Genomic DNA, 72,089 nt, shown 5'->3' on the forward strand with positions numbered 1-72,089 from the left:
GGTTGCAGCAAAAACTGAAAGCTTCAGCTTTTGGCTCAAATTTTCAAAAATTGGTTTGAGCCTCGTCCGGTTAATACTCGGGGCCCCCGGGCCCCGCCCGAACATACCAACATTTTTGAAATCATAAAACGGACTCGCTCGAATTATCGAAACGTGTAAAACAACATCAAATCTAAAAATCATACCCCAAACCAAACTGATTCAAACATAAGAACTTCAAGTTCTTCAATTTACTTCCAATGCGCCGAAACATACTTAAACTACTCGGAATGACATGATATTTTGCGTGTAAGTCTTAAATCACTATACGGAACTATTCCCAAACTCGAAATTCCAAACGGACTTCAATTACCTAAAAACCTACTCTAAACTAAATTTAAAGAACTTTAAACCTTCAAATAGTTGATTTTCACTTTTAAGCGCCAAAACGCTCCCGGGTTATCCAAAACCCGATTCGAACATACGCCCAGGTACGAAATCATCATATGAACCTATTAGAACCGTCAAATCCTGATTCCGAGGTCGTTTTCTCAAAATGTTGACCGAAGTCAAACTTGGCCTTTTAAGGCCAACTTAAGGAACCAAGTGTTCCGATTTCAACCCAAACACTTCTAAATTCCGAACCAACCATCCCCGCAAGTCATAAATTAATAAAAGCACATACGGGGAGTCTTATTTAGGGGAATGGGATTCTAAAAGTCAAAACAACCGATTGGGTCGTTACATTCTCTCCCACTTAAATATACCTTTGTCCTCGAACGTGCTAAGGAATGTTTCGGAGTTGTCCAAAATCATTGTTTAACACTTCGAGCACCTACCCGTGCTACCACACCCAATTGAAAACATTAGCTCGAGCCAATTTGATGAATGGGGTTCTAAAAGTCAAAACAACCGATTGGGTCGTTATATTCTCTCCCACTTAAGTATACCTTTGTCCTCGAACGTGCTAAGGAATGTTTCGGAGTTGTCCAAAATCATTGTTTAACACTTCGAGCACCTACTCGTGCTACCACACCCAATTGAAAACATTAGCTCGAGCCAATTTGATGAATCACCCCTTTATTTAGGCAATTAAGCCTTAGAGCCCAATTCTAACATCCAGAATTCTCTACCATGCATGTTTCCAACCTACGAACGTCGTATCAATCACTACACGACGCCCCAATACTGGATTGCATACCTTTGTTGAATTTAGACCATGCACCCACCATTCACATGACCCTAATAACATCCTCCGATAACAATAGCCGAAATTCCACGAATATGATGTTCACAACACACCTCATGATACATATAAGTCATGTTCCAACTCTTGAAATGCTTCCACGATGGAAGAAATGTGTATAAATCCATAACCAACTGTCGAGTCAACAAATTATTGAGTTTCTCCTTCTCACAAGAACCATTGCCTCATTATAGACCAAATAATTGTATTTGCTCTTTATTATACTTCATATAATCCGATCGCACTGACCCCAGATTCAATAATCTCGTCTCACCTAGTATAAACTGCTCAGGCAATAAGCCACCTCAGACATGGCAAAAAGCTTCATATGATGCCACAATGAGCTAATAAGCTACAGACTCGATTGCGATACATAAGGAAAACGAACTCTGGAAAGGATTATTCAACCCACGTGACTAATTAGACAACTGAAAAGGTGTCATGAACCTTCCTCAGAAAATAGGACACAAAACACACAAAATAGAATATAGGGAACTGTACTCAACATCACATTATTGCGGCATGCAACCCTATACAAACAACATACATGTGGCGGCGTGCCACCCGATACGCACAAAAAGAATCTATAAGAAAATACTTACCAAGCTAGAATGCTCATTACTACAAAATATCCGAATATGGGACACAAGCACGCTAAGTGCATAATACCATCCTTGGGGGAGACCGATAGCGCCATACGCTACAAAACTCAAGCACAACTAAGGTGCTATATATGATCTGAATCTCGAGAGCCATCCTGCTCACATAGCACCATCGCTATGCGGAACCTCAATACATAAGAAATTTATCGAGTAGTTTCACAACTCACACGACATAATATAGTATTATATGAAATAACCGACGTCGAAACGATTTCCAACATCCGAATACTCCTCCATAAAGAGCGCTATGCTGAAATGAGCATATCCGGCCTGATATAGAGCATATATTCATATTTAAATCCATCCACAAACCTCAAGCCAATTCTGATCGCACCATACTAGGCTAATAACCTTTCAAGGATCCATAATAACCCTTTTTCCCATAACACACAAGAACATCCATCATAACCGGAACAAACTTCCATAGTCCACAACCAAATGAACCAAGCGCCCTCCAGGCATAAATTTTCGAATCAGCGATATTACCACAATCTTCATCCTCGATTTCAATCTTCACTCAATCAAGTGACTACATGCCACTCTTTCACAATCTTCCCGTGGGACACGCTCCCACGAACTTCCGCCCCAGGTAACAAGTTTGCACACCTATGCCACCGGTCACACTAATGATGTAAAGCATATCAAGAATCCACAAATCAATACAAAAGGTCTCTTACCCTGACATCGACCTTATGTGATGCCGAAAACAATACCATCTTACTTTAAACATCTAAATCATTTTCCTACTCATCCGAGGTCATGACATCCTTGTCAACACCAAACCGAAATCTTGAATCCTCAACTTTCGAATCACATGCTACTTAATGCACTTAATCGCGCCAATGCGCAAGAGTACAAGAATTCCATCATAACTCCTGAACCACTAATAGGGTAAACACTTAATCATATAAAAACCTTCTTCTTAACTCATTTCAAGAGAACTATTGCAACACGTGACTGAATTCCCATATTCGTAGAAAATATCGGCCTCAAGTAGTGGTCTAAACCACCATAATTCTTCTGGGATCCCTCTACATATAACTTGCCATAATACTTAAATTCCTCCAAATAAAATCAATTATGCGGCCATCAAGCCTCACGAACTGCCACAAATCACACGCATAACTCAATGCGCTGAAGGAACTGATCATTGCCACCATCATGCCAATTCAACCTTTGTTAGCCGATCCGTCTTTACTCAATTTACTCTCAACTTGCCTTAGAAATAATAATAGCTCCATTCATTACATCACGAACTCAAATCCGCACTCATCCCAAGTGACCTTATTTCACGAGACCACGTTGTTTCAAACCCACAAATCATCTCATACCCCTCCTGGTGCGCACTTTTACATCTTTAACTGGTACACCCATTCTGATACTTCTTTTATGAATCCAAAGTTATTTTCTTCCGTTTCTCTAATGCTACACCACAACCTGAAGATAACGCAGAGTACTCCAAACCCCGTTTCATAATCTGCTACAAAAGCTTGATACTCAACCATACTACAGACTCGAGATCCTTAGACACCACACTTTAAATTTTTGAATCCACTAGGACCGTTATTGAGAGTCACTTGCTCTAACTTGTTCCCAAACATGATCAATTCCAAGGCCCTGCTAGCACATGGACACTTTATCAAGGAAACATCCGGTTGTCTCACTTTCCCTGTGCATTACATCTACACGAATCATAAACTCTGAATCTTCCCAAGCCTGAACATGAATCGATAAGGCCAAATATGGCACACATTCCTCAAATCCTTTGCTCAAATTACCACCGATGTTTTCTTTTCTTATTTGTGATGACCCACTAATACACCGATAACCAGAAACTGCACAAGTTGACACTACGCAATCCAATCATAGGCGGTGGGGCTCTCCCACTTAGCTTGAAGCTACAATTACAAAATTTTGGAATCCACCGAGATTCTTTCTTTATCGTTGACATGATCCTACACACGCAACTCGCCAAATATTCTCGAAATCCTTCTATTAACATTTAATAAACACTCTGAACCACTAGCCACATTTACATATTAAATCTCTTACCGGGTAGCCAGTAGAATTCTTCGCAGAAGCTTCGTCAACACCACGCGACCGCTAACCTGCTTACAGGAGATAACCCACCTGTGGAAATTACATGCTCCCATATTCCAACGTCGCTGCACTGGGTGAAATTACTACGAAATCAGTAGATTATCCTGAGTCTAAGCTCATTCACCAGCTGCACCAGTCCGTTCACTCCTCATGGACATCAACTAAAGGTGCGACAATACATTCTAATCCAAAGTCATGTTGTATCCTTCTTCATATCAAGCAACTCTCTCCTGTCACACCCAATCTTCCTCAATATAGTAGCCAATATTCTAAATTAAGCCCGTAGACGTAGTCACTGTCCACCATGAATCCCAAATCACTCTAAACATTCCTCAAGTAGCTATCCTACCCCGTAACCCATATGCTACCTTTCCACTCTCCCACTTTGGTCAAACCCTCTCCTTTAAGCAACTTCTCTACTTCTATATTTTTACACTTGGCCTTCTAGGAACTTAACCACAACAAGACACCTCCCACATGTCCTTCCTCATCCTTTGCTGCCTAGTTATTGCCTTAACTCAAAATCCATCTCTGTAGCACTTGAACCAATAGATTGTTACCAACTTTAAACCTTTTCTAGGATCATCCTTCTCGAGCCATCAATATTAGGAACACCGCTTCGATCCTAAACTACTGCACATAGCGATCTCTAACAACTGCTTCCCCTACACCAATTCCTAACACCCCGCCGTGAAGGCGAATTTTAAGAAAACCATAACACCGGCAAACCTTAACGCATTTTACAAGGCGATGACACCATATCAAAATTGAGAACTCTACCACACTCGAAAATATCAAGCTTCGTTACTCCATCAACCCCAAACCTGAACATTCATAGTCTGATTGCCTTTTCTCCGCTGGAAATAAAATATGGAACCTCTGAATCATGTACTGAGAAAAACCTTCTTTCAAGTCGTTTACTACCCTGACACATATACAAGGAATCGAATCGTACGATGAGGAATCATGAAGGGAAATGCTCCTAACAGCCCTGTAGCTTCTCGAAGATAAGTACAGACGTCTCTGTACCGATCCGCAAGACTCTACTAGACTTGTTCATGACTCGTGAGACCTAAGTGAACCTAGTGCTCTGATACCATGTTGTCACGACCCGAAATCCATTAAAGGTCGTGATGGCGTCGGACACCGCTGTCAGGCAAGCCAACAATAAATACTAAATAAATTCTCATTTTAATATTTTTGAAATCATAGTTGTTCCCCTCAATTAAAATAGCAGAAGATGAAGTTTACAAAATACGTAATAATATCTTTAAAAATTTCCAATACAGTGCATCCCATAATCATCCCAAAACCCGATGTCACAAGTGCATGGGCATTTACTAGGGAATTAAGAATAAAATACAGCATCTGTCCAGAATACAATTTAGACAGAAAAATATATTAACTCTGAAAGAGACTCTTTTAGTTGCGGATCGTAATACAAAATGCAGCTCACCTATGTCCCCGCAATTATTAACCACACCTCTGCGCCCACAAGGCCGCTAGACATATATGTTCGTGCACAATAAAATATGCAGCAAGTGCAATATGAGTACGAAAAATAACGTGTACCCAGTAAGTATCAAGACTAATCTCGAAGAGGTAGAGAAGAGATGGTCGACCTTGACACTCACTAAGGGTCAATAATAATAAGTAACATAAAAGCATAAATATTTTTATCAACATGAGTCATAGAGTTTACAATAATTTTTATTGCACCAGCAGAAATAATTAAATTCCTTCAAATGCAATAATTACAACATATTAAATTAAATTCCTTCAATTCCAAATAAATTTCTGATTTATCAATTAGTCTCATTTACAGGAATAACAATAATTTACTTAACAAGCTGAGATAAATAAATTCTTTAAATTCCAATAATTTCCAAATTTCAATTAGCTTCACAACCTACAATAAACTATCAAAGTATCGTGTAATTATTATTATTAGGCACGATTTCTGCCGAGGTCGTACGCCCCGATCCAGAATGTCGTATACACTGCTGAGGGATGAGCGGCACGATCCATAGATGCATCTATCCTGTCGAGGCGTTCGGCCCGATCTAAAAGAAAGGAGGATATTTTCTTATGTACCTCCGGAATAAGAATATTTATTGTAAAATTTATTCGAGCGGATAACAATTTATTTCAATAATTAATTAATCTAAAAAAAAATTAAGCATATGAAAATTTCATCTTTTATTACCTTTCATAACAATTCACAATATATACATCAAATAATTTAATTAATAAAGAATACAATTTACACAAGTAATTCATTCTTTGAGTCCTAAACTACCCGGACTTTAGCATTAATAGTAGCTACGTACGGACTCTCGTCACCTCGTGTGTATGTAGCTCCCGCAATTAGCAATAATTATTTAATTTAATCCCTATGAGGTAATTTCCCCCTCACAAGATTAGACAAGAGACTTACCTTGTCTCAAAGTCCACGTTCCGATTACCGTATCGTGTAAAATTCATGATTCGGCGCTGAAAAATCCGAAACTATCCAAATATTATACAAAATAATTAATATATGCTCAATAATTTGAAATTCATCTATTAAATAAATTACACATCCAAAATGGTAAAATTTTTAAAATTCACCCCCGGGCCCACGTGCCCGAATTCCGAAAATTTTCGGATGAAAACGTTACTCATAATCTCAAAAACTCAAATATATAAATTCTATCCAATTCCATAACTATTTTCGTGGTTAAAATCTCATTTTTATATAAATCTAGGTTTTTCACCTAAACTCTTGATTTCTAAGATTTACTAGCTATAATCTACCCATAATTCATATATTTAACTCAAGGGGCGTAGAATTAACTTACCTTCCAATTGCTAGTTGAAACCCCCTCTCAAAAGCTCTGAAATCGCTCGGAAATGGAGGAAAAATGGGCTCAAAATGACTGAGCCCCGACTTTTTAACCATTCTGTCCAACAGTGTTTTCGCACCTGCAGAGCTGTGACCGCACATGCGGCCCCACTTCTGCATCTAAGCCCTTCGCACCTGCGCCCTTTCCGCTTCTGCTATCCTGGACTTCGCACCTGCGGGCTCGCAGGTGCGCTTCCTTGGTCGCTTTTGCGGTCAGTGCCAGTCTCTCCCTTTTTCGCATTAGCGGCTTGGATTTCGCTTCTGTGAGCTTGCATCTGCGGCTTCCCAAGTGCAGATGCGGGTGCAGCAGAAACTGGAAGCTTCAGCTTTTGGCTCAAATTTTCAAAATTTGGTCCGAGCCTCGTCCGGTTAATACTCGGGGCCCCCGGGCCCCTCCAGAACATATCAACAGGTTTGAAATCATAAAACGGACTCGCTCGAACTATCGGAACGTGTAAAACAACATCAAATCTAAAAATCATACCCCAAACCAAATTGATTCAAACTTAAGAACTTCAAGTTCTTCAATTTACTTCCAATGCGCCGAAACATACTTAAACTACTCGGAATGACACGAAATTTTGCGTGCAAGTCTTAAATAACTATACGGAAATATTCCCAAACTCGAAATTCCAAATGGACTTCAATTACTCAAAAACCTACTCCAAACCAAATTTAAAGAACTTTAAACCTTCAAATAGTTGATTTTCATTATTAAGCGCCAAAACGCTCCCGGGTTATCCAAAACCCGATTCGAACATATGCCCAAGTCCGAAATCATCATACGAACCTATTGGAACCGTCAAATCCTGATTCTGAGGTTGTTTTCTCAAAATGTTGACCGAAGTCAAACTTGGCCTTTTAAGGCCAACTTAAGGAACCAAGTTTTCTGATTTCAACCCGAACACTTCCAAATTCCAAACCAACCATCCCCGCAAGTCATAAATTAATAAAAGCACATACGGGGAGTCTTATTTAGGGGAAGGAGGTTTTAAAAGTCAAAACGACCGGTTGAGTCGTTACATAACAAATACAGTATGGCCCGAGAGCTATTAACGGACATCATATACCAACAAGTGGTGTCAATTGCTAGGAGATTGGAAGGTATGCGGGTCCGAGAGAGGGAAGAGAGGGAAGCTAAGAGACCCCGAGATTATGGCACATATAATAATTCTCGTGCCACAATTGCAGCCCGTCATGGTAGAGGTTATGTGAGTCGCCATATTCATTCAACACTTCTAGCTTCCAGTAGTATTCCGGATACTCCCAGACCTCAGGTTCCGAATTATGCACCGCCAGTGTCTACTGTACCTCCTGTACTGGGTGCTTTCAGCGGGCAGTCTAGTCGATCAGGCCCGAGCCAGTCCCATCAGCCACGTCCTCCGAGGGCTTGTTTTGAGTGTGGTGACACTTGTCATATCATGAGGGATTTTCCCAGATTTAGGAGGGGTGTACCTCCACAGATTTCTCAGGCCCCACCTATTCCACAGGGCCCTCAGGTTTCTCAGGCCATAATTACTGCACCAGTTGCCACTCCACCTGCACAGCCAGTCAGAGGTGGAGGTCGGACAGGTAGAGGTTGCCCTAGAGGGGGAGTCCATGACAGATATTATGCCCTTCATGCTAGGACAGAGGCCGTTGCATCCGATTCTGTTATCACAGGTATTACTCCGGTCTGTCATAGAGATGCATCAGTCTTATTTGATCCAGGCTCTACTTATTCTTATGTGTCATCTTATTTTTCCCCGTATTTGGGCGTATCACGTGAGTCCTTGAGTTCTTCTGTTTATGTATCTACACCCGTGGGTGATTTATTACTGCTCAGTATGGTGGATTTCGATATTATTTTGGGCATGGACTGGTTGTCACCCTATCATGCTATTCTTGATTGTTACGCCAAGACAATTACGTTGGTTATGCCAGGTCTACCGCGGCTAGGTGGAGAGGTACCTCGAATCATGTTCCTAGCAGGGTTGTTTCATTTCTTAAAGCTCAACGAATGGTTGAGAAGGGGTGTGATGTGTCTCTGGCCTATGTGAGAGATGTTAGTATTAATACTCTTACTGTGGAGTTAGTTCTTGTAGTAAGGGATTTTTCTGATGTATTTCTAGCAGATCTTCTGGGTATGCCACCCGATAGGGATATTGAATTTGGCATTGATTTATTACCGAGTACTCAGCCCATTTCTATTCCACCACATCGTATGGCCCCATCAGAGTTAAAAGAATTAAAAGAACAGTTATAGGAGTTGCTTGATAAGGGTTTCATTCGGCCTAGTGCATCACCTTGGGATTCTCCTGTCTTATTTGTGAAGAAGAAGGATAGTTCTATGCGGATGTGTATTGATTACCGCTAGCTGAACAAGGCTATAGTGAAGAACATGTATCCATTGCCACGCATTGATGATCTATTTGATCAGCTTCAGGGTGCCAGAGTATTCTCTAAGATCGACTTACGTTCAGGCTATCATCAGTTAAAGATTCGGGAGCCAGATATCCCGAAGACTGCTTTCATGTCTCGGTACGGTCATTACGAGTTTCTTGTGATGTCTTTTGGGCTAACCAATGCCCTAGCAGCATTTATGCACTTAATGAATAGTGTATTTCAGCCCTATCTTGATTCTTTCGTCATTGTGTTTATTGATGACATTCTGGTGTATTCCCGGAGTTGGGAAGATCATGAACAACACTTGAGGACTATGCTTCAGATTTTGAGAGAAAAGAAGTTATATGCAAAATTTTCAAAGTGTGAATTCTAACTTAATTTAGTGGGATTTTTGGGTCATATAGTTTCGTGCGAGGGAATCAAGGTAGATCCGATGAAGATTAAAGCAGTGCAGAGTTGGTCCAGACCGTCCTCAGTTACGAAAATTCGGAGTTTCCTTGGTTTGGCAGGGTATTATTGCCGATTTGTAAAGGGTTTCTCTTCTATTGCTGCATCTATGACCAAATTGACCTAGAAGGGTGCTCCGTTTAGGTGGACCGAGGAATGTGAGGAAAGCTTCCAAAATCTCAAGACAACTTTGACTACAGCCCCAGTATTGGTATTACCTACAGGTTCAGGGGCTTATACTGTGTATTGTGATGCATCGCGTATTGGTCTCGACGCAGTGTTGATGCAAGACGGTAGGGTGATTGTCTATGCATCCAGACAGTTAAAGGTGCATGAGAAGAATTATCCTGTACACGACCTTGAGTTAGCAGCTATTGTTCATGCCTTGAAGATTTGGCGGCATTATTTGTACAGAGTCCATTGCAAGGTCTACACCGATCACCGAAGTCTACAACATATTTTTAAACAGAATGATCTTAATTTGCGGTAACGGAGGTGGTTGGAGTTGCTTAAGGATTATGATATCACCATTCTCTATCATCCTGGGAAGGTCAATGTAGTGGTCGATGCCTTGAGTCGTAAGGCAGAAAGTTTGGGTAGCTTAGCATATTTACCGGTAGCAGAGAGACCTTTAGCCTTGGATGTTCAGGCCTTGGCCAACCAGTTTGTCAGATTGGATATTTTTTAGCCCAGTCGAGTTTTGGCTTGTGTGGTTTCTCAGTCTTCTCTTTATGATTGTATCAGGGAGCGCCAGTATGATGACCTTCATTTGCTTGTCCTTAAGGATACAGTTCGGCACGGTGATGCCAAGTAAGTCACTATTGGAGATGATGGTGTATTACGGATGTAGGGCAGGCTATGTGTACCCAATGTAGATGGCTTGCGTGAGTTGATTCTCCAGGAGGCTCACAGTTCACAGTACTCCATTCATCCGGGTGATGCAAAGATGTATCAGGACTTGAGACAGCACTATTGGTGAAGGCGGATGAAGAAAGACATAGTAAAGTATGTAGCTCGGTGTCTAAATTGTCAACAGGTGAAATATGAGCATCAGCGACCGAGTGGATTGCTTAAGAAGTTAGAGATTCCATAATGGAAATGAGAGCGGATCACTATGGATTTTGTTGTTGGGCTTGCACAGACTCAGAGGAAGTTCGATGCAGCTTGGGTGATTGTGGATAGATTGACCAAGTCAGCTCATTTCATTCATGTGATTACTACTTACTCTTCAGAGCAGCTGGCTCAGGTATATATTCGCGAGATTGTCAGACTTTACGGCGTACCGGTATCTATCATCTCTGACCGGGGTACGCAGTTTACATCACGGTTCTGGAGGACAGTACAGCGTGGGTTGAGTACTCGGGTAGAGTTGAGTATATCATTTCACCCTCAGACGGACGGGCAGTCCAAACGCACTATTCAGATACTGGAGGATATGCTTCGTGCGTATGTGATGAATTTTGAGGGTGCTTGGGATTAGTTCTTACCACTTGCGGAGTTTGCTTACAATAACAGTTACCAGTCAAGCATTCAGATGGCTCCGTATATGGCCTTGTATGGTAGGCGGTGACGGTCTCCAGTGTGTTGGTTTGAACCGGGCATGGCTAGACTATTGGGTACAGACTTGGTACAGTATGCCTTGGAAAATGTTAAGTTGATTCAGGATCGACTTTGTACAGCCCAATCTAGACAGAAGAGTTATGCAGATCAGAAGGTTCGTGATGTTGCATTCATGGTTGGTGAGCGGGTATTGCTCCGGGTTTTGCCTATGAAGGGTGTGATGAGGTTCGGGAAGAAGGGCAAGTTGAGCCCTAGGTATATTGGACCTTTTGAGATTCTTGAGAGAGTTGGAGAGGTGACTTATAGACTTGCACTACCACCTAGTTTCTCTGCAGTTCATCCGGTATTCCATGTTTCTATTCTTCGAAAATATCACGGCGACCTGTCTCGTGTGTTAGACTTCAGTTCGGTTCAGTTGGACAATGATCTATCTTATGTTGGGGAACCAGTGGCTATTTTAGATAGGCAGGTTCGAAAGCTGAGGTCAAAGAACATTGCTTCCGTGAAGGTTCAGTGGAAGGGTCATCCGGTCGAAGAGGCGACTTGGGAGACCGAGCATGATTTGCGCAGCTGTTATCCACACCTATTCACCAGCTCAGTTACTTTTTATAACTCTGTTCGAGGACGAACGTTTGTTTTAGAGGTGAAGAATGTGATGACCCAAAATGTCATCTTTAAATTTAATAATTAATTATGTGTTCTAAGACCTTGAAAAGTACTATTTATCATTCCTCGACTTGCGTGCACAGTTCGTAAAAATTTTCCGGAAAGTGTTTATGTGAAAAATGGATTAAAATGTGAATTACAGCTTTAAAACTCAACTGAATTGACTTTGGTCAATATTTTGAGCAAACGGACTCAGATCACTGTTTTGACAGTTCCGGTAGGTCCGTATCATGAATTGGGACTTGGACGTATGCCCGGAATCAAATTCTGAGGTCCCTAGCCCGAGATATGGAATTTTGATAAAAAATTAAAAGTTTAAATTCAAATAGTTATCGGATGTCGAATTGTGTGCAAACGACCTCAGAATAGAATTTTGATGATTCCAACAGCTCTGTATAGTGATTTTGGACTTATGAGCATGACCAAAATTTTATTTGGAAGTCCGTAGTGAAATTAGGCTTGAAATGGCAAAACAATAGGAATTTAAAGTTTGGAAGTTTGACCGGGGAGTTGACTTTTTGATATCGGGGTCGAAATCCAGTTCCAAAAATTTTCATAGCTCCTTTATGTTATTTATGACTTGTGTGCAAAATTTGAGGTCAATCGGGCTTGATTTGATAGGTTTCGACACCGAAAGTAGAAGTTGGAAATTCTTAAGTTTCATTAAGCTTGAATTGGGGTGTGATTTGTGATTTTAGCGTTGTTTGATGTGATTTGAGGTTTCAAATAAATTCGTATGATATTTTAGGACTTCGTGGTGTATTGGGTTGAGGTCCGGAGGGCCTCGGGTGAGTTTCGAATGGTTAACAGATCAAAAGTGGGACTTAGCTGCTGCAATGTTTCTGCTGGAAATCCTGTCAAAATCGGGATCCCTGTCAAAATCGGTCTCCCTGTCAAAATCGGACTCCCTGTCAAAATCGGGCTCCCTATCAAAATCGGGCTCCCTGTCAAAATCGGGCTCCCTACCAAAATCGGGCTCCCTGACAGATCTGTAAGTTATAAAAACAGGGGACTTCGTCCCATTTGCCCTTTTTGACGAAATGGAGCTTGAGGAGAGGTGATTTTGATATATTTTCAAGGAAAAACATTGGGATAAGTGATTCTAACTCGAATTTGGTCAATATACACGAATATAGTATTGTTTCCACCATTTAATTAGTGTTTTGAGATAGAAATTTGTGAGAATTTTAGAAATCTTATAGAAACGAATTTTTGAGATTTCGGTGTCGATCCGGAGTCGGATTTGAGTGAAACTGGTATGGTTGGACTCATAATTGAATGGGTTGACGGATTTTGTAAGTTTCGCCGGATTCCGAAATGTGGGACCCACGAACAATTTTTGAGCTAATTTTGGATTTTTATTGAAAAATATAATATTTTCTTATAAAATTGATTCCTATAATTTTTGTTGACTGTATCGAATTAATTATGACTAGATACGAGTCGATCGGAGTCGAAAAATCGAGGAAAACGCATAATACTTGGTTAAATTGGAGCAAGTCGAGGTAAGTGACTTGTCTAACCTTGTGTGGGGGAAATTTCCCCTAGGATTGGTAGTGATGTGATTATTGAAATGTATTGAAAGCCGTGTGCACGAGGTGACGAGTGTGTACACGGGCTAAATGTTAAAGATTATATTTTTAAATTGTGTAGATCACTGTTGCGCATTTATTAAATTATTTTATCTTGTTATAAGCTTCATCATTGATCTGAGATATATGCTTTAAATTTGTTTGACGTTTTCCTGCTATTTGTTTTACCTATTTAGTTGAAACTTGGTTTCTTTTATTCTGTGTATTATTTGAAGGTTGATTTTATTTAAATTAAATATTATTAATATGAAGGATTTGACATTTTAAAACTTGATATTGAAGCAACGTATTAAAGATTTTGAAATATTATTTTTCTGAATTATTTATTCCTGAACATTTTTGTAAGATTTTCGTACTCATTGTGATGGAGCCGTGGGCTCTTTATTTTTGAAAAATACTATTGATGAATTATTTTGGCAAGTTAAATTATCTGAGCACTTGAGGTGCAAATTGTGATATATTGTGATATTGATACGCATGCAATGGTATAAGGTCTGGGTATTGAAACACATGCGGTGAGATAAGGGTGGCTTTACACGCGTGGCTAGTAGGGGGAACTACTAGAAGTCATGCAGTGTGATAAGGATGGCTAAAACGCAGGATGCTATTTCGGGAAAAATATTTTCTTTCAAATAAATTGTGAAGGCTCCCGCGGTGAGATAAGGAAATGAGATATTATAAATTTATTTATGATTTGGGACTACGACGCGGTACCTCGGGAGTGCCCTTGTTGATATTGATTTATGGCCGCAGTTGCCTTTGATTATTGTTGTGATTTGCTTATAGTTGAAAAGAATTCTATTTTGTTTTCCGCGAGGTATAATTGCCATTATTTGGTGTAAGTAAATGGCGACATACTATTTGATTCATTTCCATTATCATTTTATCTATTATATTGTTAAATATTTTACCATGCCATTATTTATTTTTCAGTAGGGCCTGACCTGACCTTGTCACTACTCTACCGAGGTTAGGCTTGGCACTTAATGGGTACTACTGTGGTGTACTCATACTACGCTTCTGCACATCTTTTTGTACAGATCCAGGTACACTTTACCAGCCCCGACTTAAGTGAGTTACCTGTGCACGGAGACTTCGAGGTATATCTGCCAGCATCCGCAGACTCCGGAGTCCCCTTCTATCATTATTATGTTACTTCCTTATTTTTCTTTAGACCTTGATATATAGAGACATTGAGGATAAAATTCTTAGAAGCTTGTGACTTATTTCTACCAGGTTTTGGGAGTTGTAATTATGTAAAGTTTCAGATTTATTTATTTCAGATTTTTATTTTTATTCTGCATTGATAGGCTTACCTAGTTTTAGAGACTAGGTGCCATCACGACATCCTACGGAGGGAATTTGGGGTCGTGACACTTTTGTTGAGTATGGTTTCTTCCTTTAATGTGTTAGTTAACTAAAGTCATTTATCATTTTCATGAACTTAAATATTTTTCTTTAATTTTTATTTTTAATTTAAATACAATTTTTAAATAATTTATCAATGTGATTATTAAAAAGTTTATGTTTATTGATATGGGTACACGCGCAAAGCGCGTACCCAAAGACTTATCTATACTCTATACTATATTAAAAGCACGAATCTTCTATCGAAATGTCGTTCGCCTTTTTAACCTTTTTTTTATGTGCAATCAAAGTTGGATATAATTGTAAGTGTGATCACCAATAATTTTAATTTTGGGAAAAAAAATAAAAGATTACCGTCCATTTAGGTTTAGGATTCTTTAAGTTTTCTTTGGTTAGAATTAGGATTTGTAAAGTTAAATTATTAAAACTTGAATAGAACACAACAATTATATATTAGCTAAAAATAGAAATTCAAAAGTTACGACTAGGTCCCTATTTCTGACGACTCAACTTCTCCTATTTTCTTCGGACAGCAACTTTGGCACTATATTTTTCTATCTTCTTTCTAAGCTTGATTTTTTTTTTCCTATTGAGTTGGTGAATATTATGATATTTTCTTAATTTTATGACCAGTAGTCTAAATGTATTGATCCAAAGTATTAGGCGAAAATTAAGATGTTACAAACAATAAACTGTCAAATCTTGAGATTGATTTTGATAGAAGAAAGGTAATCGAAAGAAAAAGATGGGAAAAAAGTAAATTTAAAAAATAGAAGAGATTTCAGTGGGATATTTTGAAATTCACGAGTGGGGATATTTTGGAATTCACAAGTGAGGTTGTCTAATTTTTAATGCGAAGGATGTATAGATGACAAATTGGTTCTATGTAGCTGAGATATTCCATTGAATACTAAAAATGGATAATGGATTAGACTTTGATGAGTTCAATTACTATATTAATGTAATACTCATTTTACCATTTAAATGAATATTACGTTTATCTCGACGTCAATTGCTATTATCCATAATTTATTCTTATTCTATATTATATATTCTATATTTTTTTTTATTGATAGACACAAAATACACGTACAACACACGTACACTAAATCTAGTACTATATTAAAAGCACGAAGGCCCTAAACAAAATGTCGTTCGCCTTTTATACCCCTTTAAAAAATATTTTATATTGGATAAAGTAGTAATGTAATTTATTTTCCTAATATGTAGGAATAGTCATTAATTATTTTTCTACTATTAAAATAGCTATTTTAATTATTTGCCCAATATTTAGGGCTTTAATTTAAAAAATTATAATATCCATTTAATTATTTATCTAATATTCAGGACTTTGATTTGAAAAATCATATTATTCGTTCAATTCCTTTTCAAGGGTACTTCACTATCAACTCCAATTATAGGAGTATTTTTAAGACCACAAATATTATTTTTTGTTATAATTTTTTTGTTTTAGGAGTTCCTATTTTTCTTTCCTTCTTCCGGTTTAGTTCCTTTTCTAGGTTATGTGTAACGACCCAACCGGTGTTTTGAGTATTACAACCTCGTTCCCCTATTTACTACTCAATTTATACTTTACAGTTGTTATGTAACTTGTCAGGGGTGATTAGTTCGGATCTGGTGAGGTTTTGGAATAATTTGAAATACTTAGTTCCAAGGTTTAGAACTTAAGTTGAAAAAGTTGACCGGATATTGAATTATGAGTAACGACCCCGGAGAATTTTTGCTAAGAAAATTAAGGTTTTGTGGTGCCGAGGTAGATCAATTAGTACAAAGGTTGTAGAACTTTCTCCCTTGGATGTTAATTTCAAAGCAATAAGACTAAAGAAAATACAGTGAGTTATCTCCCCATAGCACAATTATAGCACATGAGGGAAGCTGAAAATTTTAGCAAACCAGCAAGCTAAAGCCTTATAGCACAGGGATAGAACCAGTGAAAAAATACTGTATCCGATTTTAGCAAATCAGTGAGCTAAAGACTTATAACACACGGATAGCACCAGTAGAAAAATACTGTATCCATCACCCATCCGGCCAAGGCTTCCAATATACACTTAAGGTGAGTTCTTAAGAGTGTTTTTATGATGATTTCACTTCTTAATCATTAGTTACAACAAGATTTTGTATTGGATTCCATAGGATTTTTTCAAAATCTCAAGAACACCCCAAAAGTTGACTTTCAAGATTTAGTCTTCAAGAGGTGATATTTCACTCTTAAACCTATAATCATGGATTGTTATTGAATATATGAGCAAGAAATAAGCATTTGCACTTATTGTATGGTGCTTGGAAGCCATAAATACTTTAACTAGATTTTTGGGTGTTGTAGAGATTTTGTAATGAATTAATTAGTAATAATTGGGTGGATGTGAGTTCATTGATGGTTGCAATGGTGCTAAAGAAGGCAATTAGTAGATAAAGGATGATTTAGTATCTCTTATTGGTGGGAAGGAGGGAATGTTGAATGAAGAAATACCATTATTAGAGGTAGTAAAATGCTATGCACTCTAGGTGTTTGATAAAATGCCTAAATGGCCAAAAATCTGGAATTTTTTACTAATATTGGTCCAATTGAATTATGTTGATGTAGATTGAAGTTGTAAGAGTAGTTGGAGGTTTTAATATCACTAAAGAGCTGAATTAAGAAATCTCGATTTGTGGCAATCTTATTATCGAGGGATTTTCAAGGAAATCATCGGGATTTGAGCCGTTCGGAGGTTAATACGCACATAATGAAATTTTTGGAGAATTGTACAGCTTGCTTGGTATTGGATTTGGCTTGTTTGAGGTAATTAACACTTCTAAACTTGGTTCTGAGGGTATGGATCCCTGAATTACATGTTGTATGAATTGTTTGGAGATGATGCACATGCTAGATGACGGGCGTGTGAGCGTGCATCATTGGAATCGTGACTTAACTGATTATGTGTAGTTGCATAATTAAATAAATATCATTATCCATATATTCTCTACGTGTTGTAGAAATTGAGATGAGATTCATATTAGAGATCATGTTTAGGCTACGTGCCGATATTTTTGGGACCCACAGAGGTCATGCTGTTCTTGAATTAAAATGTTTAAAAATGTAATTTGTACTTAGTCACATCTATTATTTGCTTATCATATCTCAGTATCTGTTGTCATTCATTGATACATCATATCATCATGTCGATTTTCATATCATTGTGAGCCCGAGAGAATGGAGAGGTTTATGACCAAGTGAGGCCGAGGGCCTGATTTGTGAGTTATAATTATGGGATCGGGTTGCACGCCGCAATATGTTTATTTAGAGCTTGGGCTGAAGGAGCCCCTCCGGAGTCTGCATCCCTACAGTGAGCGTAGTTGATATATATATATATATATATATATATATATATATATATATATATATTGAGGGATGGATCTTCCCTGGGCATAGATCTTGTCCGGAGCATTTATATTGAGGGGTGGATTTTTTTGGGGATAGATCTTGCCCGAAGCATTTATATTGAGGGGGTAGATTTTTTCTGGGCATGGATCTTACCCGAAGTATTTATATTGAGGGATGAATTTTTTCTGGGCATGGATCTTGCCCGGAGCATTTATATTGAGGGATGAGTTTTCCCTGGACATGGTTCTTGTCCAAATCATATATATTTGAGGATGGATCTTTTCCTGGGCTGGATTGGCCTTGTACAGTAGTGAGTGACTGGATGTCAGTTATTATATATATATATATATATATATATATATATATATATATATATATATATATATATATATATATATATATATATTGGGATGGATCTTCCCTGGGCTGGATTGGCCATATACAGTACTGAGTGATTGAATACTCTGAGAGTGCGAGTACATGAGTTCATCTCTGAGGTACAAAGCATTGACATGCACACACGACATACATGCATAGAGATGTATTTTTCTCATGATGTACGGTATCACGTCATTCATGACTTCTCACATATATTGACATATGGGCATAGTGATGCATTTTACACTGGCTATCTGGAAAGAAAATAAAACATCTTATTTATTGTTAAAATGAGTTTTGGGAGAATTACTGTCTTCAAACTTACTCATATTTTTGGCAACTTCGATAAACGACTTGGGTTTCACTAATACACTTGAAAGACAGAACTATTTTTAGAAATTATGATTAAGCTGAGCATTTGATCTTTGAGTTACTTCTTTTATTACTTATTTTATGTTGTTATGAATTGTTGTTGGTTATTGGAGTTAGACTCTGACCTTGATACAAGCTCGTCACCACTTTCAGCCCAGAGGTTAGTCTTGTTACTTATTGAGTTGGTTGTACTCATACTACACTCTGCACCTCGTGTGCAGATCCAGGTACTTCCGGATACGGCGGTTGCCAGATTTGAGGATTTATCTGTGGAGACTATCAAGGTAGCTGCTTGGCGTCCGCAGACCTTGACTCTCTTTCCTTTCAGTTATTGTATTGTTCTATATTTTCAGATAGTGATTTCTATCAGTCAAACTTTGTATTCATTTAGATGCCCATGTACTCAGTGACACCGAATTTTGGGAGTGTTTACATATGTATTTATGAGATTTCTTTCGCTGAATTTAAATATTATATTTTCAAACTTAAAGATATGGTGGTTTATTGAGATTGTCGGCTTGCCTAGTACTGAGATAGGCGTCATCACGACAGGTGAGATTTTGGATCGTGACATTATGGGTACCTTTTTGGTTATAAAATTTTACGTTTAATAGTCCTTATTTTTCTTTTCTTTTTTTAGAACTCCTTTTTCTTTGTCTATTGGAACTATACACAATTTTACCTAACATAGATCCTTTCCACGACACATATTATATTTGTGACATATGTCTTTATTTTTTACTTTTACTGAATTATAGTTAATTAATACACAATTTTACTTTAGTTTATCATTTAATCATAATAAATTAGTATAGTTTAGTCTTTGTATATTGAATGAATTATTTTTTTCAATATATTGACCATGATTGAGAACTTTTATGTGGATGTTTTCCGCCTTATTGAGTTGGTTATATAGAATCAATGTTCTTCATTTTCAGAATTTTAAACAAAATTTTAAACAAAATATTTATATAGTTTTTAAAAAGCTTTTACTCATTTAGACAAGATACATGCGCAACGCGCGTACCATTGACTAGTATAATTAAAAAGTACATTATATATATATATATATATATATATATATATATATAAAATTACATTAAGTTTGTAGCTTATTTATATATATTTAAACTATTTATTTTATTTGCTACGATAATGGGATACGTTAAGCTTAAATGGAGAAGTGAAAATTCATATAGCCGACTCCAACTTATTTGGGATAAATGTATATTATTATAGTAGAATATTTTAATTATATATATGATACATTATAAACTTATTTAGCTCTCTAAGAGAGGTTATCACGTAATAATATTTTCATACACAATTTACCATTTACAAACAAAAGTAATATATTGGACTCCAATCTTTTTCATATTCTATTTTCCTCTTCCCTATTTTTTCTTCCCATTAAATGAATAGTCAAATTTCTAATTGTATTTAGGCAAAATTAATGGCTAAAGCTTCGTTATCAACATCTTTCCTACTCAAATCAGTAATTTTACGTGAAATTACAATGAAACTCAAGCAAACACCCACTTTGGTTGCTAGAGTTTTCAGATAATATCCAACGGCTTTAGCTCGACCGTCTACTCAGCCCATAAACTTTGTAGCAACCATAATTTTTAAGAGTAGGCTTATTATTCGTTCCAAACAAAGTCGTTTGGTAGGAACATAATGCATGTATTAGTTTTGTGTATTAGGAATACTTTGTTTGGTATACTTTTTGAACATATGCATTAGTTATGCAAGCATTAGTTATACACCCTATTTGGTATTATCTTATGCATAATTAATGCATAAGAAACCATGGTATTAACAACACAATGTGTTTTAATGCATGCATTAACTTAGTTAAAGACAAAAATATCCTTCAAAATTTATACTTGATTACAATATGCTATTATATAATGCAAGTTTGAAATAATCCAAGAAAGTGAGAAATAAAATTATATTCCTAGTAAATAAATAAATATTTAGCATATTCTTTTTTTATAAATAAATATTAAGTTCTATACTACAATATAGGTAGACAAATCAAATAATTTTTTAAAACCTTTTTCATATACAAACATTCCTCAACATATGTTTCTTTTAAAAAAATAAAGTGATGAACTGGTTATGAGGGTATTTTTATAAACAAACAATTCTTTTAGAAATTGTACAATGCTTCAATACATCAAACCAAATAATGGATACGAAATATGTCAGCATAACTAATACCAGTATCACTAATGCAAGTATAACTAATACCAACATTACTAATATACTATATTCAGCATTATTCTTATACACTCTACCAAACGACCCCTAATAGTTTTACCATTGATATTCATTAAACGCTTCGAAACTTTAAATTTAAAAATTAAGTATGGTGAAATTATTATTTGTTTAGATTGCATATTATTACAAATGATTTAAAATATCCTTCGGAGTTTAAAGACTCTAGATGGATTGATTGAAAATTCAGATTGCAACTGGAACAAGTAGACATAAATAATTGTACTATATATTTTGTTGTTGTGTGTACAAACATCATAAACGGTAGCTTGGCACGTTAAGCAAGGACTGCTAACGTGCACCATTGCTCGCCGGCGGTAGATCCCACCGGATCCATCTTTCCACACTCACCAAAGCACAAGGAAATCACTAGTCGTATGGTTACACCAGACACAGAGAGTGCTCGCAAATGTTACATTGGTTACCAGGTATGGGCAGTGCCCCCACAATCATGCAAGTATTGAACCAGCCAAGGCAGATCCATCGGAAACAAACATGGCTAAGGCAGCGAGGAAGTTAACATACTCAGCTGAATCGTGAGGCAACATGAAGACGATGACTGAGGTGGTTAAAGGCAATCGAGCCCAACAACAAGGGATACAATTAAGGTTATATTCACCAAAAATCAAGGATGGAGTCAAAATTGTTAAACTAAATCAACTGGAAATTGAGCAGCAATGCCAGAAATGGAAATTACGCTTGATTGGTTATGTGATAGGAGGAAATACTCAAATTCGTCTACGGAGTTTAGAAATCGATTGTGACTCCTAAGGTATTCCTTCATGATGATCGTTACTTCATCTTTAAATTTGGATATGTGGAAGATAAAGCTCAAATTCTTCAAAATCGACGATACACTTTCAACAACCAACCTATGGTGTTAAAGGAATGTGATCCTAATTTTAATTACCAAACTGAACCTATGCGTATCATATCACTTTAGGTCACTTTACCTGGACTTCCCATCCAATGCTGGGCTGAAGAAAACCTAAGCAGAATTGCTAGATACCTAGGAAAATCAATTTTACAGATACTGATAAACTTACTGCTCTGTGTGAATGAGTGTCATAGTCTAGAGTATTAATAGAGATAGATATTACTCAACCCCTACAAGATATGCTGCCTATTGAGAGATCAAATGGTAGTCTGTGGGCACAATATATTGAGTATGAATGGCAACCGTTATTCTGCCAGGACTGCAACCACTTTGGTCACTTGATAGGCAAGTGCAAAGTGGAACAAACTAGATAACAAGCACCTGATAAAGAACAAGCACCCCGGAAAGAAGCAGACACCTCAGGTAGCTCAAAATAAGAAGAAGAAAAAGAAGGAAAAGTGGGAATGAAAGTCTAAACCAAGAGAAATTATCACTGAGGAAACAACAACTGAATTGCCTAATATTCCTACAGAAGGACAAAGTAAAGTTGTGTAGATGCAGATAGATAATCGAGGAAAACATGTTATGGTGGTCCATGGGGAAACAAAGAAAGGACATCACAACATTGACTGGGAAGTGATGAAGAAAAGGAATCAATTTTCAGAGTCTTTCAAGGAATTCTGGCCAGTCATTGGTGAATATATGACCACTGCAGTTCTACAATTCTTTAAGAATGGAAAATGCTGAAAGAAGTCAATTGTACTGCAGTAACACTGGTGTTAAAGGTAACTAATCCAATATATATGAAATAGTTCAGGCTAATTGCTTGTTGCACCACTTTATACAAGATTATAGCCAAAATCATGAATGCAAGACTGAAAATAACAATTGATTATTTGGTAGGACCTGCTCAATCTGCCTTTATTGAAGGGAGAAACATACTAGACAGTGTCATCATAGCACATGAATTAGTCAACGGATATACACAGAAATTAGTATCCCCTAGGTGTCTGATTAAAGTAGATATGAAGAAAGCATATGACTCTGTTAAATGGTGCTTCTTAAAGGGACTATGGCTGGAATTTGGTATTCCAACCAGAATGGTCAATCTAATCATGGAATGTGTCATTACTGTCAAACTACTCCTCGCTCATTAATGGAGGCTTAACTCCTAGATTTCCAGCCAAGAGAGGGTTGAGGCAGGATGATCCTATATCACCCAATCTCTTTGTCCTAGTTATGGAATTTCTAAGCAGAACTTTGACGAGGTTGAAGTTGATTCCAAACTCCAACTTCCATCCAAAATGTTCTAAGTTAGAGATCACACATTTGTTTTGATGATGACCTACTACTGTGTTGTAGATCTGATAGAATCTCTATTAAACTTCTGATGAGTTGCTTCGAACATTTCTCTGCTACCTCACGGCTTAAGGCTAACATGGACAAGAGCTCTTTCTATGTAGCAGGGGTAACACCTCAGTTCAAGGAACAAATGCTGAATAGGCTACACTTCTCTTCTTATACTCTCGCCTTCAAATACTTAGGTGTTCCAATATCTTCAAATAAACTCACCATCAGTCAATGTATGCCACTGGTAGATAAGATAGTTTCTAGAATCAACTGTTGGACCTCTAGATTCCATTCATATGCAGGTAAGTTACAGCTTATAAAGAGTGTTCTGTTTGAGATGCAAACCTACTGGGCTCATGTATTCCTCTTGCCTAAGAAGGTGCATGCACTAGTAACTGGAATCTGCAGAAGGTTTCTTTGGCATGGAACTAAGGAAAATAGCCAAAAAAAAAAGAAAAAAAAACTACTCTGCCAACCTAGATCCATATGAGGTTTGAATATTTTGGACTTATTCTTGTGGAACAAAGCAGCTTCGGTGGGTTGTTTCAAAAAAGAAAGACAAGCTCTAGGTGATCTGGATTTATAACCAATACATTAAGGGGAGAGACCTCAATACTATGGACACACCAAAGCAAGCTAGCTGGCTAGTGAGGAAAGTTTTTGATGCCGAAAATGGCTGAATATAGGGATTGCAGAATTAAATAATTATATAGTAGAAAGCAAGTTCATTATTAAGAAACATAGAATGCATCCCTACCACATCTTCCAAAGGCTCCCGGAAATATTTAGTGATGCTCAAAGGACTCATTCCTAGGCAGCAATTCATAATGTGGCTGGCATTGCAGAAGAGATTAGCAACAATAGACAGATAAGTAAGATGGGGGATTCAGGTCCCTCCAGCGTGCTCATTTCGCACTTAAGATAAGCAAGAAACACACGAGTCACGACCACTTATTTTTTGAATGTACCTACTCTAAGTTTGTGTGGAGTAAATTCCATCAGGTCCATTGGTCAATGGAAGGATGAAGTAATTTGGATAGCTAACAGAGTCAAAAGCAGGAATCCTAAATGGGATGTTCTAGGATTTTTGTTCACAGCGGCTTTATATCAGATTTGGTTGGAAAGGAATAGAAGAAGATTTCAACAAATGAAAAGAGAAGCTAATGCTATAGTCAGAGAAATACTGCAAGTTCATATAGCTGGACAAAAGCAATGCAAATGGAAGTATATATTAGAAAAGCTAAACATTTATCCTTGTTAGGGAACCTATGTAACTAGCTGTATTGTAAAGGTGAGTATAGTAGGATAGTTTACATAGAGGAATAGCAGTTATGACATAGGAGAATTTTGAGAGAACTTGTTCTAGAGTCCAATTAACGTGTGTTGTACAATTATGCTCTTGGTCAGATACAAATTTTCACTTAGCTTTTTGATTGGATTCTGTAATTTTTTTTGTATATATAAGTTGTATGTAAATTGTACTTTTGACTGGATTTTGTATATTAAAAAATTATATCCAAGTTTATATATAAATTTTAGATTTTATCATATTTATATATATTTTATAAAAAAAATTAATTGCTTATTATAAATAGAAAATCTAGCTAAATCGGGTAAATATTATCCTAATTTTGTGTGTGTATATATATATATATATATATATATATATATATATATATATATATATATATATACACACGAAAAAGTCTCATTGTTATTGATGTCACAGCAAAGTCCATTTCTTTTGAGGTTCTGACATAATTGGTCGTTCGGTACAAACTTAAGACAACCGCTAGCCCATTATATTTGATTGCAAGTTATAGCCAAAAACTTATTGCATTGGCTACAATAAAATATTCGCTAACCCACCTTATCTTTTTCATTCTGCCTTTTTGCTACGCCCGGCTCCACCATCCAAACAATTATCATAACACATCATAAATATCAGTCTTTACTTTCTCAATTTGATAGTTCCTGTAGTAAGATTGATATTACATGCACTTAATAGATTTTATTTTTAGTCAAGATATGGTTACACAGAAAGAAAAAAAAAAAAAAAGAAATTTTCGCAAAAAAAAGAAATTTTCGCTATGCATTACTCCATTGATAATGAAAATTTTTAGTTGCAAAAACAAAAAATCAATTTTCTGTTTTTCCTTGTTTTGCATCTTTCCTTTTAAGAATTGTGGAGTATACTCTTTTTTAGAAACTGAAAATTTTATTTATATAATACTACGTAAGTTCAAACATAAGATCCGTGGAGTATACTCCATTTGTTACAATTCCTAGATACACTAACAGACAATAAATAATTAAAAATCACAATAAGTTGCATCACATCAATTATGTAATGACTGGTTTTACAAACGTGTAGTCATTCAATATACAAAAAAAACTGTTAGTATATAAAATAATATACAAAATAGAATGCCGCTATACAAAAAATATACAAAATAGACTGCCACTATACAAAAATTATACAAAATAGATGTCACTATACAAAACAATATACAAAATAGATGTCACTATATAAAATATATACAAAAAAGACCATCATTATACAAAAAATATACAAAATAGATGTCACTGTACAAAATAGACTGTCACTGTATAATTTATATACAATAGACTGTCACTATACAAAAAATATACTAAATAGACTGTCACTATACAAAAAATATACAAAATAGACTGTCACTATACAAAAAATATACAAAATAGACTGTCACTGTATAATTTATATATAATAGACTGTCACTATACAAAAAATATACTAAATAGACTGTCACTATACAAAAAATATACAAAATAGACTGTTACTATACAAAAAATATACAAAATAGATATTTTGGGCTATTAAATGTAATATGTTTGGGCCGGAAGGACATTTCGGGTCAATAGAAAAAAATATGGGCTATTAAAATTTTGAGGGGATACAGAGGGTCATTTTCTCATTTCTTTTTGCCAACTCTATAGCCCAATGGGTCTAGTTCTTAAAAAGATCTTGGGCTAAGCAAAGTGCGGCCCAAATGGTACTCCTTGTTTTGTTTTTGTTTTTTACTTTGCTCATGTGTGTAGTTGACAATCACAACTCTGATTCTTTTAAGACAAAAAATTGAGATCATCCACAAGCTAAAGGCTACAATAATATCTCTCTCTCTCTCTCCCTTTCTCTCTCTCAGAAGACATTGAGAAGTATCTCAGATCCAAATCAATTACACACTTCTGAGATCCAATCAGAAACAATGTCTTCGACTTTCAGCGGCGACGAAACTGCTCCCTTCTTCGGCTTCCTCGGCGCTGCTGCTGCCTTAGTCTTCTCCTGTAAGTTAACGAAAAAAATAATAATATTTCTTTTAGAGACGGATCGAATATCATCGACATAAGGCGATATTGGATCATTGTTGAAAAGTTTTATCTTTTAAATCCGTTTTTTTAGCTCAACGGGTCTGTGTTCAAAAAGTTCATGGTAGTGGTCAACTGTCTTCTTATAAGTTCCGTACTTTATCCTGTTTTAGGTTCTTTTGCCATTATCTAATATGTTTGCGTGTCTTTAGTAGTTTTGATAAAAAAAATTGTATATACTTTTTACACACTGATTGTATGCTTGATCTGAGTTCAGTGTATGCACATCCATGATTTGAACTTTATGGGTTCTTCATTCTAGGACACGACCTCAAGTGCTAGTAATTAATTAGGTCTTAAGACTTATACAGTGTTTGGTCAAAGCTATTGGGTTCTGCCGAATCCATATCTTACCCCTGTATATGCACGTTTAGTATGTGTATGTCTCGAACAATGTGGATAATTGTATATACTAGGTGTATCCCACTGTTATTATTCAACATTCTTTCTAAGAGGCGGATCTAGAATTCGGAATCAGTTGGTATATGATGCTCTATAAAAAGATTGATAATATCCGCATATAGCTACTGATTTATTTCCAATGTTAATTATGTTTGTTTATCTTCAAAATATTGCTAGGTATGGGAGCAGCTTATGGTACAGCGAAGAGTGGGGTAGGGGTGGCGTCAATGGGTGTGATGAGGCCGGAGTTGGTGATGAAGTCAATTGTGCCGGTTGTTATGGCTGGTGTTTTGGGTATTTATGGATTGATTATAGCTGTGATTATTAGTACAGGGATTAACCCGAAAACCAAGTCTTACTATCTTTTTGATGGATATGCTCACCTTTCCTCTGGTCTTGCTTGTGGTCTTGCTGGCCTTTCTGCTGGTATGGCCATTGGAATCGTTGGTGACGCTGGTGTTAGGTAACCTTCTTCTGCCCATTTTTGCTCATTTTTGGATGATCATATAAGTCATTGCCATTTGGTTAACTTTTGTATTTTCAATATGTGCTTAGATCTTTCTAGGCTGATGATTCTTTTCCTTGTTTTTACTCGTATAACGCTAAAATGGTACTTGTTATAGGTTTACTTTTTCTTTCTTAAGTTACTCATTCTTAGTTGTAAGGTTAGCTAAGTTATATTAGTATACAGTAGATTGCAGTCTGTTTTCTTCCCCCCTTTAAATCATACAAGAATAATTATGCTTCGATACCAAATTAGTTGGGTTGGCTATATGAATGACATATATCTGTTCTGTTTTATTTGGACCCATCATATTCCAGCACACAGTAATTTGTTTAAGACAAGTTAATAGATAAATTAGGAGTTTCCTAAAATTAGAGTTCTCTGAATCTCATGCTTATCTTGTACACTTCATTGACTAACCAAAGTAAAAGACTCCGACAACATTGGACCTAATGTAAGTCTGCCAACAACGAATAAACCTTAACCCCTTTTGAAGAATAGCAAGCATTTTTCATGCCAGTTGAACTTAGCTTTTGTGGAAACTATATCAATGTTTCAAAAACAAAAAAATATAGTGAATTTGCCTTCCGGTAAAGACAATTAAATGACAATTGACTAAGGTAGTGATATGACAACCAGGAATTCATAATCCCACATAACTAGCATTGCCATCAACATTTTGTGTCTGCAACAGTTGCTGTTGTGACCATCGTGATGAAGAGTTGGTCTATTGTAGCTCTCTATCTTGTTGTGCTGTCCTGAGACTCCTTAGTAAGCTGAAAATACTCCCTTCTTTGCTTACTTCATTGGCCTATATTAGTGATAGTGTACCTGTTTAGCCCCGGTTAGGAGGTGTGAGAGGTTCAGACATGTGAAGAGGAGACACCTTGATGACCATGGTGGGTCAGAGGAGGGGTAGAGGGAGGCCTAAGAAATACTGGAGTGGGGTGATTAGGCAGGACATAACGCTACTTCAGCTTACCGAGGACATGACCCTCGATAGAAGGGTGTGGAGGTCGAGGATTAGGGTTGTGGGTTGATAGGCAGGCTAGAGTTTCGTCTAGTCTTTCCGGTAGTATTTGTACTAGTCTTGTATTATCCTATTCCTAACCCCTTGCTATTACACAGCGTGTCATTATTTCCAGCAGGAATGACTCTATTCTTACAATGTCATATTCTTAGATCTTTGTTATTGCACGTTGCACCATGTGCTTCCGTGTCGTATTACCCTGTTTTTGCTTCTGTCTGTTTATTGCTTCATTTTCACTTTTCTTGAGCCGAGGGTCTTTCGGAAACAACCTCTCTACCGTTATAAGGTAGGGGTAAGGTCTTGGTACACTTTACCCTCCCATACCCCATTTATGGGATTTCACTAGGATTGTTGTTGTTGTTGTTGTTACATGTTTAGCTAATCTGTAATGCATGGTTGATGTTGATTTACTATTACACTTTTGTGACTTGGTCATTTAAAAAGTTATGTCCGTCGGGGGTCGTTTGGTTGGGTGTATAAGAATAGTGCGGAATAAGGTGTATTAGTAATACATGGATTAGTAATGCATGGGTTAGTAATGCAAGCATTAGTTATGCAGATATTATTTCTTATCTACTGTGTGGTGTGGTGTATTAAAATTATAATGCATTGCATAATTTTTAAGAAAAATAGTTGTTTACAAAAATGCCCTCCATATTCTCAAGATTTAAGGGACTTTAAGGATAATTTTGTCTTTAACCATACTAATGCATGCATTAATAGCCTTGGTATTACTAATGCCATGGTTTTTTATGCATTACTTATACATAGGATAATATCAAGTATGATGTATAACTAGTATTAGTTATACACATGTTGGAAAAATGTACCAAACAAGGTATTAGTAATGCATAGAGTTAATGCTTGCATTATTTTTTCTAATACCTCCTACCAAACGGCCCCTCCGTCTAATCGAGTAGATGTGTTGTAGGTATTGATGGTCAACTAATGTTGATTTGGTGTAATATTAACCTTTAGTTGAGAGGGAGCTTTCCTTGGAAGGAAACTAATTAATTGTTCTTTTATGTATCTATTTCACAGAGCCAATGCACAACAGCCAAAGCTTTTTGTCGGGATGATTTTGATTCTTATTTTTGCTGAAGCCCTGGCTTTGTATGGCCTTATTGTTGGAATCATCCTCTCTTCTCGTGCTGGTCAGTCTAGAGCAGAGTAGAAGAAGAGAATGTTGTGCACCATTACTGTGAATTATCTTTGTGTTTTTCATGGATAAGCTAGTCTGGCTGTTGAATTAAATTTCCTTTTTTCTCTGGGTTGCAAGATTCTGTACTTGATTGCTTGGTTAGAAAAATTGGTTCATATGTGCGGTTCTGCTATAGATTAGATCTCTAAATAAAGAAGTCGGTTAATCTGATGCCCCAACTTTCAAGGACAACGGGTTTTTGTAAAATGCCACTGTATCATTTTTTCTCAACTTGAATTCAAGTTTTTATTATTCTGTACCCAGTTTTATCTCTCCGTTTGCCCTTTCCCTTCTGCTTCTATTTTAGTTCTGCAATTGTTGTCTACTCTTGCCGTATTTGACTCGAATTTAGGTGTCACTATTTGAAGAGTATGTTTGTCATTCTAGCTTTTGCTTTCCGAGTTAGAATGTTAGCCAATTTGTTGAACACTGATCAACCCAAGAGTGTAACCTAGATCATCTTATCTTCATTACTTCATGTGACTTTTTCTAGTGAAAATTGATAGATCAAGGGGTTTGCATTTTTATCCCATAATTCACAGGATGATCTGCATTGCTGGGATTCACACCTATGTTTGGCTGGGTGACCCCTTGTTGCTTCTGTACTGAAAATAGATGTGCTGTGCTATTCAGTGGTGGGTGTATCATGTCTAAAGTGGTTTCAACTGAACCCATCATTTCCAATACGGAATATAGTTATACAATAAAAGTCACTAAATTTTTAGCACATTAAATTCTAAACTCATAATTCCAGAAGTGCTATAGGCTCAGTGATAACTACTTTAAGGTTGAACCAATCAAGTTTAAATCCAGAATCCTCTTAGGTTCTATGGACACATAACGGAGTCTCCTTTATCTTCTGGTTGTGCTATTACCAAATGTAATGTAATCTCCGGTTCCACTACACATGACGTCAAAAGCATGACAAAACGAAGATCAGTTTACTCATTTTTGAGCAATAGTTTTCACTCATTTTTGACGTCAAAAGCATGACAAAACTCAATAAACTTTTTTTCTGTGTTTCATGCCTGCAAAGTCAATGTGATCTTTGAATTGATAAAAGAAATGGTTAAGTGCTCCTTTTAGAAGTTATAAAACATTCTGAAACTGGATCTGAAACTTTGCCTACTTCTGCCTATTTTTTATTGGGGGATGGGGGGATGAATATTGAGGAGAGAAAGTTGTCACAAACCACATGCGCTTGGTTTTAAATTTTTGATTATAAAACTGCTACCTGTAATTTAAAAAGTGATATTTTAATAATAATTCTTTACGTCTGAATTTCAAATAAATGATTATTAACTAATCAAACAAAATCTATCGTTTCCGCAAAAAAATAATCGTTTTATAATGAAAAATGAGACTAGTGTTTAAGAAATTGATTATTAAATATCTTTAGCTGCGGCTGAACTTCAATTAAGTGATTATAAAAAATTTAGTGGATTTTTATAATCTTTACGTTGTCATGTATATAGATTATATATATGAATATCAATGGGAAAAAAAGATGAACTTTTTTCTTTCCAGAAGAGGATAATTGTGAAAAGTCTCGCTTTGAATTATATGAGTATCTGACTACCTTTTAGTACCTGGAACTTCATTTTTCCGTAAGCGAGACAGAACTTTTCCTTTTCAGGAAAAACAGGAGACGAAAAGGACAAAAGAAATTCCGTTGCCGGGACTTGAACCCGGGTCTCTCGGGTGAGAGCCGAGTATCCTAACCAACTAGACTACAACGGACTTGCTGCTGAAGTTACCGTACACTTTTATATGACTACATGCTAAACCTATTTGTCTCTTCGTCCTATGGTTCCTGCACCCACATAAAAAATGTTATGTGGATACATTGTCATCTCAAAATTTCTCATTGACTTAACACATGATAGTATCATACTAAAAGGGAGGAGATATAGTAGAGTGTCAAGAACAAGAAAGGCCATTTTGGTAGAAGAATGTGGAGTCAGGAGTGTCAAGAACTGTTTGAAATCTTGAGTTTTCAACATTCCGTTGGTGGATAAAAGGAATGTCTTTTTATGTTTTAGAAATAGAGTATATGAAGGGGGGCACATTTGAAGGCTGTTTGAATCGTTAAATCATTAATGCTAAGAAAATATCTGCTGAAAACCCGTTGCAATGATCAAGTAAATAATGCTCGGCTTGAGGTTAAGATATTTATAATAAATACTTGTGTTTATTTCAGTGAGTGTATGGAGAATAAGGTTGGCATGTGGGTCGGGCCCGGTCCTAAGTGGGGCGGTCCTACATGGGCCGTTCTTATGCGGTCCGGTCCTAAACGGTCCTGAGCTTCGCGGGCTTCTTGTTGGAACCGGCTCGGGACCGGGACCACGAACTAACGGTCCCCCCAACTGATACTTTTTATTTTTAATTATTATTTTTTTTATAGAAGTTAGAGAAAAAAAATGGTAATAAAGATATATAAACTATATTCGATTTATATACTATATATACATCTTACTATATATATATATATATATATATATATGTGTGTGTGTGTGTGTGTGTGTGTATGTGTGTGTGTGTGTGTGTGTTAAGATGTATATATAGTATAGTATAGTATAGTATAGTATAGTATATACTATACTATATATACATCTTAAGATATATAATCTATATTCGATTTACTATATATACATCTTAAGATATATAAGCTATATTCGATTTATATACTATATATACATCTCTCTCTCTCTCTCTCTATATATATATATATATATTTTAAGATGTATATTAAGATATATATATTTTAAGATGTATATATAGTATAGTATAGTATAGTATAGTATAGTATAGTATAGTATATACTATATATACAACTTAAGATATATAAGTTATATTCGATATATACTATATATATATATATATATATATATATATATATATAAAAGCTATATTCGATATATATACATATCTTAAGATGTATATATAATATATTATAGTATATATATATAAGCTATATTCGATATAAGATGTATATATATATATAGAGATATATATATAAGAAAAAGTGTAATTATAAAATAATTGGGTTTAAAACAAAGTTGGGGAGGTTAAATGCCTATTTATAAATAGCTAACGGCTATTTTGGCCGGTAAAACAACCATATTTTAAATGCCATAAAGGCTATAATGTGGCAGATTTTGTTTTTTTTTTAAATTAGCCCTTGGGCCCGGATAGGCCCGTTTAGGACCGCTTGAACCGGCCCGCTTCCCAGCCGGTCCTGATCTCCAACCGGTCCCAGTCTCACGGGCCTCGCCTATGGGACCGGCCCACTACCCAGCCCACCTCCCTACGGTCCCGATCTTATCCGGTTAGAACCGTTTAGGCCCACTGTCCATTTGAACTTGTGATCCTGAGCCGGACCCGATCCTAACCGGCCCACATACCACCCTTAATGGAGAAGTATGTGTGAATGAAAATCACCAGCATTATTTAAATATATAGTGCTTAGGTCGAGGATTAGACACTTCTAACAGACATACCATTTACAGTAGCGGTTTTCACTCGCTTCTACATCGCCCCTTGGGTGCATTAAATTATTATTTTGCAACACATTCTTTTAAAGATGATTCATGATATTCTAAAATTCTCTAACATTTAGTTTTTTATTTAAACTATTTGGTATCTTCTCCTTCATATTTAAACTTCTTCGTTGCTTACCTGGCATAACGTGTGTAATAACTCGTTTGAAAGCATGTGACATCTGAAAAAACCACCTAAATGGCCCACCTAACAATATATAATGGCTAATTAGCCTAATCCTCTTTCAACTAAGAATGAGCATAAAAACCGAGAAACTGAAAAACCGGACCGAACCAAACTAATTCGATTCTTTGGTTTCCGTTCTTTGATTTTTTACTATGGTCTTCGGTATTACAATATCATTATTTCTTTGGTTAAGTTTTCGGTATTAGGGTATTGGAATTTCGGTATACCGAAATACCGAACTTTTTTAGTATCCATATTAAGTGCCTAATTTAAATTTGAGTCCAACACATAACTCCAACTCAAGTCCCATAGTTTAACCCAAATAACCTCTTAAAGACTTATAGCCTAATTTATTTTTTATGGGCTTTGATTTAAAGACATATAAATGTTGCTTTAGTAGTGACTAGTGGCAATGTTAAACTGTTTAAGACCTATAACTGTTGCTTTGATTGCTCGCCCCTCACCATTATTTTGTATGTGCTTATCACGGAAGATGCTTTAACACTTAGCTAGTCACCATTAAAAGACTTAATATTTTAAAATACTTTTTTTTAAGTCTTTATATTTGTTTATGGGTTAGAACACTTGTTTTGTTTATGTTTAAGGAATATTATTGCAGATGTAAAAGTCTTTGTTTGTTTGAGTTTGAGCCTCTATTTTGTATGTGCTTCGCCAAGGTTATGTATGTGTTAATGTATTGCTTCAGGTTGGAGTCTTAAATGTCATACCTTCATCTAACTGAACTGTGAAGGTTACTAGACTTGATATTTGGCAGTGACACTCTTAATTGTTAATAACTGTTCCTTTCTCTATAGAGGAAAGCAATTGAAGTGACTGAGATTGAACAAAGAATTGGAAAATTTTTATTTCCTTTTAGCTTATCAGAATATATTGATATTACTATATTTTAGTAAAGTATTAAAATAAAACTTGAGAAATATTTACATAAACTAAACCATCGCTTTACGATTATTCCCATCGTCGCAATCAATTACGGCCGTATTGTCCTACCGTCCACATTCTTGTATGTAGAGCTTCAAACCGGATAAGAAATACCGCAGCGAAAGCATATTAAACCGAACAAGAAATACCGAATTGTACCGAACTAACTTTGGTACGGTATTTTGTATATATAATTGATAAATCGAATACCAAAATACCGAATCGAAATGCTTACACACTGAACCGAAGTACCGAACACGCACCCCTACTTTCAACTATGTTTTTTTAATAAATATTCTCCTTATTTTCTTTATATCTACATTTCTTCCTCATTTTTTCACCATTCTTCCTTATTTTTTCACATTTATTATTTATTTTTCACATTCTTCATCATCTTTTTGTTTTGCCTTTTTTCTTCAGTTCTCCGTATGGGTTCCCTCTGAAAAATTTCCTCCCTCTCTTGTTTCCTCTAAAATGATTTATTCTCTTTCTTGTTTTAATCTTCTTTCATATAATATACTTATTGTTGAAAGAACACTCCTATAAATCTTCTTATTAAATCCAACACCTTGTAGATAATAAAGTTTAATCTCTTGAACCTTGTTTGTGTAATCCAGAATTAGAGAATGTAGTTATCGGCCGATTGGGTTCTTATATGCGAAATTTTATTTTGTATAATATTGTTTATGTGATATAAGATCATTTTTAATAAATGCAACGCTATATGCCTTCATTTATTTTTTTATTATGCTGTAAAGTGAATATAAATAAGGACTTATTTAACTGGAGTCTAGCATAAAGTACAATCACAATTAAACCTAAATTAACACATTACATTAGATACTATTTTAGCTAAAACTCCTATAATTAGTTAGTCATCTGAGAGTAATACATCATGAATAGACTACAAAAAAAACTCAGTAAAAATCATAAGTTAATATAGTTAGATGCACCTCAAAGAATTCAATATGGGGTTTTAATAAATAGGACAATATAGTTTAGGGGGTTTTGGGAATACCGGATAGTTTAAGTAGGTAATTGACAAAAAAATTATACTTTAGGGGGGATTTTAGGCTGAGTTAAATAGACAAATGTAGTGCCACATGGAATGTTTTTTAGATGATTAAGAGTGTGTACTAGACACACCTCTAAGAATGCAACGAGACATTTTTAATATGAAAGGCAATATAGTTCAAGGGGTCTCGGGGATACCAAATAATTTAAGTAGGAAACTCACAAAAACACAATAGTTTAGGGAATTTTTAGGGTATTAACTCCTCTTTTTATCTTTATAGCGTTTTATTTTGTCTCTTGCTACGGTTATGCATTCATATGATAAGTAGTGATGGTTAGCTCGGCTACGTACGGGCCCAATCTCGGATGGTTGACTCTGTCTTTGCCAATTTAGATATGATTAATTAATTTAATAATTTAATTATAATCATTAGGGAACTCAAGATAATATCCATTTTGTTATATTTCCAGTTTCTTTCTGAAAAAAGTATCTCGATGGCATTTGTATAAGTTCAAAAGTTATTCACTCGTTACCAAGCTTAATATCACCTTTCTAAATGTTAGGTTATTATTTTTAAATTTAAATTTAAATTTGATTTTTGTATATTCATAATTTAACATAGTATATTACATGATATAACAAACATTAATTATAGGTAATAATAGTAATTATATTTCATGTTTTTTTTTAATATCAAAACTTAAAAAACTATCCGACCTTTTTTTAAATTAAATTTACAAACCTTTTCAATATCCTTAGAAAGAAAAGGGAAACACATTGGAAACTTGTTTTCCAACACTTCGCAAAGTCATGAAAAAAGTGGTTCAGCACTTGTGTAGTGCAAAAAACTTGTTTCCAAATTAAAAATTATTGAGTGTTATAAGACAAATCAAATTATGGTGGATGTCTATTCTTCCTCCATGATCTTCTCAAATGCTTAATGACATATTCAATGACATATTTCTATGTTTAATGACATATTCAATAACATATTTTTCTTCACTTTTCATGCCTATATAAAGGCCTTGTAATAGATAAGAAAATACACACAATTGAAGAAGAAAATTTCTTCCTTCTCTCTATCTCTATTTCTTGTTCATGTTTTGCTAAATTGCTTTTATTTCATAACATGTCTTCATGTTTTACTAAATTGCTTTTATTTTATAACACGTTATCAACACGAATTGCTCATTTCATAATCTTCTATGTCAAGACTATGTAAGTTATAAGCAGGCAATGAGATCAAGTACAATGAAAAAATGTCTTGGATGATAATACAAAGATAAGTTTTACATCCATCTAAACACATTCATATTTTCATATCTTTGCATTAACTTTATGTGCAGTGTTTAGTAAAAATATTTTTTTCAATTGTATCCAGTGAAATAAAAAACTGGAAAGGTATGTCTTTATTTGCTACATCTCTTATAGGACAAAGATAATATTCTAACGTATATATATGTTCTGACCTTTTACATACTATGATAGATAATTATTAAGGTAATTTAGTAATAATATTTTTACCATCACATGATGTATTTCATTGAAAGCAAAATTATCAAATATGTAGGCGATTTTACAGCACCTTACAAATTTGTCATTGGAATATACAATCAATATAAACTCATTATAGTTATAATTTATAATAGTCACAGTTATGCATTAAGCCTTAAATATTTTTGCTGGAAACATAAGGCTCATTCCTCGGTATTGAATTTTTTTGGTGAAATTCTTATAGTCTTTGAAATATAAGTGGTTATAGGTTATCTACACCTTTCCCCTAATTAATTTATTAAAATGTAAAAGTGATTGTATCATTTAAAAAAAAAATGGCATATATACTAACTAGCATTTTTGTTGCAGAGGAACTGTTTCAAGATTGAAATAGTTATATATGTCTTCTTGAAAGTTAATTTACTTATGCTTATAATTATGAAGTAATAATATTTTAAAGGCTCGAGTGCGAGTCCTAGTGAATTTTGGCCTATTATGCCAAAGATTGAGGGTAAGACGATGGGTTCAAGTCCCAACACACTATGTTGATGAAAAGACGTTGGATTCAAGTTCCAACGCATTATGACCTAGCATGCCTTTATATGGGTAAGGCATTGGGTTTGAGTCCTAATGCACCATATTGATAATAATAATAACTAAAATAATAATAATATATTTTTCATGAAAAAGCATGAAGCTTGTCCCACTTGATTTGATCCATTCTTGAAGTAAATGTGATAGCAGTGCATGATAAGTCTAAATAAAGACAAGTGGTTGAAAAAAGAATATGGGCGTGCGAAAGGCCAAAATAATAATAGTTATCACTATGGTAATTATAAAAAGGGAAATTTTTTTTGAAGAGAATGTGACTTGTGATAAATACTGAGATTGCATACTCATTCCTGAAAGTGAATGTGAAAATATATATATGATAAAGATTATGCATAATAATGTACTTGTGCATAGTTGGATAAATACTACAACTCACCTCTAAGGGAGGTTTGAGACAAAGAAAGATAATGAATATTATTGTGTAGTTACATAAATATATCATTGGTCGCATGCATATGATACGCCAAAATATATTTTGTCATGCCTTATGAAAGTTATTAAAAGCAAAATTAAAGCAAAAAAAAATTATTTTGCTTGTGATGATTTTGAACATTACAATTATTATGATATGATTCTCTTTGTGAAGGAGACATTCATTATATGGATGGTGTGACAAAAGATCTTGTAGTACAAAAATAGTTAAGAGTTCTGAAAGAACTAATTTGTTACTACCCGGATGAATGAAATTGTTCATAACATTAATATTGTAGTAAGTATCAAAAGAAATATTTTGATTTACAAATATATTAGCCAAAGTGGTTGGCATATTGAGACTATAAATGAAAAGAAGATTGAATATCTTTATATTACTATAATCATACCGGGTAAATATGAAATGTTACCTGACTTTTCTTTTATTTATACTACACAAGTATAAGCATGATGATGCAATCACAAGCCACAAGTAAACTAGAGGTTTACTGAAATAAATATTAGTTGGCATGACCGGTTGACCATCTCGGTTCAATTATGATGCGAAAAAATTAATTGAGAATTACATTGGCATATATTGAAGAAATATAAGATTCTTCAAGAATTCTCTTGTGCTGCTTATTCTCATGATATACCAGTTAAGGTTAGGGATTGAATCCCTTGATTTCTGGAACGAATAAAAGGTGATAAATATATGGGCCCAGTCACCTTACATGTGGACCGTTTACTATTATATGATTTTCATAGATGCATCTATTTTATGGTCACATGTGCATTTGTTATCAACTTGTAGTTTGACTTTTGCAAGATTGATTGCTCAAATTATTAGAGCACAGTTCCAGAATATAAATTATGATGATTTATCTTGATAATACTGGTTTAAATCCAAGTTGGTTTAGTAGAAATTGTATGCCTCCAATTATATCTAAACCATTGGTTATGAGAACAAAATTGCCAAAATAAAATTTGGTATTTGATGTATTATTTAATATACAACAGCACTTGTAAGCATCTAGCCAAGTTATGATAAGTTCTCCCTATCACAATCGGTTCAGGGTCAGGAACCAAATAATTTTCATCTAGAAATATGAATGTGCTATATGATTTAATTATTCTACCACAGTGCACAAAGATAGATCCCCAAATAAGGCTAGGGATATGTGTTGGTGATCCCAACAATAGGGGGAGAAAATGGGCAGCTGAAAAGTAATGCATGTAATGAATTATTATGAGTATATCGAGATCCTCGTACGAGAAAATGTGAACTTGAAGTTCAAGTGATAATTCATTTGCAAAATATTATCGGGCGTATTTGCTGACCCAAAGTTAAATGTCATATTCAGCTGCTAATGCTCCAAATAAAATAAAGTCCATAATGAATAGAGTCCATGGCATGTATAAAGTATAATAGACTAATCGGTTCCAAAGATAAAACTCCTTGAAGAAGGAGAGGAGCAAATGTTCAAGATGGTCATAATAAGGAGGCAAGTGCTCTAGAAGAGCACCACGACATAACACTTCATAAGACCTCATGGGAGAGGCTCAGGTACCTGAAAATAATAAGATAAAGAGATCTCAATAAGTTATGTCTTTATTGAATAATAGTAGAACCGATATAAAATGATCGTCGACGATATTGTTAATATAATGTAGCGCTCAATATTATTAATATTGACGAGGATCTTGAGCTCAAATCTGTCATGAAATTTGGACAGATAAATAATTGGCCAAATGAAAAATATGCAATGAAAATTGATTTCACATGAAAAATATGAAGTTGGATGGATAGTCCCAACACCTGAAAGTATAAAGCCAGTTGAGGTATAAATGTGTTCTTGTGCGAAAAAAAAAAAAAGAAGAAGGTCAAGTCGATAGACATAAAGACGACTTGTGTCACAAGAAGATTTGCAAATATCCTGGCATTGATTATATAGAGACATGTTCTCCTGTGGTGGATGCCACTATTTCAGGTTTTAATCTGGCAATACAAGAAAAATGTGATATGCGTATAATGGAAATCATTGAAGGATTTAAATTGTTCTGAAGCATATTAAGGTTTCCAAGTAATTTATTAAATAAAGCTTCAAAAATTCTTATACGGATTGAAACAATTAGGGCACATGTGGTATAATCGCCTGAGTGAGTACCTGTTGAAAGAAGGGTACAAGAATGATTCAATTTGTCCTTGTGTCTTTATAAAAAGATCTGGATCTAAATTTATTATAATCATCGTGTATGTTGATGATTTAAATATCATTGGAACTCCAAGGGAGCTTCCTAAAGCAGTAGACTAATTAAAGAAAGAATTTGAAATGAAAGATCTTGGAAAGACAAAATTTTATCTTGGTCTACAAATTGAGTATATGAAAGATGGAATTTTTATCCATCAACCAGTATACACTAAAATGATTTTAAAGCGATTATATATGGATAAAGCACATCCATTCCGACCTCATGAAAATAATGAAGAGCTTCTTGGTCCCGAAGTACCATATCTTAGTGCAATTGGTGCACTAATGTATCTTTCTAACATTACAAGGTCTGACATAACTTTTTCAGTTAATGTCTTAACAAGATATAGCTATGCTCCTACAAGGAGACCTTGGAATGGAATCAAACACATATTGCAGTATCTAAAAAGGACTACTGATATGAGATTATTTTATGGCAATGATTGCAGTCCCGATCTTGTTGGTTATGCCGATGCTGGGTATTTATATGACCCACACAAGGCTCGATCTCAAATAGGCTATGTGTTTATATATGGAGACACTGCCATATCTTGGCGATCGACTAAGCAATCAATCGTGACTACTTCATTTAATCATGCTGAGATAATTGCTATTTATGAAGCAAGTCGAGAATGTGTATGGTTGAGGTCTATAATACATCTTATTCGAGATAAATGTGGTTTGAAGTGTGACAAACTACCCACAATTTTATATGAAGACAATGTAGTATGCATAGCCCAATTGAAGGGAGGATTCATAAAGGAGATAGGACAAAGCAAATTTCACCAAAGTTATTTTTCACACATGATCTTCAAAAGAATGGTGATATCAATGTGCAACAGATCCGTTCAAGTGATAATATGGCTGATCTGTTCACTAAATCTCTACCGACGTCAACCTTCAAGAAACTAGTATACAAGATTGGGATGTAAAGGCTCAAGGATGTGAATTGATGCTCTCATCAGGGGGAGTTAATACGCGTTGTACTCTTTTTCCCTTGCAAGGTTTTGTCCCACTGGGTTTTCCTTGCAAGGTTTTTAACGAGACAACCAAAAGGCGTATTTCTAAACATGTGTACTCTTTTTCCTTCACTAGGATTTTTTTCCCATAGGGTTTTTTCTTAATAAAGTTTTAACGAGGCACATTATCTATGGACATCCAAGGGGGAGTGTTATAAGACAAATCAAATTATGGTGGATGTCTACTCTTCCTCCATGATCTTCTCAAATGCTTAATGACATATTCAATGACATATTTCTATGTTTAATGACATATTCAATTACATATTTTTCTTCACTTTCCATGTCTATATAAAGGCCTTGTAATAGATAAGAAAATACACACAATTGAAGAAGAAAATCTCTTCCTTCTCTCTATCTCTATTTCTTGTTCATGTTTTGCTAAATTGCTTTTATTTCATAATATGTCTTCATGTTTTACTAAATTACTTTTATTTTATAACATTGAGAACTTGCATAAAGATAAAAGCAAAGATTACTTTGTTCTTCAAATTGAAGATAGTAGAGTTCGTAGTTCATATGATTTATGGGTTTACTAACATACATTTGTTTTTCAAATTAACCAAGGCAAGAGCGTCAATCTTGACTTTAAGAGCAATGATTAAAATACAAGATTAAAAAATAAAAATATTTTTTTTCAATTTTGCAATACAGATGAGCTATCATTTTATAACACTTTGAATAATTTTAAAAAATTTATAACGTAAAGTTTAAAATTACTTGGATTACATTTGTTAAAAGAAAAAAAAATTACAATTTGCTTAAACTACCGAAACAACTTAGGTAAGTTTTTCCTTGGAACTCATTTTAGCCCTAAAATAGAACACATAGTCAAGCAAATCAAACGAAGAGCTTGAGAGATGTGTGAGAAATGGTAAACTCAAATTTTTGTAATTATTTTACTCCTTTTGCGATTTTATGGGTATTTCTTACCCCTTCAACGCACAACTAAAAATTATGACAACTAAAGAAATACAAAAAGAGAACTATTTTCCTAACTAATTAGAACGGAGTTAACTTCAACGAGGAGTAAATACTATTTAATGATGAGGTAGCATTTTGAGTTGGTGTTGTGGGTCCCAGGTGTCATAATGTCTATTTAATATTGCTGCCAGATTTAAGTAACAAGAAGTTATTTTTTAAACATAATAATAATAATAATAATAATAATAATAATAATTATACTAACAAGAAGCTCTTTCTCAGACATAGTCATAACTATCAGTGGTGTGGCTTTTCTACACGTGCTCCCTATACACGATTTACGAAAAGATATCCAACTGATCAGGTGGGATTAAATGGAGAAACTTTTGATATTTCTATTGACTCAAACAAAAGAGTCCAACTTTTACTGTGCACTGTAAACACCCTTAAGCATATTGGGAACATAATTTTAACTTACACTAAGGACCCGTTTGGCTATGAATTTTGTCAAAATAAATTTGAAATTTATTTGGCAAACACATATTTGGCCATAGATTTTGCCCATATTTTGACAAGATCCCAAATCCCAAATCCCAAAATTACTTCAATTGCTGATTTTGGGCCAAAACATGACCATTACATTTTTTAAAATTTTTAAATATTACCCCAAACTTTTATAGTTTGTAAAAGAGCCCACATTTAAATAATCACCTCAATTTCTGCTCTTGTTCCTGCTTCTTTCTTTGTATCTGCTCTCGAAAGAAACTGAGATTGATATTTACTCTGAGGAAACTGTGACTACACACTTGCAATTTGTCTTGCAAAAACATGGTTTAGCTGACGAAAAATTTTCACCAGCAGTGCCTTTCTTGCTTAACCCCAGCTTTCGCAAGATATTCGTTCATATGACCGAAAAAAATCAAGTCGAATGGTCTAACGACTTAAAGAAAAATTGAGCTAACTGCTATTTTCATTTTGTTATGTTGTACTCTAATGCATGAAACGCTGATGCTAATTATTTTAGTTGTACGTTGTGGTGTAGGCATGATTGTAATCTGAGTAATGACTTTCTATGTGTAATATGAGTAATGACTTCCTATGTGTAATCTGAGTAATGAAGGTTATGTATATACAAGATAGCAAGTTTGTTTGTTTGGTATTATTGGGTATTTGTGATAATTTTTGAAATTTGTGGGTATAAGTCATGTTTCATGTTTTTTCAAATAAAAAGTGAAATATGTTTTGAAAAATCATGTCCAAACACATTTTCATCTTCAAATCAAACTTCATCCAAATCAAAATTTTCAAAACAAATTTGGGAATCTATGACCAAACGCTAGCTAAAACTCAGCTGAGCGACTGAAAAACATGGAATTTACCAAAACACCCTGAACGACCCGAAGCTCCCCTCTTAGCCGCTTCTATAACAGTAGTAATATGAAGTTGAGCCAAATGTAGAGCTCATATTGTCAGCTGATAACTATGTTGTCACAGTGTCTTCATCTTCTGCTATTGACTTACGTCGTTATTTAGGATGCTCTATAATTAATAATTTCAACTAACAGAATATTCTTAAAGATGTATTTGATATTTTAAAAGGTGACTACGAACCGTTGCGAAGCCATGGTTTGAAACTTATTTCTCAAACTGCCATCAAAATGATAAACGCTTATCGTTAAAAATAAAATAAAATTTTTGTCATGACTTGAAACCGAAAATCGAACCGAACATGAATAAACCGAACCGAATTGAAATTATTATAATTCGATTTTGATTATTAAAATCACAAACCGAATTAACCGAATCGAAATTATACAAACCGAAACGATCAATGTCAACCTCTAATTGAGCTCGTGCGGACCCATGAGTAATACACTAGCTCCGCCCATAATATAACAAGTAATTTATATTTCTAGAACAAGACAAAGGGAAATCTCTTTTTCGTTCCATCAAATGGAAAATCAGGGATAGGATCCTACTAGTACCAGTTAATAGCATGATTGTGAGGCCATGCGCGACAAATAAGAAGGATAGATACAGGGTAATGAGAAAAGGGAATGAAGAAATAAGTTGGAAATGGTCCTATAGCACCCCCTACTTGTTATAATAAATCCTCATCTATAAGATATTCAAAGAATATTTTGGTACCAAGTCCTCATCTATCATTACAGAAAGGTAATGAGTTCAGAGATATTTCGAAAGTGTTTGGATTCACTTTTAAGCTCATCAAATCAGTTTTTAAGCTTTTTTTTTAATAGTTTTTTTAGTGTTTGACAAAGTCAAAAAGTGTTTAAAATAAGTTAAAAACTGCTTTAAACAAGCCAAAAGCAATAAGCTAACAACCCTAACTTATTATTTTTTGGCTTAAAAATTATTTTTGCTGAAAAAGTCACTTTTTTAAGCCAATCCAAATGGGCTCTTCCTATTCATTAACTTAAAATGTTGAATTCACCTCTATATTATTTATGTTTGTTAATTAATTCAATATTAAAGAATGCTTCGTTTAAAGCTTCTCAATAAAATTTTCAATTCAGCTAAGTGCCCGTTTGGCAAAGCTGCCAAAAATTATTTATTTTGAAAAGTACTTTTGTTCAAAAATATTTTTTTTTGAAAAAATAATTTTGCAAAATAACAGTTTGTGTTTGATCAATTCATTTGAGTAGTGCTTTTTACAAGTTCATTGTGTTTGGCCAATTCATTTGAGTATTGCTTTTTACAAGTTCATTGTGTTTGGCCAATCTTTTAAAAAAGTACTTTTAACTATCAAATTACGAAAAAAAAAATTAAAGGATTAATTTGTGATTAGTATTATTTAGAAAAGAAAAATAATTTTAAATATTTATTATAAAAGAATTCAATTAAAATATAAAATGTAAAGTAAAATATAAATAAAAAAAATTCCAATCAATATAAAATATAGTTATTCCAAAGCAATAACATTAAATGTTTAGTATTACTTATTGTTTACATGATAATTTAATATGTCAAAATAATCATTCAATATAAATTTAAAATCTACTCTTAGAAATAGAAGAAAGAGAATAAAAATATAATTAAAATAAAAAGGAGAAGAAATGTATAATAGAAATTAAAAAAAAAAAGGAAAAGAAAAATGTTAAATTAATGAGAGATAATTTAGAAAAAGAAATTTATTGTAAGGTTAATTTTGTCTTGACAAATTAATTTTCTGCTTAGCTTCTTCCCAAAGACAGAAAATTCTTCTGCTGCTACTCAAAAATATTTTTTTATTTTGACCAAACACCTTAAATTATCCAAAAGGTATTATTTTGACAAAACAAAAGTACTTTTAACTTCCCAAATAGGCTCTAATTCATTTTCAACCCAAGGAAAGTTGTTCTAATTAATTATGGAGTTTTAACGCCGTATACCCATTCTATAAATCTCTTTACTCATACGCCTTAATTATGAAAGTTACATTGTATACCTATAAAGAAATTACATCGTATATCTTGGTAGAGAATCTTATGTGTGTAACAACCACTATTAATAAGGGGATAATATTCCTTAAATGTAGCCTTAATTATTGAAACCTGTACTCATTGAATTTTGAGATTCACATCTCCCTTAATTAAACCATATTCATATTTTCCATGAGAACTTCATTTTTGATATTGTATACTCTATACTTTCAAATCTTCTCATATATTTTGAACATACCATAATATTCTAATTTGAAATACAATTCAAATCGAATATATTACAATATTCTAATGACAAGTATACTATCTAAACCAAGCATATCACAGTATTCTAATTTAGAATATATTATTCAAACTAAATATATCATAATATTATAATTTGTAATACATTATTCAAATACTATAATATTCTAATTTGGAATACAATATTCAAACAGAACATACAATAATATTCTAATTTGGAATACAATACTCAAAAAATATTTTAATTTGGAATACAATATACAAACCAAATATTCTATAATTTTTTAATTGAAAAATCTGGTTTGAATATTTTATTCCAAATTAGAATATTGTGGTATGTTTCATTTGAATATTATATTCCAAATTAGAATATTGTGTTATGTTTTATTTGAATATTGTATTCCAAATTAGAATATCATCGTTGTTTGATTTGAATAATGTATTTTTCATTAGGATATTGTGGTGTATTGGTTTGAATAGCATATTCTAATATTTTATTTTATTTATATATTATATCCCTAATTAGATCATTGTCACGTTATTTTGTTTTTCTTTTAATTACATAGATGAAAAAGAAGAAAATGATTATGGAGTACTTCATAGAGAAATTATTGGGGTGGACTTTTTGGTGAACATGTATAATTCCAATTTCTTAAAACGTGGGATGATGGAGTATTTTAAGGGATTTATTAAGTTGGAGTGAGAGATAATTTAGTTCCTTAAAATGTGAGATTTATTTAATGGCATATAATGAGATTAAAAGTTTAAAAAGTAATAAACTTTTATAAAATAGGTATATAAGGTAAAATAAATATTTCAAAAGTATATAGAGTTAACTAGCATTTTCAATGGGCATATCGTGAAGATTACCCATTAATTATTCATCAATCTCGCCACCCAATTCAATTGCTACGCACAAGTGATCCATAAATGCAAAAGCACGGAAGGTCTTGTTAAAACAATGCCAAGGTTAGGAGGACGGAATTAAAAACCAATAAATTGAACTACACTCTGCCAAACCAAATCGCCACCTTTCAACCTCTTTTACCAATCATTCAATTATCACATTTTTTAAACCCTGAAATCCCATCCTTAAAACTAGGGGCGTAAATGGTTCGGTCGGCCGGTTATTTTATAAAATTTGTACCATACTAATTTTTCAGTTATTCTATTATGTATAACCAAAATTAGACATTTCGAAATCGTCCCAATCATGTCAGTTTCTTTTCGGTATCAGTACGATTCAGTTAATTTTCGGTATTTTTTAAAATATAATATAAAATTCACCAGTAGAAGTAGAATGCAATAACATATGTTCTTTTATAAGATTTAGCAAAACTCTCTATACATTTTTATTGTTTAAAGGGTGATGAATCAAAAATAAATGAAAGATGGATAAAGTATATATCCATCGACTATTTTATAACACCATAAAAGAAATCAAGTAAAGGCAAAAAAGAAATATAAATCACACGAGTGGAAAGATATTAACCAAGTTGGGACTCAAAAATAAAGCTTATAGAAGATTAAATATTCAAAAAGATAATCACGGAGTCAAGCTCTCCGCTAAAAAAGAACGTACACAAAGTAAAGGGATGTGTGTAAAAATATGTAAAACTCTCATTGGGTAGGGTCACTCGCTCCGATAGATCAGGAGCAATAATATCCAAGTCATGCCAGCGATAATCTTCCTTCACAGCAGGAATGCTAGAAGGGCAGATGGAAGAAGGATACCTACTGACTGCCCATGCACGAGAGTTAGCAGTAGGGAATTTCTCTTCGAAGTCTTTTGTGATAATAAGACTTCTAGGGATGATGGAGCCCATTGTTGGAAGAGCGGAGTCCTCGGCCTTGTTCTTGCTCGTTGAAAAACCGGTACGCTTTGAGGAAGAAGCCATTGTATGGAAGAAGGAGAAGGTTTTTTGTTTGAAAAGAATTAGAGGAAAGATGAAGAGCAAGATGCAAGTCAGATAAGGGAAGCTTGAAAAATTATGGAGAATAAGGGAGAAGGTTGATGCGTATAAACAAAAGTTTTGGCGGCTAAATTCATGGCCATGATTATCTCGATAATCGACAAAAGCTGTGCTGAATTATAGGATGACGCTTGTTCGGGGCATTAAATGTGGAGAGATGTGCGTCTAATCAACCGTCAGAAGCCTTCAAAGGGAATTATAGTAATTCCCACCAAAAGAGTGTTTCTACCAACTTCCCAGTAACACAAAGTTATGTCACCGAAAAGTAGGAGAACTATCTGTATAGGGTAAAATATACTATGACACGTGACCGTCCAAAAAAAAGGATACGTGGAACCCAAGACGGGAGGATGGCCAAAGACCGAAGGCAACTGTTTCGTTTGTCACCGGAAAGAATAACACTCATAAATATGTGATAAATGCTCTTCGTCCGATAGCATTTAATAGAGAACATTCCATGACATTAAGAGCAATTACCCGTTACAGAAAATTTGACATTTATATTCACCATTACATCTTCATCAATGTCTTCATAATTGACATTAAAGAAGGGCACGATCCTAAGACCTCCTTCCCTAAATATAACAATAAATAGTGAGCTCAGTTATCATTGTAAAAGGGGACATAAATTTTCTGGCAAACGTACACTACATTCTATACAAAGCTTAATACAATCTTTTCTTCTTGCTTTTTGAATTTCGTTGTTGTTGTGCCCGGAAACTCCGTTCCCCAAACTATTGCTTCTGCTGTTTCGTCTACATCCTAAGACTAAGTATTGCATAATTTTTCGGTTATTTTATTATTTCAGGATCAAATTAATTTACTTGTCTTGATATAACATATAAATTCAACAGTATCATTTTACGGGTAAACAGTTTGGCGCCCACCGTGGGGCCTAGACAACCGTGCAATTAAATAGATCCTTGCCTTTTTTACTAATATGTTTTGATTATTTTGTCTTAGAAAATATCATAAGAAATGGCAGATAACATTGTTGACAACACGCACAACCCCGAAATTCGAGGGGATCAACCTTATTTCAAGGACTCAATCAGTGACACCCACAATGAGGGGAATGGTGCCACACCGGTGCATGACAGGAAATATCCTTGACATGTTCGGGAGACAAATCCAGATGATGCTGATGAGGAACATGTCATTGACGCGGTAAGGGGCTTGCAAGAGCAACATGCGATCATTCTAGGCAACCTCACGCGATAGGAAAAGGTTATGACGGAGTTGAAGCATGCACGGTTGGGGTGTTACACCCCATATTTTTGTACGTGAAAGTACGTCGTATGTCAATTGATGTAAGTTTGAAAATGAGATTCTCTTTGAAAGTATATAAAGTGATTTAACGATGTTACATCCCATTTTCGCAAGTCTTTAAGAGTTATTACTCAGGGACAAATATTTCTAAGGGGACATGTTGTTACACCCCGTATTTCAGCTGTCACTATCATCATAGGATTATCTAATGTGAGCTCAAAAAGGACGAAATCCTTCTACAAGGATAAGAAAGGTTTACCGAAATCTTAAGTAAGTTAAGATGAATATGAGACTTTTTAATCATGATTTAAATGAGTTTAAAGTTATGATATGACTATATATGATGTTTGGATATAAAATATAAAGTTTAAAAAAATCGAATTTAAGTTGCGGAAATACCGACTAAGGATTTGCCTTGTAATGAAGGGTTTTGAGAAATATATTTTGTATGCTATATGGGGTCTTTTGGGACATATTATATACCAAATTGAATGTCTTGGAATTTAGTTTCCAACGCTCTTAACCGTTTTTTCATACGACATCCAGAAAAAAATATAAGTGTCTGAAGAAGGGCCAATCATAGGGTGCCAAGTAGTACTTTTTTGACATTTTAATAAAATGGGATATTTACATCCCTTAGCTCGTCTCTTTCTCCATTTTTCCAGAGAGAACACCCAAATAACACCCCTAACCTTAACCTTAATCTCTCTACAAGTGATTCAAATAAGATTATCATCCCGGACACGAAATAAAGTAGCGATAATATTAAAATGATCCCTACGACGTAAGTATCGCTATATCGCCTCTCTTTTTCTTTGTAGTTTGAATTTTGGAATGTATTTAATAGTTAATAATATGACTACTTTCTGTATTTAAGCTTTTAAATATCAATAAAGGTTGATGAATTCATTTTCTAATAGTTTGAATTCAAGGGATGGTGATCAGAAGTCGTGAGTTCGAGTTATTTGACTTGTAATGGACTATTTTGTGTGTTGTTTTGTGTTGCCTTTGATCTGTCTATTTTGCTACTGTTTAATGGAGTTTTGAAGGATAAATGATGTGGATAAACACCACATAATGACGGAATGGTGGGTTGGTCGTTCATTGTTATATTGTTTGACACTACTTTGTGTCATTTTATGTATGAAGTGAGTAGGGTGTGTGGGCTCTTTTGTGGTATATTGTGATGGAGATAAGGTTGGAAAATGATGCTTACATGTTGTTATTGTTGTGTTCTTGTTGTTGTTGGTATATGGTATTTGAGGAGGGCCTAGTTACAGGGGAGATGCTGCCCAAATTTACGTAAATGAGCTACTAGTTTAAGTTGCGGACTTAGCCTTTACTCAACACTGATTTTGAATCTCTTTATGTTGTGGTAGATTGAGTTGAGTTGTTTGAAGAATTTCTTGGAATGTATTAAGGACTCAACGAAGTTAAGGTATGTTAAGGCTAAACCTTTCCTTCATTTTGGCATGATCCTGTAACTATATATGTTTGACAGTTCGTATTCATGAATTTATTCACATTATCCTAGTCTCAGAAGTTACAGTATTCTCCCTTATCGGGACTTTATATTCAGTTAAGTATTATTTTCTTCCAGTCAAGAGAGCAGAGGGTCTCTCTCTCTCTCTCTCTCTCTCAATATATATATATATATATATATATATATATATATATATATAGAGAGAGAGAGAGAGAGAGAGAGAGAGAGAGAGAGTATTACAGTACTTTCACCACCTTCGAGCTATAATCGATGGGCAGGCCTCAATTGGGCAACCTCTGATCATATGGTAAGTTATATACCGAGCCTACTATGGCCAAGCGCCTATGAGCGGGCCTACTACGGCCGAGCAGTTACACGTATCGAGCCTTATAGGGCTGAACATTTATTTTTCTTGCTATATTGAAGGAGTTGAGTCAGTATCAACAGGTAAGTATATCTCCAGATCATCTTTGACTCCTAATTACTTTCAGTTATTATATTATCAGTTCAGTTTCAGCTTTTAGTTATGTTATTGCCTTACATACTCAGTACATTATTTCGTATTGACGTCCCTTTTCTAGGGACGCTGCATTTCATGCGTGCAGGTTTAGATAGACAGACTGATCGTATTGACGTCCCTCCTTAGTAGGTGTTTCCCGAGTTCAGCCTAATCGGTAAGCTCCACGTCCTTCAGAGTTGCCGGGTCTAGGGTTTTGTGTACATCTTCTGTATGTATGTATATATGTTTTGGGTAGGTCTGGGACCTGTTCCAATCACAATACATCTATCAGTAGAGGCTTGTAGACGAGTCCTATATATTTTGTATATCAGTAGATGTTCATGGCGGCTTCATCGGCCTGCATAGTTATATATATCAGCTTTTAGGTATGTTTACCCCACAAATAAGAGAGACGTTATTTTCAGATGATTCAAAATATGGCTTCATCGGCCTAAGTTGAGGGTTACCCCTCCAGAGTTCACAGTTACAGAGTGGTACGCTTGAGCCTAGTATGGCACCAGGTGCCGGCCACGCCTCTTCAGGTTTGGGGCGTGACAAACTTGGTATTAGAGCAGTTTTGTCCTAGGAAGTCTACAAGACGTGTCTAGTAGAGTCTTGTTTATGGGTGTGTTGTGCACCACACTTATAAGCAGGAGGCTACAGGGCATTTAGGACTGTCACTCTTTCTTCTTACTCTAGATCGTGTGGTAAAGCTCAGTTGTAAGAATTCAAACTCCTAAATTTTATTTTATCGTAATACAACGATACTTACATCCAGAAATACAGTTTTAAGAGATTGAATGTAGTTGTGGAAGAGTTGAGTCAGAGGAACTCGATTTTGCATCATGCTTATGATGAGTAAATATGAGGTCTTCAGCATATCATGTGTGTACTAAGATGTGTAAGCTTGTTGATAAGGAGCCCTAAGGTAAGAATATCTATCCACCTATATGATAAAAAGAAATAAGAGAATCAGAAGGTAGATACAAGTTTCAGCAAGTAAAAGAAGCAAGATGAAGAAGGGCACGAGGTGCCTAGTTAATAAAGATTATCATTATTTGCAATTCAGATAGAGAAATACAAGCATTATGAGTTACTTTCAACAGTAATAAAGTTATATACAATTGGTCACACTCATCTTAATTATGCCCTATGAGGGCCAACATATATAGTTTACGAGAAGGATGGGACATCAGAATCTAGCTGGGGTTGGAGTAACCCAAAAATCATGTATGGATTGTTATCATTAGCTAACATTTCTGAAGATAGTGCAAATATGGTAATAGATCTCCTTATGAGACACCCAGATGGTGAACTATAGAATAGTACAGTGAGATATGAATACTAGAATTTTCAGAATTTTTAGAAGATAGGCAGTGAAATCCTAGAAGGGATAAATATTTACTTTAGTATGACTCCAGCCCCGAGTAAAAAATAAAGAGAATGCTAGGCATTCCGAAGAGACAGTTAGATTAAGCAAGGGGAGCTAAAAGTGAAAGAACGTTTTGTTGAAGTTTTCAGAATAAAGTGATAGACAAAAATATTATCCGGAGAATAAGAAGGGAGTATATGAAGCATCATGAGTAAGATGTGATATATGGGTGATAACGTTTAATCAAAATATGACACGATGATAGAGTCTATAGTCAAGTGAAGGAAAAGACAAGAGGAGACATGCCTTGGAACAATAGAAAAGTATAAGCCATAAAGTAATATCCTTCTTTCGAGATATAAGTTGGTGACTCCAACGTGATTTTCAGGAGGAAACATTAGACCCCGGAGTAATAGAAATTAGTATGAGCTAGTGAACAAGATAAAATGAATATGAATTAGGGACCGAATGATTTGACAATAGCCGGCATCATGAGAATTTTAGAGATCACGTTCTGGCGATAATAGAATGGACAACAGAAGAATAACCTTTAAAGGTCATTCAGGAAGACGCTTCCCTAAAGCCAGCATTATGAGCAAAGTTAAGCTTAAGGGACTAAGTGTGCTAGTTACACTAGGTGTTACTCTCGTGTGTAAGAACTTTAGTTATCCTTGGTACAGAAAGGTTATCGCAAGGCGAGTAAGATGTCAGTAAAGATGTGAAAAGATGCCAAATATGAAGAGGTAACTATAGAATAGTAAATAAAGAATGCGGTAAAAAAGTGAAAGGAATGAGATTGCATTTAGTCAGATCCTACAGATATGATACAACTCCAGAACATTATGCAAGCATGACGTCGGGGAGGGGCAGTAAGGGTTCCGCACCAGATGATACTGATAAATAAGTGGGAATGAACACTCGATACATAAGGAGCCAGTGTGAGAGGTAAGTTAAGACAAAAGGGCATAAACCAAAAGGGGTTATACAGAATATAGATATGAGAATGGACCAACGAGTAGTCTGTAGTGGATTTAGGAAGAGTCTAGTTATGGCTAGACAAGAGGATACAAATAAATTAACAGATCATGAAAGATAAACATAGCGAACCCCAAAATAGGGAATCCAGTCTCGCAGATACGAGATCGCAATTATTGAAAACTTTTCAGATAGAAGTTGGGGTAGTTAAAGGTACTGTATAAGTGTTCCAGAAATAAAAGAGAGTGCCACTGGGGAGACATTCAAAATTTCAGTTTAGAAGCAACCCTACCAGCACAAGGGCGCGGAGGTATGTAACTAAGGATAATTATAGGCGAGTAAGAACATCAAAGATTCCTTTGGGTATGCGATGTAATAAGCTCGTAGCTTTACATAAGTCAGAGGGTCTCCACTATGTACTACCCCGAAAGACTAGCTGAGGAAATAAGGAAGAAGGCTCCAACCTAAGCATAGTGACATAAAGAAGAAATGGTCTTGTAACAATAGTCTCACTACAATATTGTATACACTCCATAAGAAAGTGGCACCATCATGGCTAATGAACGAGAAGTAAAAATCAAAGGTGATATTTGAGATCATATGAGTTATAGGAAATTCCAGTGTTCGTGGGCAACAAGATAAGCCAAGTATTCATGCAACAAGTGGTAGAATGACAGGAAAAGTAATTGCTTACATTTAAAGATAATTGAGAAGGAACGAAAGGAAATCTATGGTGCTAGCAATTTAAAGGAAGATTGCGAGTAGTATAAATAGATATGTGTAGGTCGCAAGCTAAAGTATGATAGAGCGACAAGGTTTTAGGTAGACAAGAGTAAGGTTATGAAAAGGTGAGTGAGAAGGTAACGAGAATAGGTAAGGCCTCGAGATTAAGCCTATCAAAACAAGAGAGCTGATGGTTTCCATAAGTTTTAGAAAGCTCGGTACAGTCTAAAGGAACTTAGAGGAGTCTAAGAATATGAGCAATTAGAAAAGATGAAATGCTGCCATAGTAGTAGAATAATGGTGTAATGGTGATAGATAAGAGGATGGCGTTTAGACTTTTGAATGAGTAATGATTTTAAGAAAAGGGATTTCATGAATTGCATGGGATTAGAATAACCATATAAGATGAATCATGCCAGGATTCTATGAAATACGGTTATTGAGGTATAGTATCACCCCTAGGTGGATCAGGAAAATCACTTCAGATGTTCTCCGATGAGACGTGAGCCCTAGTGACAATGTATTACGTAAAAGGTCTCAAGTTATCAGTGGTAGATATAGATCAACATTAAGGTGAATCAACAATAGATGGATAAAAATTCCAAAGTATAAGAGGAGGTTATAATGCCATTCTTTAGATGAACAGTAATAAGGAATCATTAAAGGACTTAGATTTATACATATGGGATAAGTAGTGAGAGAGTAACCTAGAGTTATGTAGCACACCTCGGTAATAATAAGATGAAGTAAGTGTTATAGTACAATACGACCTACCTAGATGCACTAAAGCCATAAGGAGAGATAACCAAGGCTAGGAAATAAAATATAGCAATAGTGGTACATTCGACAAAGTACCAAGCAAAGAACTTCAGTACACCTATATATGCCCTAAGGGACATCTTGCCATAGTTCTGTATATGTTCACAAAGTGAGGCCAAGAGATTGGAAAAAAGCTGGAGAAAAAATGAGAGAAGATCCGCACATAAAAGGACAGAGTCACATAGGCTGCATCATAGAAGGTAGTCAAAGTTACAAGATTGGAAGAATTCCGATCACAAGTCGTGATGTGAGAAGAGGCCTATAGGGGAAATGCCCTGGTCTTTGAATTATTCACAGAACAATTTCCTAGATGGCAAGTACAATATTAAAGTATTCACAAGAGCGATAGGTTATGAGACTAATAATGTCACGATCCGGAATTTTTACCATCGGGACCGTGATATAGCCTAACATTTTACTTGCTAGGCAAGCCAACGTTAGAGAATCATTAAACCAATCCTTATTTTCATTCAGTAAATAACAATAATTAGCTAAGATAAAGTATAGTGAGTGCGAAATAATATGAAACCTGCATGAATTACTACCACCCGGATCTGGAGTCACAATTCATGAGCATTCTAGAATTCACTACAAGTAATAGTCTGAAAGAAATACTACTGTTTGAATGAATGAAACAGTAGAACAGAAATGATGGATGGGGACTTCAAGGTATGTGAACGCTGAAAGATCTACCTTGAGTCTCCGGATAGCGGTCCAATAGCAAAAATCTCGATCAACCCGAGCCGATACCAGAATTTGCACAGAAAGTGTAGAGTGCAGTATAAGTACAACCGACCCCATGTACTGGTAAGTGTCGAGCCTAACCTCGATGAAGTAGTGATGAGGCTAAGGCAAGGCACCTACAAATCAACCCGTATAATTTAATAGTGTATATACAAATAGCAGTAATGAAGAGCTAGACAGGAAATATCGGGAGGGGAAAACATGCTGAGGGAAATACAAGATAAAGAACTACAACAGAATGATAACTGGAACAACTAATATACTATGAATCAATAGAAACAAACGAGTACAGTAAAGGAAAAATGCACGACATCACCCATCGTGCTTTTACTCTCAACCTCACCATAAAATCAATTGAAACGACACGACATCACCCTTCGTGCATTAACTCTCATATCATGGCACGTCATCACCCTTCGTGCATTAACACTCACACTATGGCACGACATCACCCTTCATGCTTTAACACTCACAATATGGCACGACATCGCCCTTCGTGCTTTTACACTCACAATATGGCACGACATCACCCTTCGTGCATTATCACTCACAATATGACACGGCATCACTCTTCGTGCATTAACACTCTCCCTTACCATAATACAATGAACAATTAACAACATGGAGATAGAATAACAAGTACAAGCTTTACTTCAACATTTGGTTCCACAATATCAATCTCAACTTTGAAATGAATATTCAATTATCACTAGAAAATCCGTAAACATGATAAGAACGATTAATTTAACAACATTAGTATAGACACGTAGCAATTAGGCAAAGGAAAGAGAGAATATAAGAAAAACGGGAGAAACAGGGAAAACAGGTAAATTGGCGGCGCATAAGTACTCGTTACCTCACATATACACCGCTCACATGAATATCACATAACAAATAGTCTGAGGTTCCTAATTCCCTCAAGTCAAAGTTAGACACAACACTTACCTCGCTCCGAAGGCCACTCAATACTCAATCACAACTTTTCCTCTAGAATTCACCTCCAAACCACTCGTATCTATTCAAAAATAACTCAATAATATCAAATATTGCTAAAGGAATCCGAGCCCGCTTGGTCAAAATCCGAGATTCGGACCAAAATCCATTTACCCATTCACCCCTGAGCCCGAATAGATAATTGGTTTTGGAATACGACCTCAATTTGAGGTCTAAATCCCCAAATTTCCGAAATCCCTAGTTTCTACCCAAACCCCTAATTCTACCATGAAAACTCTAGATTTTTGGTTGAAAATTTATGAAATGAAATGGGTAATTGAAAGAAAATAGTTTAAAATCACTTACCAACACTATGGGGAAGAAAATAACTCTTGAAAATCGCCTCTAATCCGTTTGGTTTTTGAGAAAATGAATTTTTGGCTTTAGTCCTGTTTTGATTCTGTTTTAAGTGCTGGGCGACAGTGTTCTTCGCGTTCGCGAGGACACTGTCGCGTTCACGAAGAGTAGAATTGTCAATCCTTCGCGTTCGCGAGACCTCCTTCGCATTTGCAAAGGCTACTCCCCCCTGGCCTTCGCATTCGTGAGACCATGCTCGCGTTCACGATGAAGGATCATTGACTCTCCCCCAGGTGTGCCTAACACTACGCGTTCACGATAAGCTGGTCGCGTTCGCGAAGGGTAACGCCCCTATCGATTCGCGTTCGCGACCAAGCCTTCGCGTTCGCGAAGAAGAAAATTCCAGCCTGACTAGTTTACTCTTCGCGTTCGCAAAAGTACCTTCGCGAACGCGAAGAAGGACATGCTAGAACACCTGCTGCAGCAAAATATCAAAATTTCCAAAGTCCAAACATCTCGTGGCCTATCCGAAACTCACCCGAGCCCTCGGGGCTCCAAACCAAACATGCACACAAGTCTAAAAACATCGTATGAACTTGCTCGCGCGATCAAATTGCCAAAGTAACACCTAGAACTACGAATTTAGCACCAAATCGAATGAAATTTTCAAGAAAGCTATAAAATTCCTATCTTCACAACGAGACGTCTGAATCACGTCAAACCAACTCCGTTTCTCACCAAATTTCACAGATAAGTCATAAATATTATATTGAACCTATACCGGGCTCCGGAATCAAAATATGGATCCGGTATCAACAAGGCCAAACATCAACCAATTCTTAAAAACAAATAAATTTTCAAACTTTTAATTTTCATCAAAAATTCATAACTCGAGCTAGGAACCTCCGAATTCGATTCCGGGCATACGCCCAAGTCCCATATTTTGATACGTACCCACCGGGACCGTCAAAACATAGATCCAGATCCGTTTACCAAAAATGTTAACCGAAGTCAACTAAAATCAACTTTAAGAGGAAAAAAAATCTTATTTTCATATATTTTCAAAATAAAAGTTTTCCGGAAACACGCCCGGACTGTGCATGCAAATTGAGGAGGGTAAAAATGAAAATTTTAAGGCTTAAGAGGACAAAATCGAGTTCTAAAACATAAGATGGCCTTTTGGGTCATCACAGATAAGCACATCAGTCAACATTCGAGGACGAATGTTCCAAAGGGTGGAATGATGTTACACCCCATGTTTTTATACATGAAAGTATATTGTAAGTCAATTGATATAAGTTTAAAAATGAGATCCTCTTTGAAAGTATATAAAGTGATTTAATGATGTTAAGTCCTATTTTCGCAAGCCTTTAAGAGTTATCATTCGGGGACAAATGTTTCTAAGGGGACATGTTGTTACACCCCGTACTTCATACGTCACTATCATCATAGGATTATCTAATGTGAGGTCAAAAAGGACGAAATCCTTCTACAAGGATAAGAAAGGTTTACAAAAGTTTTAAGTAAGTTAAGATAAATATGATACTTGTTAATCATGATTTAAATGAGTTTAAACTCATGATATGACTATATATGATGTTTGGATATAAAATATAAAGTTTGGGAAAAATTGGATTTAAGTTGCAGAAACACCGACTAAGGATTTGCCTTGTAATAGAGGTTATTGAGCAACATATTTTGTGTGCTATATTGGGTCTTTTTGGGACATATTATATACAAAATTGAATTTCTTGGAATTTAGTTTCCAACGCTCTTAACCGTTCGTTCATACGACGTCCGAAAGAAAATATATAAGCGTCTGAAGAAGGGCCAATCATAGGGTGCCAAGTAGCACCTTCTTGACATTTTTAAAAAATGGGATATTTACATCCCTTAGCTCGTCTCTTTATCGATTTTTCCACATAGAACACCCAAATAACACCCCTAACCTTATCCTTAAGATCTCTACAAGTGCTTCATATAAGATTATCATCCCAGGCACAAAATCAAGTAGCGATAACATTAAAACGATCCCTATGACGTAAGTATCGCTATATTGCCTCTCTATTTCTTTGTAGTTTGAGTTTTCAAATGTATATAATAGTTAAGAATATGACTTCTTTCTGTATTTAAGCTTTCAAATATCAATAAATGTTGATAAATTCATTTCCTAATAGTTAGAACTCAAGGGGCGGTGATCGGAAGCCGTGAGTTCAAGTTATTTGACTTGTAGTGGACTGTTTTGTGGGCTATTTCGTGTTGCCTTTAAGATGTCCATTTTGCTACTGTTTAATGGAGTTTTGGAGGACAAATGGTTTAGAGAAACACCACATAATGACGGAATGGTGGGTTGGTCGTTCGTCGTTACATTTTTTAGATTTGTTTAACACTACTTTGGTTGTCGTTTTATGTATGAAGTGATTAGGGTGTGTGGGCTCTTTTGTGGTATATTGTGATGGAGATAAAGTTGTAAAATGATGATTACATGTTGTTATTTTTGTGTTCTTGTTGTTGTTGGTATATGGTATTGGAGGAGGGCCTAGTTACAGGGGAGATGTTGTCCAAATTTACGTAAATGAGCTACTAGTTTAAGCTGCGGACTTAGCCTTTACTCAATACTTATTTTGAATCTCCTTATGCTGTGGTAGATTGAGTTGAGTTGTTTGAAGAATTTCTTGGAAGGTATTAAGGACTCAACGAAATTAAGTTATGTTAAGGCTAAACCTTTCCTTCATTTTGACATGATCCCGTAACTACATATGTTTGACAACGAGATATAAAGAGAAGTTCGTATTCATGAATTTATTCATATTATCCTAGTCTCAGAAGTTACGGTATTCTCCCTTATCGTGACTTTATGTTCAATTAAGTATTGTTTTCTTCCAGTCAAAAGAGCATAGGGTATATATATAGATGGGCAGGACCCTATTGGGCAACCTCTGATGAGATGGTAAGTTATATACCGAGTATACTGTGGCCGAGCGCATATGAGTGAACCCAGGATGGCGGAGATACAGAGCCTAGTATGGTTGAGCGCTTATAAGCGAGCCTACTACGGTCGAGAAGTTACACGTATTGAGCCTTATAGGGCCGAACATTTTTTTTCTTACTATATTGAAGGAGTTGAGTCAGTATCAACAGGTAAGTATATCTCCAGATCATCTTTGACTCCCAGCTACTTTCAGTTATTATATTATCAGTTCAGTTTCAGCTTTTTGTTATGTTATTGCTTCACATACTCGGTACATTATTATGTACTGACGTCCCTTTTCTGGGGATGCTGCATTTTATGATTGCAGGTTTAGATAGACAGATAGGTAGACCTCCTCAGTAGGTGTTTTTCGAGTTCAGCCTGAACGGTAAGCCCTACGTCCTTTGGAGTTGCCGGGTCTAGGGTTGTTTGTACATCTTCTATATGTATGTATATATGTTATAGATAGGTCGGGGCCCTATTCCGATCATAATACGTCTATCAGTAGAGGCTTGTAGATGAGTCATATATATTTTGTATATCAGTAGATGTTCATGGTAGCTTCATCGGCTTGCACAATTATATATATCAACTTTTAGGTATGTTTACCCCACAGATAAGAGAGATGTTATTTTCAGATGATTCAAAATATGGCCTCATCGTCCTAAGTTAAGGGTTACCCCTCCAGAGTTCACAGTTACTGAGTGGTACGCTCGGGCCGAGTATGGCACCTGGTGTCGGCCACGTCTCTTTAGGTATGAGGTGTGACAAACTTGATATCAGAGCAGTTCTGTCCTAGGGAGTGTACAAGTCATGTCTAGTAGAGTCTTGTTTATGGGTGTGTTGTGAATCACACTTATAACCAGGAGGCTACAGGGCATTTAGGACTGTCACTCTTTCTTCTTACTCTTGATCGTGTGGTAGGGCTCAGTTGTAAGAATTCAAACTCCTAAATTTTATTTTATCGTAATACAATGATACCTACATCCAGAAAGACAATTTGTAAGAGATTGAATGTAGTTGTGGAAGAGTAGAGTCAGAGGAACTCGATTTTGTATCATGCTTATGATGAGTAAATGTGAGGTCTTCAGCAGATCATGTGTGTACTAAGATGTGTAAGCTTGTTGATAAGGAGCCTTAAGGTAAGAATATCTATCCACCCATATGGTAAAAAAAAATAAGAGAATCAGAGGGTAGATACAAGTTTCGGCAAGTAAAAGAAGCAAGATGAAGAAGGGCACGAGGTGCCTATTTAATAAAGATTATCATTATTTGCAATTCAGATAGAGAAATACAAGCATTATGAGTTACTTTCAACAGTAATAGAGTTATATACAATTGGACATACTCATCTTAATTATGCCCTATGGGGCAACAGATATAGTTTAAGAGAATTATAAGATATCAGAATCTAGTTGGGGTTGAAGTAACCCAAAAATAGTGGGTGGATTGTTATCATTAGCTAACATTTCCAAAGCTAGTGAAAATGTGGTAATAGATCTCCTTGTAAGACACCCAGATGGTGAACTATAAAATAGTACAGTCAGATATGAATACTAGAAATTTCAGAAATTTCAGAAGATAGGCAGTGAAATCCTAGAAGGGATAAATATTTACGTTAGTATGACTCCAGCCCCGAGTAAAACAAAAAGAGAATGTTAGGTATTCCGAAGAGCCAGTGAGATGAAGCAAGGGGAGCTAAAAGTGAAAGAACATTTTGTTGAAGTTTTCTAAATAAAGTGATAGACAAAAATATTATCAGGAGAATAAGAAGGGAGTAAATGAAGCATCATGAGTAAGATGTGATATAAGGGTGATAACGTTAAATCAAAATATGACACGATGACAGAGTCTATAGTCAAGTGATGGAAAAGACAAGAGAAGACATGCCTTGAAACAATAGAAGATTATAAGCCATAAAGTAATATCCTTATTTCGAGAAATAAGTTGGTGATATCTTATGGGTAGGTTGGGGCCCTGTTCCGATCACAATACATCTATCAGTAGAGGCTTGTAGACGAGTCCTGTATATTTTATATATCAGTAGATGTTCATGGCGGCTTCGTCGACCTGCACAGTTATATATATCAGCTTTTAGGTATGTTTACCCCATAGATAAGAGAGACGTTATTTTCAAACGATTCAGAATATGGCCTCATCGGCCTAAGTTGTGGGTTACCTCTCCAGATTTCACAGTAACAGAGTTGTACGCTCGGGACGAGTGTGGCACCGAGTGCGGACCATGCCTCTTCAGGTTTGGGGTATAACACGGGGGCTTCGAATAATGCAAACAGACGAGATCCAATTCCTCCTGGTGCTCCCGCGAATCAAACAACGCAGAGGGTCGATAACAATCCTAGGGGTGAAGTTGGCTACGTTAGGGTAGGGGGAGCGAATCCAGCCTCAATAATAAGAACGATCCTTTCAAGAATGAACCTTTACTGTTTATGATAGAAGTCAACGCCCGCATGGACCAAATCCCGGGCGCGCCACCAGTGCTGAAAGGTCCGGACTCAAAAAATTATCTCCTTATGAAATTGAATTTATGTTGCTAAAGAAATTTGGAGAAACCCTCACGAGGGGAGCCTTGACGTGGTATTCGTTGTTACCCGAGCATTCCACAGACTTCTTTAAAATGCTCGCGGACTCTTTCATCAAGGCTCATGCCGGGGCCAGAAAAGTACAAACCCGAAAGGCCGACATATTCGGGATTGCACAAAGAGAGTCCGAGCTGCTACCCGATTCCAGAAGGAGAGAATGTTTCTCCCGGCTGTCCCAGATGAATGGGCAGCTGAAGCGTTCACCAAGGGATTGAATCCGAAGAGGTCAGATGCTTCCCGAAAATTGAAGGAAAGCCTGCTCGAGTTTCAAGCAACAACCTGGGCAGATATCCACAACCGGTACGAATCAAAAATAAGGATCGGAGATGATTAGGTTGGCTTTCCATCGCCGACCAAAGGACGAGAAAAGAACAGAGAAACATCAAAGAATGATTATGATATGGATAGACGGACTTCGAGGGGACGGGTTTTGCCTAACGAACGGACCGAAGGCCGCAACAGAGGTTTCTGGACAGCGGACAGGTTCGCCGTTGATAGGAGGACTGATCGCGGTCGGAACAATCAATCACTGCAGGATAAATAAGCGTCAGGGTCACGAGATCCTTCTTACCCCAAGTTATCAGAATTCAACTTCAACGTCAGTATAATGGAATTTGTGCCAGCCATGAGAAACATCAAAGAAGCACGGTTCCCGAAACTGATGAGATCTGAACCTAGCCAGAGGGATCCCAACTTGTGGTGTGAATACCACGGGACGAATGGCCACCTGACAGGGGACTGCCGACACCTCTGGGAAGAAGTGGCAACATTATTGAAGAATGTTTCATGACATTGTAAGCCCGAGAGACCAGAGAGGTTAGTGACTAAGTGAGGCTGAGGGCTTGATTGTGAGTGATATTTATGGAATCGGGCTGCACACCGCAGCATATTTTATTAATTTATGCCCGGATCTGGCTTATTATAGCATTTCAGATGGATCTACCCCTCCGGAGTCTAACACCCACAGTGAGCGCAACTGCTATTTATATTTGGGCTGGATCTTCCGTGGGCTGGATTTGCCCTATACAGTACTGAGTGACTGACTATCAGTTATTGTTTATATTGAGGGTTGGATATGACATACACAGTATAGAGTGATTGAGTACTTTGAGAGTGTGCGCACGTGAGGCTTTCATTGTGTTGCATCACATACGACATGTACATTATATAGAGATGTCATATTCCTCATATCATTCAGATTTGATCTATTTTTACTTGTATTGGGTTTAACTGTTGAACTTGAAAACATGCCTACATTTCTGTACTGTTAATTCCATATTGAACTGTACATGCTTAGCTCGTCACTACTTTCAGTCCAATAGTTAATCTTGTTACTTACTGAGTTGGTTGTACTCACGCTACACTCCACACTTCGTGTGTAGATCCAGGTATTACCAGACACGGTGGGTGTTGATTATCTGAGCAGCTTGATCATTTGGAGATTTTGAGGTAGCTGCCCGGCGTTCACATACCTTGACTCTCCCTCCATATCTTTCAGTTTTATGTATTTAGTTTCAGTTTTTCATAGACAATATTTTTAGACTCTTATTGTATAGACGTTCATGTACTCCGTGACATCCAGATCTTTTGGGAGGATTCTTGTATTGGGTTTCGAGGTTCATATCTGGTATTTTGTGAAATTCTTAATTATCTAAACTTACTTTTGCATATTTGAGTTTCTTAAAAATGTTGGTATGTGTGAGATATCGTCTTGCCTAGTACTATGATAGACACCATTACGACAAGTCGAGTGTTGGGTTGTGACAAGTTGGTATCCGAGCCTAGGTTACATAGGTCTCACGAGTCATGAGCAGGTTTAGTAGAGTCTTGCGGATCGGTACAGAGACGTTTATACTTATCTTTGAGAGGCTGTTGAACCCTTAGGAAACTTCACATTCTTGTATTCTTGTCGTGCAGATTTGTTGATTCCGATAACTAAACTTCTAGTATTCTATTATCTCACAGATGGTGAGGACACGTGCTACCGAACAAGATGGACAACCACCAGTACCACTGGCTAGGGACATGAGAGGACGATGTCATGGTAGGGGCAAAGGTGTGGCCAGCTCAAGTATCAACTGTGCCCATTGTGGTTCTAGCCCTTCGGGAGGCTTTGGATTAGATTTTAACTATGTGTACCAGCCTTGCTTAGGCGATTTGTACTCCGGCCGTAACAGCCACTTCTCAGGCCGGGGGAGGAATTCAGACTCCCGCCGTCCGTACTCTATAGTAGATGATACAGGGACTTCAAAAATCGGGGGTACCATTAGCCAAGCCGGTTGCAGCTGCTCATGCCCAGGTGGGTCCCGTTATGACTGATGATGAGCAGAAGAGACTAGAGAGATTTGGGATACTCCAGCCTCCATCATTCAGTGAGGCTGAGTCTGAGGATGCCCAGGACGTTTTGGACAGGTGCCAACGGATTCTTCACACGACAGGTATTCTGGAGACTAGTAGGGTCTCATCACTACTTTTTAGTTTACTGGGGCTGCCTTCAAATGGCGAGAGGCTTATGAGATACGCATGCTGGTCGGTGCAACACCACTTACATGGAATGAGTTCTCTGTTCTCTTCTTGGAGAAGTTCGTGTCGCAGTCTCGCAGGGAGGAGCTGCGCAGACAGTTTGAGTAGCTATGTTAGGATGGCATGTCTGTGACGCAGTACGAGATGAGGTTTATAGAGTTGGCTCATCACACAGTTTGGTTGGTTCTCATTGATAGGGAGAGGATTAAGAGGTTTATTGATGACCTCACATATCAACTACAGTTGCTTATGACTCGGGAAAGTGTATCTGGTGCTACTTTTGACAAGGTGGTTGACATTGCTCAGCAGATAGAGATGGTCCATAGTCATGAGCGTGAGGAGAGGGAGGCCAAGAGGCCTCAAGGTTCGGGTGGTCCCAGTGGTGTTCCTTCTGGGGGACAGTCTTACTACAACAAGGGTCATCCTTATAGGCCCGCTCAGATGGCTCGTCCAGCTCATGGTGGTACATCATCTAGTCATGGTTCATACACTGCCCGTACGGGTCAGTCATCTCTCAATGCTCTTCCAGCTCAGAGTTCATCCCGTGCACCATCAGTTTAAGGTTCATTTGTACCAGGTTCTTCTGATAGTTATTCTGGTTCTCATTGTCCGCCTCAGTATTTGCCACCATTCTCCGAGAGGGGATGTTTTGAGTGTGGAGAGTTGGGTCATGTGAATAGGTTCTGTCCCCGCCTTACGAGAGGTCCAGTTCATCAGAGGAGTTAGGTCACGACTTTAGCACCAGTTACTTCACCAGCCGCCCAACCAGCTTGGGGTGGGGATCAGGCAGCTAGGGGTTGCCCTATAGGGGGAGGCCGATCAGGTGGCGACCAGGACCGATTCTATGCTCTTCCTGCCAGACCAGATGTCGTTGCTTCAGACACGGTGATCACATGTATCGTCTCAGTATGCCACAGAGATACTTCTGCATTATTTGACCTTAGTTTCACTTATTCGTATGTATCATCATATTTTGCTTGTTAACTGGATATGCCCCATGAGCCCTTAGTCTCATATGTTCATGTATCTACGCCGGTGGGCAATCTATTATTGTGGATCGTGTATATCGGTCATATGTAGTGACTATTGGGGGATTGGAGACTAGAGTTGATCTCTTATTGCTCGGTATGGTTGATTTTAACGTGATTTTGGGTATGGATTGGTTGTCTCCATGTCATGCCATTCTGGATTCTCATACTAAGACCGTGACATTGGCGCTCTCGGGGTTGCTAAGGATCGAGTGGAAAGGTTTTCTAGACTATGTACCTAGTAGAGTGATTTCATATTTGAAGGCCTAATGGATGGTTGGGAAGGGGTGCTTATCTTATTTAACCGTTGTGAGGGATGTTGGTGATGATACTCTTACTATTGATTCTGTTCCGGTGGTGCGAGACTTTTCGGATGTGTTTCCGGTAGACCTGCCGAACATGCTGCCCGACAGGGATATTGACTTTGGTATTGACTTGATGCTGGGCACTCATCCCATTTTTATTCCTCTTTACCGTATGGTGCCAGCTGAATTGAAAGAATTGAAGGAGCGGCTTCAGGAATTCCTCGATAAGGGGTTTATTAGGCCTAGTGTATCACCTTGGGGTACACCGGTTCTGTTTGTGAAGAATAAGGATGGTACCATACGAATGTGCATCGACTATAGGCAGCTGAACAAAGTTACAATCAAGAACAAGTATCCTTTGTCGCATATTGATGATCTATTTGACCAGCTTCAGGGAGCGAGAGTGCTTTTTAAGATTGATTTGAGGTATGGTATCACTAGTTGAAGATTCGGGACTCGGATATTCTAAAGAAGCATTCATGACCCGTTATGGTCATTATGAGCTCCTTGTGATGTCTTTTGGGCTGACCAATGCCCCTACAGCATTCATGCATCATATGAACAGTGTATTTCAGCCTTATCTTGACTCATTTGTCATAGTATTCATTGATGATATCCTGGTGTACTCTCGTAGCCAGGAGGAGCATGCCCAGTATTTGAGGATTGTGTTGCAGCGATTGAGGGAGGAGAAGTTTTATGCCAAGTTCTCCAAGTGTGAGTTTTGGCTTAGTTCAGTGGCATTCTTGGGGCAGGTGGTTTCCAGTGAGGGGATTAAGGTGGATCCGAAGAAGATAGAAGCGGTTCAGAGTTAGCCCAGACCGTCCTCAGCTACGGAGATTCGGAGCTTTCTCGGCTTGGCCAGTTATTATCGTCGCTTCGTGGACGGTTTCTCGTCTATTACATCGCCTTTGACCAAATTGACCCAAAATGGTGCTACTTTCAGGTGGTCGGATGAGTGTGAAGAGAGCTTTTAGAAGCTCAAGACTGCCTTGACCATATCTCCAATTCTAGTTCTACCTTCAACTTTTGGTTCTTACACAGTGTATTGTGATGCTTCTTGGATTGGTATTGGGTGTGTCTTAATGCAGGGGGTAGAGTAATTGATTATGCTTTGCGTTAGTTGAAGCCCCATGAGAAGAGCTACCATGTTCATGATTTGGAGTTGGCTGCCACCATTCATGCATTGAAGATTTGGAGGCATTATCTATACGTGTGTCTTGTGAGGTATTTACAGATCATCGGATTCTCTAGCACTTGTTCAAACAAAAGGATCTAAATTTGAGGCAGCGGAGGTGGTTGGAGCTGCTAAAGGACTATGATATTACTATTATGTATCATTTTGGGAATGCCAATGTGGTGACCAATGCCTTGAGTAGGGTGGCAGTGAGTATGGGTAGCCCTGCATTCATTCATGTTGGTGAGAGACCTCTTACAGTTGATGTTCAAGCCTTGGCTAACCAGTTCGTGAGATTTTCGGATCCCAGCCGGGTTCTATCTTGTGTGGTTTCTCGGTCTTTCTTATTTGATCGTATCAGAGAGTGCCAGTATGATGATCCCCATTTATTTGTCCTTAAGGATACGGTTCAACACGGTGATTCCATAGATGTTACTATTGGGGATGATGGGGTGTTGAGGATGTAGGGTCGGATTTGTGTGCCTAATGTAGATGGGCTACATGAGTTGATTCTTGAGGAGACCTACATTTCGCGGTATTCCATTCATCCAGGTGCCGCAAAGATGTACCAGAACTTGAGGAAGCATTATTGGTGGAGAGAATGAAGAAGGATTGGTAGGGTTTGTTGCTCGGTGCCTTAACTGTCAGCAGGTGAAGTGTGAGCATTAGATACCGGGTGGATTGCTTTAGAGGCTTGAGATTCTGGAGTGGAAATGGGAGCGTATCACCATGAATTTTGTAGTTAGGCTCCCATGGACTTCGAGGAAGTTTGATATTATTTGGGTGATTATGGATTGGCTGACCAAGTTCGCGCACTTCATTCCAGTTGGGACTACTTATTCCTCAGAGCGATTGGCTAAGATTTACATCCGCGAGATTGTTCTCCTTCACGGTGTGCCAATGTCTATCATTTCAGATTGGGGCACACATTTTACATCGAAGTTTTAGAGGGAAGTACAACGAGTGTTGGGCACCTAGGTTGAGTTGAGTATAACATTTCACCCTCAGACGGACGGACAGTCCGACCGCACTATTAATATATTAGAGGACATGTTACGCGCTTGTGTCGTTTATTTCAGGGGTTCTTGGGATCCGTTTCTGCCACTTGCGGAGTTGCGTACAACAATAACTACCAGCCGAGCATTCAGATGGCTCCGTATGAGGCTTTGTGTGGGAGATGGTGTCGACCTCTGGTAGGTTTGTTTGAGCCAGGGGAGGCTAGGCTATTGGGTACTGACTTGGTTAAGGATACTTTGGACAAGGTTAAATTGATTCAGGATCGGCTTCACACGGCGTAGTCTAGACAGAAGAGTTACACCGATAGAAAGGTTCATGATGTTGCTTTCATGGTTAGTGAGAAGGTACTGCTCAAGGTTTCACCCTTGAAGGGTGTTATGAGATTCGGGAAGAAGGGCAAGTTGAGCCCTCTGTATATTGGGCCGTTTGAGGTACTTCAGAGGATTGGACATGTGACTTACAAGCTTGCCTTGCCACATAGTTTGTCAAGTGTGAATCCAGTATTTCATGTTTCTATGATCCGGAAGTATGTCGGCGATCCGTCTCATGTTTTGGATTTCAGCACGGTTCAGTTGGATGGTGATTTGACTTATGGTGTGGAGCCGGCGACCTTTTTGGATTGGCAGGTTTGAAAGTTGAGGTCTAAAGATATAGCTTCACTGAAAGTGCAGTAGATAGGTAAGCCAGTTGGGGAGGCTACTTGGTAGACCAAGCGGGAGATGCAGAGCAGATATCCATACCTATTTGAAATTCCAGGTAAGTTTCTAGACCCGTTCGAGGACAAACGTTTGTTTAAGAGAGGGAGGATATAACGACCCGGTCGGTCATTTTGAGAGTTATAGACCCGTTCTCCCATTTACTGCTCATTCTCTGCTTAATTGTTGTTATGTGATTTGCCGGGGTAGTTGGTTAGGGTCCGGAGAGGTTGCGGAATAAATTAAGACACTTAGTCTCACAGTTGAAAGCTTAAGTTGAAATGGTTCACTGGATGTTGACTTGTGTGTAAACGACTCTGGAATAGAGTTTTGATGGTTTTGTTATCTCAATTGGGTGATTTTGGACTTAGGAGTGTGTCAGGATTGTGATTTGAAGGTTCGTAGTTGAATTAGGCTTGAACTGACGAAAGTTGGAAATTTGGAAGTTTGACTGAGAGTGGACCTTGTGGGTTCTGGGAGTTGGAGTAGGTCTGTGGTGTCATTTGTGACTTGTGTGCAAAATGTGAGGTAAATCGGACATGATTTGATAGGTTTCGGCTTCGTTTGTAGAAGTTGGAATTCCTTAGTTTCAATAGGCTTGAATTGGGGTGCGATTCGTGATTTTAGCATTGTTTGATGTGATTTGAAGGCTTGATTAAGTTCGTATGATGTTTTGGGACTATTTGGTATGTTTAGTTGAGGTCCCAAGGGCCTCGGGTGAGTTTCAGATGGTTAACGGATCAATTTTGAACTTGGTGTTATGGCGGAAACCTTTCTAGTGTCTATATCTGGTTTCCTTATACGCGATCGCGTGGACAGGACCGTGATCGTGTATGCTTATTTGGGGCAGTGGTTATATTTTCTCTATGCGTTCCCGAAGTAGGGTACGTGATCGCGTAGGATGGCCAAGTAGTGAATCGCGAATGCGTGGGCATAGCCATGTGCGAAGAGGAGAAGAGGCAGCTGGTTCGCGCGCGTTTGTGCTTCGCGGTCGCATGAGGGCGGACGCGATCACGTAGGTCTAAAGAGGCAGAGTTCCTTGTCCGCGTAGAGGACGCCGTGTTCGCGAAGACCATTTTTAGGGGAAGCTTTGTTTTTTTCTTCGCGATCGGGAGGGACTTTCCGCGATATTCAAAAACGAGGGTTTGAGTTCATTTTCACAATTTGATTTTGGGAGCTCGGTGGGAGGTGATTCTTAGAGAGATCTTCAAGTGGGTGATTGAGGTAAGTGATTCTTACTTACTTTTAGTAAAATTCCGTGTTTATGTCTTTGATTTCATCATTAAATTAGTGATTTGGAGTGGAAAAGTGGGGGAAGAAATAGAGGAAAGTTCTTAGGCCGATTTTAAGGTTTTAATCGAGATTTTGGTATCCGATTTGAGTAACTTTTGTATAGGTGGACTTGTTGTTGAATGGGTGTTCGGATTTAGTGACTTTTACCCTATTCCGAGACGTGAGCCCAGGGGCCGTGTTTTGAGTGGACTTTTTGACTTTTGATTAAGAGCTTAGTATTTTCTTATGGAATTGATTCCTTTGGCTCATGTTGATAGTATCAAACTGTTTGTGACTAGATTTGAGGCATTTGGAGGCCGTTTCGCGAGAAAAGGGCTTGTTGGAGTAGAGTTTCACACAGTTTGAGGTGAATAATAGGTGATGGGCGTGTGGGCGTGCACCATAGAAATCGTGACTTAATTATTCCCGTGGAGTTGCATAATCAAATAATCATGTCAATACCCACATATCCTCCACGTGTTAGAGAAATTAAGCTGAGACTCATGTTAAAATCATGCTTAGGCCATGTGCCGATATTTTTGGGACCCACAAAGGTCGTGTTGTTGTTGAATTACTTGTTTAATTTACAATTATGTACTCAGTCACATCTATCATTTGCATATTATATCTTAGTCTCTATTTCCATTCATTGATACATCATATCATCATGTCGGGCTAATTTTCATGACATTGTGAGTCCGAGAGACTGGAGAGGTTAATGACTGAGTGAGGTCAAGGGCCTGATTATGAGTGATATTTATGGGATCGGGCTGCACGCTGCAGCATATTTTATTAATTTATGCCTGGATCTAGCTTATTATAGTGCTTGGGCTGGATCTGCCCCTCCGGAGTCTACACACCCACAGTGAACGCAACTGTTATTTATATTTGGGTTGGATCTGTCCTAGACTAGATTTGCCCTATACAGTACTGAGTGATTGACTGTCAGTTGCTATTTATATTGAGGGTTGGATCTGCCCTACGCAGTACTGAGTGATTGAGTACTCTGAGAGTGTGAGCACGCGAGGCTTTCATTGTGTTATATCACATGCGGCATGTACATTGGCATGTAGATATAGAGATGTCATATTCCTCATATCATTCAGATTTGGTCTATTTTTACTTGTATTGGGTTTAACTGTTGAACTTGAAAACATGCCTGCATTTTCGTACTGTTAATTCCATATTGAACTGTACTTGCT

At 36.6% G+C, this 72,089-nt stretch overlaps 2 protein-coding genes and 1 non-coding gene across 3 annotated transcripts; 2 read left to right on the forward strand and 1 right to left on the reverse strand.

Moving 5' to 3' along the window:
* The first annotated feature begins 26,615 nt into the window (after positions 1–26,615).
* Positions 26,616–30,348, forward strand: LOC104100602 (V-type proton ATPase 16 kDa proteolipid subunit). Its single transcript, XM_009607870.3, has 3 exons — positions 26,616–26,858; positions 27,519–27,804; positions 29,918–30,348. Exons 1-3 carry the CDS (start codon positions 26,780–26,782, stop codon positions 30,048–30,050), a joined length of 498 nt encoding a protein of 165 aa, XP_009606165.1. The 5' UTR covers positions 26,616–26,779; the 3' UTR covers positions 30,051–30,348.
* Positions 30,349–31,744: 1,396 nt separating this feature from the next.
* On the reverse strand, positions 31,745–31,817 carry TRNAE-CUC (transfer RNA glutamic acid (anticodon CUC)). The gene has a single exon. It is a non-coding gene; the product is annotated as a tRNA-Glu (tRNA).
* A 33,723-nt stretch (positions 31,818–65,540) lies between these two features.
* Positions 65,541–65,957, forward strand: LOC138903105 (uncharacterized). Its single transcript, XM_070191020.1, has one exon. The coding sequence runs from the start codon at positions 65,541–65,543 to the stop codon at positions 65,955–65,957; it is 417 nt and encodes a 138-aa protein (XP_070047121.1).
* The last annotated feature ends 6,132 nt before the right edge of the window (positions 65,958–72,089 follow it).

The sequence above is a fragment of the Nicotiana tomentosiformis genome, chromosome 12 (assembly GCF_000390325.3).
Source record: "Nicotiana tomentosiformis chromosome 12, ASM39032v3, whole genome shotgun sequence".
Classification (NCBI taxonomy): Eukaryota; Viridiplantae; Streptophyta; class Magnoliopsida; order Solanales; family Solanaceae; genus Nicotiana; species Nicotiana tomentosiformis.

What these genes read in the sequence shown, in the direction of transcription:
- LOC138903105 (XM_070191020.1), top strand. Translation starts at nt 65,541, where the DNA reads ATGAGGTTTATAGAGTTGGCTCATCACACAGTTTGGTTGGTTCTCATT.
- LOC104100602 (XM_009607870.3), top strand. Translation starts at nt 26,780, where the DNA reads ATGTCTTCGACTTTCAGCGGCGACGAAACTGCTCCCTTCTTCGGCTTC. An exon ending in TGCTGCCTTAGTCTTCTCCT is followed by an intron (nt 26,859 to 27,518) that starts GTAAGTTAACGA and finishes AAATATTGCTAG; the next exon opens with GTATGGGAGCAGCTTATGGT. An exon ending in GTTGGTGACGCTGGTGTTAG is followed by an intron (nt 27,805 to 29,917) that starts GTAACCTTCTTC and finishes TCTATTTCACAG; the next exon opens with AGCCAATGCACAACAGCCAA.